The sequence below is a fragment of the Ceratotherium simum genome, chromosome 5 (assembly GCF_057802395.1).
Source record: "Ceratotherium simum simum isolate JZ-2026a chromosome 5, ASM5780239v1, whole genome shotgun sequence".
Taxonomy (NCBI): domain Eukaryota; kingdom Metazoa; phylum Chordata; class Mammalia; order Perissodactyla; family Rhinocerotidae; genus Ceratotherium; species Ceratotherium simum.
The window spans coordinates 42,350,641-42,420,714 of NC_141904.1; the positions used below are offsets into that span (position 1 = coordinate 42,350,641).

At 42.4% G+C, this 70,074-nt stretch overlaps 4 protein-coding genes, 2 non-coding genes and 1 pseudogene across 8 annotated transcripts; all 7 read left to right on the forward strand.

Annotated features, from left to right (window-relative positions):
- The first annotated feature begins 117 nt into the window (after positions 1-117).
- Positions 118-1,255, forward strand: CCR8 (C-C motif chemokine receptor 8). The gene has a single exon (XM_014788677.2). The coding sequence runs from the start codon at positions 124-126 to the stop codon at positions 1,189-1,191; it is 1,068 nt and encodes a 355-aa protein (XP_014644163.1). The 5' UTR covers positions 118-123; the 3' UTR covers positions 1,192-1,255.
- A 10,198-nt stretch (positions 1,256-11,453) lies between these two features.
- On the forward strand, positions 11,454-18,454 carry LOC106802532 (acyl-coenzyme A thioesterase THEM4-like; annotated as a pseudogene).
- Positions 18,455-20,479: 2,025 nt separating this feature from the next.
- On the forward strand, positions 20,480-32,778 carry SLC25A38 (solute carrier family 25 member 38). Of its 2 annotated transcripts, XM_004419537.3 has the most exons (7): positions 20,481-20,883; positions 26,123-26,244; positions 26,848-26,932; positions 27,664-27,843; positions 28,108-28,276; positions 30,462-30,628; positions 31,954-32,778. In XM_004419537.3, the coding sequence occupies exons 1-7, from the start codon at positions 20,815-20,817 to the stop codon at positions 32,074-32,076; spliced, it is 915 nt and encodes a 304-aa protein (XP_004419594.1). In that variant the 5' UTR covers positions 20,481-20,814; the 3' UTR covers positions 32,077-32,778. The 2 variants fall into 2 exon arrangements, with proteins under 2 accessions (XP_087286886.1, XP_004419594.1); XM_087430760.1 differs by lacking the exon at positions 30,462-30,628 and having other exon boundaries at positions 20,480-20,883.
- Positions 32,779-36,340: 3,562 nt separating this feature from the next.
- Positions 36,341-59,471, forward strand: LOC101408944 (caspase-14-like). Of its 2 annotated transcripts, XM_087430761.1 has the most exons (8): positions 36,341-36,817; positions 38,464-38,516; positions 39,681-39,830; positions 42,839-42,928; positions 43,084-43,309; positions 43,781-43,897; positions 55,754-55,863; positions 57,749-59,471. In XM_087430761.1, exons 1-8 carry the CDS (start codon positions 36,451-36,453, stop codon positions 57,848-57,850), a joined length of 1,215 nt encoding a protein of 404 aa, XP_087286887.1. In that variant the 5' UTR covers positions 36,341-36,450; the 3' UTR covers positions 57,851-59,471. The 2 variants fall into 2 exon arrangements, with proteins under 2 accessions (XP_087286887.1, XP_004419595.1); XM_004419538.3 differs by lacking the exon at positions 42,839-42,928 and having other exon boundaries at positions 36,342-36,817.
- Positions 59,472-61,933: 2,462 nt separating this feature from the next.
- RPSA (ribosomal protein SA) lies at positions 61,934-67,666 on the forward strand. The gene is made up of 7 exons (XM_004419539.3): positions 61,934-62,013; positions 62,935-63,101; positions 64,035-64,153; positions 65,779-66,024; positions 66,806-66,934; positions 67,050-67,215; positions 67,504-67,666. Exons 2-7 carry the CDS (start codon positions 62,969-62,971, stop codon positions 67,596-67,598), a joined length of 888 nt encoding a protein of 295 aa, XP_004419596.1. The 5' UTR covers positions 61,934-62,013; positions 62,935-62,968; the 3' UTR covers positions 67,599-67,666.
- On the forward strand, positions 63,811-63,961 carry LOC147917015 (small nucleolar RNA SNORA62/SNORA6 family). The gene has a single exon (XR_015552407.1). It is a non-coding gene; the product is annotated as a small nucleolar RNA SNORA62/SNORA6 family (small nucleolar RNA).
- LOC147917016 (small nucleolar RNA SNORA62/SNORA6 family) lies at positions 66,090-66,243 on the forward strand. Its single transcript, XR_015552405.1, has one exon. It is a non-coding gene; the product is annotated as a small nucleolar RNA SNORA62/SNORA6 family (small nucleolar RNA).
- Positions 67,667-70,074: the final 2,408 nt, after the last annotated feature.

Consider the following 70,074-nt stretch of genomic DNA (forward strand, 5'->3'; position numbering starts at 1 on the left):
TTTAGGGCTTCCACATATGAATTTGGGGGGAGGGGGCACAATTCAGTCTATATGTTTAAATAAAAATATTTTTAAGGAATGAATCTCTCTTAGGTGCCTCTGTGACCAGGTCCTCCTGCCTTGATGGATTATACACTGGAGCCCAATGTGACAGCAATAACTGACTACTACTATCCTGATACCATTTCAAGCCCCTGCGATGGGGAACTTATCCAGAGAGATAGCAAGCCGCTTCTTGCCGTCTTTTACTGCCTCCTGTTTGTATTCGGTCTCCTGGGAAACAGCCTGGTCATCCTGGTCCTTGTCGCCTGCAAGAAGCTGAGGACCATCACAGACATATACCTCTTGAACCTGGCCCTGTCTGACCTGCTTTTTGTCTTCTCCTTCCCCTTTCAGACCCACTATCAGCTGGACCAGTGGGTGTTTGGGACTGTAATGTGCAAGGTGGTCTCTGGCTTTTATTACATTGGCTTCTTCAGCAGCATGTTCTTTATCACCCTCATGAGCGTAGACAGGTACCTGGCAATTGTCCACGCTGTATATGCCATGAAAGTGAGGACAGCCAGAATCGGCACGGCCCTAAGTCTGGCAGTATGGCTGACTGCCATCATGGCCACCAGCCCCTTACTAATATTTTACCAAGTGGCCTCTGAAGATGGCGTTCTACAGTGTTATTCATCTTACAATCAACAGACTTGGAAGTGGAAGATCATCATCAACTTTGAAATGAATATCTTAGGCCTGTTGATCCCATTCACCATCCTTATGTTCTGTTACATTAGTATCTTGCATCAGCTGAAGAGTTGCCAAAACCACAACAAGACCAAGGCCGTCAAGTTGGTGCTCATTGTGGTCGTTGCATCTTTACTCTTCTGGGTCCCATTCAATGTGGTCCTTTTCCTTACTTCCCTGCACAGCATGCACATTTTAGATGGATGTGCCATGAGCCAGCGGTTGATTTATGCCAGCCATGTCACAGAAACCATTTCCTTCACTCACTGCTGTGTGAACCCTATCATCTATGCTTTCATGGGTGAGAAGTTCAAGAAAAACCTCTCAGAAATATTTCAGAAAAGTTGCAGCCACATCTTCCTCTATGTAGGGAGACAAATCCCCAGGGAGAGCTGGGAAAGATCATCCTCCCTCTATCAGCACTCCTCCCGTTCCTGCAGCACAGACTACATTTTGTGAGGAGGGTGCCTTAAAGCAGGCTTCTGTGCTCATCACCATTCTTCTCTCAGGAACCAAAAATGATTTACACTGGAGTATGAGGCTACATGAAGGGATTCTCTTAGAAGTTTGGTTACAGACACAAGACTTATGTTATAATATTAAATGAGTTCCTACTATTGCAAACTAATTTTCTCAACTTTCAAGACTTTTTTTTTTTTTACTATTTTCTGGAAATAGTCTATATATTTCACTATTAAGTATAGTGTTAGTTGTGGGGTTAATTTTGTTTTTAGTTTTTAGAGTATGTCATATACCAATTTAAATTTTATCAAATGCTTTTTCCTTATCTATTGAGGTGATCATATAGTTTCCCTCCATTATTCTGTTAATTTGGTGAACTACATTGATCAATTTTCTTATCTTAAATCAACCTGTATTTTTCCTGGAAAAAAATGACCTCTTGATCACAATCATTTTAATAAGTAAGTGGGTTCTCTTGGAATTTCCATAGATCTGTGTTGTGGGAGATCAGAATTTGCCACCCCCTAATGTGTCTTTTGGCTTGATTATTTTTAAGAACAAAAGACTCAGAAAGAAACTTTGGCTTTCCCCCTAACTGCCAAAAAAATTTAAGATAGAAGCCCAGGAAGGAACTATCACCATAGATAACTGTAAGTGTGGTAGACTGGAAGGCACCTAGCAACACCATGGCCCAGCAAACATTTGTTTACCAAACATTTGCTTTTCCATCTCCATGTGAATTGCCTTCTTCCCCTTTGAAGTCCCAAACCACTACCCCCAACATCCTCCTTTGTCTTTAGCTGAAGACAGTATTTAAGGTGGTGACTTCAGATATTTTGGTGAGTTACTCAGTTTTCCTGGGTTTCTCCCATGTATACATGTTCTTAAACTTTGTTTTATTTTCTCCTGTTATTCTGTCTCATGTCCGTTTAATTCTTAGACCAGCCACAAGAGAGTAGAGGAATATTCTTCCTCCTCTACAGTGTTTATAAGAGATATTATCTTGTAATTTTCCTTTCTTATAATGTCCTGGTCGGATTTGGCCTCCAAAAATGTGTTGGGAAGTACTTCCTTTTCCACTACTCTCTGAAACAAAGTTTGTGTAAAATATTTGGTTTGCTTCCTGCTTAAAAGTTTGGTAAAATTCGTTAGTGAAGCCATCTGGGGTTTCTCTGTAGGAAGATTTCAAATTATGCATTCTATTTCTTTGGCAGATAGAGATTATTCAGATTTTCTGTTTTTGTTTGTCTGATTTTTGGAAAGTTGTGATTTTTAAGGAATTTTCCCACTTTATCTAAATTGCAAAACATTTTAGCATAAAGCTGTTCCTAATATCTTCTTATAGTCTTTTTTTTTTCTTTTGGTGAGGAAGATTGGCCCTGAGCTAACACCTGCTGCCAATCCTCCTCTTTTTGCTTGAGGAAGAGTGGCTCTGAGCTAATATCTGTGCCCATCTTCCTCCATTTTGTATGTGGGACACTGCCACAGCATGGCTTGATGAGTGGCGTAGGTCTGCAGCTGGGATCCAAACCTGTGAATCCTGAGCCTCCAAAGCGGAGCATGCGAACTTAACCACTACACCACCAGCTGGCCCCCTTATAGTCTTTTTAATACATGAGGATCCGAAGTAATGTCTCTTTTCATTCCTGATATTGGTAATTTATATTTTCTCTCTTTTTTTTCCTCTGGTCAGTCTTATGGGGTTTATCAACTTTACTAATCTTTTCAAATAACCAGTTTTTGACATTGTCGATTTTCTGTTTTTGTATTTTCATTGATTTCTATAGTTATTATCTTACCTGCTTTCTTTGGGTTTAATTTGCTGTTTTATTCTAGCTTCTTGAAATGGAAATCTAGATTATTGATTGTCAATCTTCATTCATTTCTGAAAGATGTCTTTAAAGCTACAAAATTCCCTCTAAGCACTGCTTTGGCTGCATCCCATACATTTTGATATAACAGATTTTGATTAATTTTCAATTTAAATTATTTTCTATTTTCCATTGTGAATTCTTCTTTGAATCATGAGTTGTTTAGAAATTAATTTAAAATTTCCAAACATTTGGGGATTTCTAATTATCTTTATGTTTTAATTTCTAGTTTGACTCCAGTGTTCTCAGAGAACATACATGTACAACTCAGGTTTTTGAAATTTATTGAGAATTGTTTTATGATCCAGAATATGGCTCATTATGGTGTATGTTCCACGTATACTTGAAAAGAATGGGCGTATTGTGCAGTTGTTGGCTGCACACAATAGCTGGTTAATCTCATTGTTCAAGTTTTGTATATTCTTGCTGACTTTTTTCTGTTTGCTTATTCTACAAGTCGCTGAGACAGGTATATTAACATCTCAAACTGTGATTGTGAGTTTGTCTATTTTTCACTTTAATTCTGTTAATTTTTGCTGTATATATCTTGAAGCCATATTATTAGGTGCATACAAACGTAGGATTGTTATGCTTTTCTGTTGAATTGACTCCTTTATCACTATGAAATGTGTCTTTTTCTGCAGTATTGCTTCTTGTCTTAATGGTACTAGGCCCAGCACTAATATAACCACACCAGCTTTCTTTTGATCAGTGTATATACTGTGTTTCTCTCTACTCTTACTTTAAACCAAACTATTTGCTTATATTTAAAGTTTCTTTCTTGTAGGCAGAATTTATTTGGGGCTTTTAAAATTCTTTTTGCACAGAGAAGGTTTTATTACCATGAGGATACACAGTATGTTTAAAATATAAAACTCACTTTTAGATGGAATATTTTATTGGATCCCATTACATAGCATACAAAAGGCTGATTTCAGATTTTGGAACAATTTTTTTCTTCAATTTTCCAGTTAAATAGCGTAACTTAAATTACAGATGTTACATTCTGCAAAACTGACCTTCTACTGACCATAGTGAAGAGAAATGCCCAGAGGGCAGTCTAATCATTTCGGGAAAGCATCCAAACAGCTTTACCTCGAAATGTTTAAACATGTGCTTACAGTATTCACACCACTCCTCAAAAAAAGTGTAAACTTCTGAAAAACATGAAAAAATAGTTTCTTTCTTCTTCTTTAAACACAAATTTACTTAATTCTGAATATTCTGTGAGCTCCATTATTATGTTGAGGTCACTAGTAACAAAAGACAAACTCTCCTCATTCTGAATTTCCAGAATCTGAAATCCCAGTTGAAATGTAACCATGTGGCAATTTCCTGATAATCTGTGTCTTTGTAGAACTTTCATTATATTCTTTTCTGTCATCTCAGTGCTTGCTAAATCCTCTATCTTCTTGGAGTAATTTCTTACATTGATGCCAGAAAGTGTATTTAGAAATGAAAGTTCTGATTCTAAATGTCCAAGCTGACTTCTCAGATCTTTTGAAGACTCCTTTCTGAATTGACACGAGTGAAGCCATGATGGCTGCTCCATGACCCTCAGAAACCATCTGCACTGAAAAAAATACAAAGCAGTTGCTTGTGGTGGGAACTGGCCCTTCCCCCACAATACAAACTGCAATTGTTTATATCTCAAGACTCTAGGAGCATCGGGAGCAGGCACACACTGGCCGTCTATGTCGGCTCCGGGCGATCACCGGGAGTCACGGTGCACGCACACACTAGATAACACCTAACACCTAAAGAAAAGAAACACCAGATGTTCCCATATGGGCCCTCGATGAAATCCTAAATAAAAACCCTTGCTCAGCATTGCCTGGGTGGGAGTCTTACCTGTGGAGGGGACACCTTGCCCAGGATCCTTTCTTTCAACCGGCACTCCCCACCTGGCCGTGCTGTTGGGACCCCCCGGGCTAAAGGCGTGGATGTTGTGAGTACCCGGTTTGATGTTACTTTCGTTTTCCCATTTTTGTATTCTCATATTTTACAGATTTTCTTTCGCTGTAGCTGTTTCAGCCTAATTTTGTATATCTCTATTAATAAACAATCATTGCTTACTTACTAGATATTTGCTCTGAGTGGTCCTTTGGGCAGGAAAGGCGCTATTCTTTGACCGATCCGAGCCCTTTTCCCCGGTTAAAACACTATCCTTCAGAATCTGATTGGTGTATTTCTTGAAACGATTTTTGGACTCTGGAAGTTTCTTCCCAGGGTGCCAGCAGCTCCTCACAAGCCAGGCTCAGGGCCGCCATCTCTGCTTCCAAGATGTGGACCTCAGGCATTCCTGCCTGGCGCCGACAGGTACTGGGCCCCAGGGGGTCCTCAGTCACTTCCCGACTGCTGTACACACCTCACCCAGCGCGAGGAGCCTGTGTGCATGCCTAGCCAGTGTGGATCATTTCCCTAGCTCAGAGGGGAAATGGGAGAGTGACAATGACTCTGCCCCCAACACATAGAACCCCATGCTCACATAATCTCTCAGGGTCATTTATGGCCCTGCTCACGTTGCTATAGCTGTCTATAAGTAGCCCTTCACTGCAGGGAGTGGGATCATTCCAACCCAAAGCCCAAGGGTGCCACAGCCTGTATTTCTTACCCAGTCTAATATCTTTGTCTTTTAATCAGAGTGTTTAGCCCATTTATATTTAATAAAAATATGTGAAGCAATAGCATAAAAGAGGGGTGTAAATAGAAGAATAAATGGAGTTGAATGTTTATATTGTTTTTTTGCGTTACTCAAGAAGTTAGAGATGACTTTTGAAGTTTCTAGGATAAACAGTAAAAAATACAAGAACATATAACTAAAAAGCTAGTGGAGAGAAATGGAATTAAAATAATACTTGATTAATCAAAAAGAAGCCTGGAAAGGAGCAAGAAACAGGTATAACAAATACATCAGCCTGGTAGAATTGAACCCAACCACATCAGTAATAGATACCAACCCCAAACTCTCACATTGAGTTGCTAAGCCAACTCTGACCTCCTACATCTAGGCTCTTTTTTTTTATTGTTAAGGTAAAATTCACGTAATATAAAATTCACCGTTTTAATCACTTTAAAGTGTACAACTGGTGGCTTTAAGTACATTCACAATGTTGTGCAACCATCACTACTGTGTAGTTCCAGAACTTTTTCAACACCCCAAATGGAAATCCCATTTCCATTAAGCACTCTCCATTCCTCTCCCCCTTCCCCAAGCACTAATCTGCTGTGTCTCCATGAAATTGCCTATTCTGGATATTTCATATAAATGGAATTACACAGTATGTAGTCTTTTTTGTCTGGCTTCTTTCATTTTGCAAAATGTTTTCAGGTCTAGGGTTCTTTTTATGTGAGGAAAAATATACCCTGACTTCTACTCTTGGAGTGCTAGACTAGGTACATCAGACCAACACTTCCAATGAAGAAAAGTGGAAAAGCTGGACAAAAACTAAAAATATATATGTATCCAACTGCTTGAAAGTTCATGGATAATTATGTAAGCAGACCTTGGAAAAGACATAAATCCAGAGAGCTAAACCCAGAATTTGGGTCTGTTTTTCCCCTAGAGATATTTGCCAATTTCAGGAGAGGCTTCTACAAGGCTGAGAATCTGAGTAGCATTTTTGACTGACTCACAGGGAATAGGGAGACTACATTTGGACCCCAGTACTTTCCAAAAAGGGATGCTGGTAAATCTTTGTTTGGGGTTGGGACCCTGAGAGCTATACCTTAGGACTAGGTGAACCAGAAACAGAGCAGCCCTTGGAGGAACCAGAACTCAGCTTCCAGTTATCTCAATCCTTAGAAATTGGTTTGAGGGAATCCCAGATTGCTACTGTTCCCCAGGAACGTGACATATTTGAACTAATCCCCTCTGGAGGAAGATAATATCATTCTCCACCTCACTCATTCTATGAACAGTTTTCTAAATTTTTTTGAATTTTTCATTGTTTTTGATGCACAATAAAAATAACATGAAGAGATGTGAGACTGTAAACAAGAAAGACCAGAAGAAACAGACAATAAAAGCAGACCTACAGAAACTCCAGACACAGATGTGACAAAACACAGATTTTAAAACAACTATACTCACTGTGATTGGTTAGATAAAAGAAAAGCTTGAGAATTTTGGCAGGGAACTGGAAACTATAATTTTAAAAAAGAAGAGAGTATATTTGAAAAAGAACTAAATAGAAACTCTAAAAATGAAAAGTAAAATAATTAAAATTAATAACTCTATGGATGGGTTTTTCAACAGATTAGACACAGCTGAAGAGGGAATTAGTGAACTGGGAGGTAGGAAAGAAGAAAATATAAAAAATAAAGCATGGAGAGACCCCTCCCCACCAAAAAAAGAAAAAGAAAAAGATAACGGAAAGGGAACGAGTCATAGAGTGTAAAATGATAGAGCCTATCACATGTTTTTGAGTCCTAAAAGGAGAATAGAGATAGAACAGGGCAGAAGCAACATTAGAAAATGTAATGGTTGAGAATGTTCCCACATTGAAGAAAGTCATCAAGAGACAAATTCAAGAAGTCCTGCAATCCTAAGCAGGAAAAAAACTTCACATTTAGGCAAATCAGAAATTGAAGAAAACCAAAAACTTAGAGAAAATTTTAAAAGCATCCAGATTTATTTTTATTTTATTTATTTATTTTTTTGGTGAGGAAGTTTCTCCCTGAGCTAACATCCACTGGCAATGTTTCTCTTTTTTTTTTTTGCTTGAGGAAGATTAGCCCTGAGCTAACATCTGTGCCAGTCTTCCTCTAGTTCGTATGTGGGACGCCTCCACACTGTGGCTGATGAGCAGAGTAGGTCCACACCTGGGATCCGAACAGGTGAACCTGGGCTGCCAAAGCAGAGCACGTGGAACTTTAACCATTTGGCCATGGGGCCGGCCCCCAGATTTTTTTTATAAAGACGTTACCTTCAAAAGAGTGGCAATTAAAATGAAAGCAGACTTCTCAACAGGAAGAATGAAAGCTAGAAGAAAAAGAAATAATACCTTCAAAGAGCTAAAAGAAAATAACCACTGAACTAGAATTCATATCCAGTGAAGATATCCTTTAGGAATGATGGTAATATAAAGCATTTCATAATTTATCTTTTTAAAATGCAAGGTGTCAAATATAAACAAGGCAAATAATGAAATTAAGCTTCTGGACAATAATATAAAAGAAGATCTTCATGACTTTGGTGTAAGGAAAGATATCTTAAACAGAATTCAAAAATATCAGATTAAATTAGACTGCATTAAAATTAAGACTTCTATTAATCAAAAGACAAAGTGGTGGATGTTATGATGTGCCACCCAGATTCTCCCTCGGGAATAAATAACTTTTTACTCCAGCTGCTGGAAGAGCCATCAGCAGACATCACTCAGCTCTCAGCCCCCTTGGGGATTGCCTCATCTGTCCCCTTCACAGGGTGGCTTGCATCCCATGATCAGTCAACTTGAAAGTATAAAGTCCTGGTCCCCTCATCTCAACTTGGGATAGCTTTGAAGGATAGAGTCAGCTAAAATTTGCATTAAGACTACAGTGCAGCTCAACCTCTCCCTCTCCCCAACCCCCTCTTTCCCCAGATGTTGATCCCAAGAGCACTCTCAAATAAACTTCCTACACACTAGTCTCCATCTCAGAATCTGCTTCTTGGGAAACCCAACCTGCCACAGATACCATTCAGAAAGTGAAAAGGCAAGCCTTAGACTATATCATGAATTTTGAGTTATTGAAAACAAAACTAAGAAAGATTTACAGGCTCTTTCCATTTTTCTGCTCTGCAACACGCTTCTCCCATGAGACAAAAAGGTGCATTGTACTATATGTCAATTATAACTTAATAAAAAAATGCAAACTTCTCCAAAAGAAACACCAAAACCAACCAAACAAAAAACTCTTCAACAGGGCCTATCACACCCTGCCTAGGCAGCCCGTCTTCCTCTCCTCCTCTTGGCCCCCCTTATCCTTCACTTGTGCTGTTCCAGCCGCTCTGGCCTCCCCTGAGCCTGGGGAGATTGGTCTCCATATTTATTCAAATGGTTCTTCCTCTCAATTTCTCTGTGTGTGTCTCTCTCTTTTTTCCCCCTGAACTCTAGTTATCTGAGTGTTAGCACTTTTATTTCTCTTATCCATATCTTGTAGCTTTATTTTATATTTGTTTATTAAAGATTTCCTCAATCTGCTCTTGCAATTTTCTAATTCATTTTTCAGCTCTATTCCATCTATTGTGCTCTCATTTCAGCTATTACATTACATATATATGTTTATATATATGTATATATGTATTATACATATATATATATGTTTATATATATGTATATATGTATTATACATATATATATATGTTTAGATATATGTATATATGTATTATACATATATATATGTTTATATATATGTATATATGTATTATACATATATATATGTTTATATATATGTATATATGTATTATACATATATATATATGTTTATATATATGTATATATGTATTATACATATATATATATGTTTATATATATGTATATATGTATTATACATATATATATATGTAATGTGCTCTTTTTCACACTGGCACAGTCAGGCGCTCAATCAACACTTGCTGAGTTGAATTGAGGATGGCAGAAGGGATATGGGGAAGGGGACAGAGGGACATTCACATTTTTAGGCACCTGCTCCGAGCTGGGTATTTAAGCAGCATTTTCTCGTTCAACGAAAAAGTCCTTCAAGATGATTATTGTTAACCTAAGAGGCTGCCAAATCCGAATCCCAGAGCACAATGTCTCCAAAGCCGTGGGAGTCCACTCTACCTCCTGCATCGGCCGGCAAGTCCACTATCTTCTCACACATGCCCTGTGCTCCTCAGCTCACCTGCCTGGCCTGGAGCAAACTGAGTTCTGGAGGATGTGACTCTGAGTTCAGCCAGCAGCACACCCTCCCCGGGAGGGGTCATCATGCAGGACACAGCCAGATTGGACCAGCTCTGTGGTTGGTGTGCAAACTGGGGAGATGTTTCCTCTACCTGCTGCCAGACTGCTGCCTGTCAGGACTTCTCTGTCTCCGAGCTAACAAAGACCATTTGGAGCAGCCAACACTTGTGAAGTGGGACATACCTCTGGATCTTGAACCACGCCAGGCTTTCCTGAGGGGATACTGCAAGGGACACCTCAGAAGTCCTGTCCTGGACCCTGCTCCTCCACTTACAAGCTGGCCTAAACCAACCTCTCCAAGCATCACAGCAGTCATCTGTAAGATAAGGATGATGAAGATGGTGATGATGATGCTATCTGTCCTGCCTGCTCCATAGAACTGCTCGATGTCCAATCTGTAACCTGTAAACATCTCTGTACACATAAAAGGTAAATTATTATTACTATAACAAAAATATACAGCATGTAGCCTTTTACCAGCTGTGTAACTTTGGGAAACTTACCTTAACCATTCTGTGCTTCAGTGTCCTTATGTGTAAAATGGGGATAGTGACGATGCCCATCTCTGATTTATGCGAGAGGCTCACACAGGGTTATGAAGCTGTGTTCTAGCACCACCTATCACTCACTAGCTGGCAGTAACAACAGTCGCCTACAGAATAGAAAGACTTGGAGCTCATTTCTGTGTGTGTCTGGGTGCGTGTGTGTGGTATGCTAAGAATATGTCTGTCAAGGAAAGGCTGAAGAACTGTTCCAGATTAAAGGAGAGTAAAGAGACATGACAATTAACTGAAATATATGATCCTAAATTGGATTCGGGATCAGGGGGGAAAATGCTATGAAGGAAAGTTTTGGTACAATTGGTGAAATTTAAATTTTGATTATATATGAGATAACATAAGTATTAAAATAAGTATTAAAAGAGATAAAACAGGGAAACAGCTAGAACAGTGCCTGGGATATAGAAAGCACAACAATAAATGTTACCTGTTATCACTTACTAGGATGTAAGCCCCATGAGGGCATCGACTTCATCTGTTTTATTCACTGCTGTTTCCCCAGAGCCTGGAACAGGCTCCTGGTACATAATATGTGCTTAATTAATATTTGTTGAATGAATAAATGAACGGGCCTCTGAAGCAAGAAAGAGTTAAGGACTAGGGTGAGGTATTCAGGGCCAATTGTCCTCACACGCAGAGACTGATGTTATTCACTCTGGTTCCTGGTCATTGTTGGTTACCCTGGTGACCCTGGTCTGCAAAACATTCTGAGATTGATCCAATTGTTCCAGGCATCTGGTTAACACAACCAAAAATGCATCTAGCAGCTCCCAAATCAAATGCATTGTAATTTACTAACTCACGATTGCCTGACGTCCCTCCTAGTTCTGCTCCTCACTGCTTTGCCTGGTAAGTGGAGGGGGACTGGATTTTGCTGCTGTCTTCTCTCTGCTCCTCAGGGGATGAAGAAAGGTTCTGATTAGCTGAGTCCGAGCCTCAGGCCAATGCTCACCTACAAGGAGGAAGGCTTGCCTTTGTAAGGAGGTGCAGTTGGCAAATCTCAGCTGGAAGTCATGCTGCAGAGCGGTCTCAGACGGCTGGTGGGGCACCGACATGCAGCACCTCTTCTCCAAGCCCTGGCTGGCCAGCACCGGCTGCCCAGGTCAGGCTGGATGCCAGCCCAGCCTATCACCGTGAGTATCCTCATCGCTTACCAGATGCCGAGCAGTTGCGAGGGTGGTCAGAGTCCCAGAATGAGAGAGATGGAAGGGACCTTACCTGTCATCCAGTCTGCTGCTCTCCTTTGACAGATGAGAAAACTGAGGCCTGGAGATACCAGGTGGCCTGCCCAAGGCCACAGCAGTTATTGGCAGAACACAGACTTAGAGCCAGCACTGGTGATTCTCAGAAGATGCTCATTCCACTTGGCTATATTGTCCTATATTGAGGGGTGGGGCCCTCGAACTGAGGGCTTAGAGACAACATCTGGAGGCCACCTCAGTCTCACTCATCCTGTTGAACATTTCTTACATGGGAAAGTTGGCTTGCTGATCCCCAGAGTGAGCAGAGTCAGGGGGAGAATATCTGATCAGTGGCAACTCAAGGGAAAGCAGCAATTACATTTTAATGAGGTACCTTCTGGATTAAAAAAAAATAGGAGCCAAAATTAAAAGTGAACTGTGTGCAAATTAAGTGCAAAAAAGCATTCATTGGATGTCACTCCTTTCATATTTTCATAAGGTGAGTAACCTCATTCCAAAAACATTTGAGTGCAGGCTTGGTTTCATATGATCAGTACTAGGAAAGAATTCTCTGGGATTAAACTAGGGAAGGGGAGACCTTTCCTGTTGGATTCAGATGGAAGTGACATCTTGGAATGCTTGCTCTGGGCCAGGGACCAGGACAAGGACATCTGTGTATCGTGACCTCATGCAGTCCTCACAGCACCCCACAGGGCAGGTGGTGTTCTTCTCATTTGACAGATTTGAAAACCGATGCTGAGGGCAGTTAGGGACCAGCAGCAGGAAGTACAGTGTATTAATGGGAAGAAGTTATGGAGACTGAATTCAAATGCCACTCTACCATTAACTAGCTGGCAAAAGAGCCGCCTTGGGAGAGCAGTAAGGATTGGAGTTCATTCTTAGGTGTTAGGCTTTTGTTCCCCCCTTAAGAGCCTGTCTGTCTATAAATAGTATACGAATCTGTATTTCTCTCCATCTGTGTGGGTAAGGAAGGGCGTATGCAGGGAACTGTAAGTAAACCAGATAAATGAGCCAGAAAAAGTAGAAACTGTAAAAGAACAGAACTGCTTGGCACCAATGAATACAAATAATAACCAGGTGGAAGGTACAAGACAGTGCTGCCACATGATGGATTATTCAAAATTCCTGGGAGAAGAGCTGGCCATTTGGACCCTGTCTTCTCCCCTGTCTGCCAGAGAAGGGAGTCTCTGGTTGAGCCTCCAGTTGTAATGGGACATTAGGAGGCATAATAAATCAGATAGTCAACCAAAGTGAACTGTCTTGGGAGTAGAGCCTGGAGGACACGGGGGAGCAGGAGAGGGAAGAGGCAGTGAAAAGACTGTCTTTAAATTGTATATCAGCCAGACTCCCCAGGGTCACTGAGGCTTGACCAGACTACAAGTACCCCTGTGTGAGTAGGAATCTTTCTAACACACACATCTGGACATTTTATTCTCTTGCTTATAACTGTTCTGGATAAAGCCCAAATTCTTTCACATGGCAGCTCGGGTCCCAGGCTTTCTCTCTGACCTCCTCTGTTGCCTCCCTTCCCTCCTGCTAGACCTTTCCACTTTTACAGTTCTGAGAACCTGCCATGCTGTCTCTCACCTCTGGGCATTTGTACATGCTCTGCCTGGTTAAAAAAAAAAAAAGGCCCATCTATTTAATACATGCATGAATTAATGAGTCAAATTGGAATTGTATCAGACACAGTCTACCACCTCTTTTGGACTCTGCAGGTCTCAAGCAGCCACTTCCAGTCCAATATAAAGGATTATTCCCTCCCCAATGCCAGCTGGAGCCGAGTCATGGTGGGGCTGTCAAATGAACTCACGGAGAAGACTGTGGATGGGTCGTGGGCGCACTTCCAGATTATTGGTGCTCTATGCAGTTACTGAAAGAGGCAGAACTTGCTAGGATTGCTAAAGCTGTCCCAGGTAAGTTCATACCCCTGTATCAGGAGTGCTTAACCTGGACTAGAGGGGGCCTCTGAATAATGCAGAACCATTGGCAAAACTTGCTTATGTGTGTGCATTTTCCTCAAGGCGCTCCGTGCCTCAGCCCATCTCCCACATCTCTGGTGTGGCTTGCATTAGCCTCAGAGTCAGGTACCAGGTAGTCACGACGTGGTGATCCTAGACTCACCTGATATCAGGCCAGGAAAGGAACTTGGAGGCCACCTAGTTCAACTCGCTCGTTTTACAAGTGAGAAAAGTGAGGCCTAGAGAGGTGCCACAGTGAGTTTTTGGCAGAGCCTGGACAAGAATCAGGAAGCCCTGACTCCTGGTTCGGTGCTCTCTCCACAGGGTCGGCAGTCAGGATTCAGATGGAATCATCTCCTTATACCTGCCCGCCCCACCATCTCCTGTAGACCAGACAGGTGCAGTATGAGAGAGGAATTGGGAAGGGGCAGTGCCTTCACCCTGGTACACCCAAGGCTGGTAGCTCAGTGACGCTACCAGAGGGCAGCAGTCAGGTATCTTATTGACCACCGAGGCCAGGAACCACAACCTGTCGGGGAAAGGACTCATGCTCCCTCTAGTGGTCAATTTGAGCTGAGATCCTGAATAGTCAAGGAGAACGGATCGAAAAGAATGGCAGAAGATGGGATATGGCATTGAAGAGACAGGAAGAGCCAGTTGGAAGACTTCTAATTTTACAAACCTAACCTGTCATTAGAAATTCTGCTTTGAGATTCTTGGCAAAAGTGCAGGTGTTTGATACGTGTCTGGATTTTATGTATTGGAGGCTTTACCCTTGACCTCCAATTAAGGCCTCTAAACCCTCCCACTTCCCTTGGAGGTCATACTGTATAGACAAATCTCACTTGGATCTCAGACCTGTGGGAGTTAGAGGAGGGGACATATTTGCTTATTTTACGGGAAGGATTTTCACCTGCTTATTCCTTGATCTGCCCAAATCAGTGCATTTCAGATTAGCATTTGCGTATTCAGTTGATAGACACAGTGGTATTCCGATTCCACGGGCAGTTCACTTCTCCTCACTGTCCCTCACACTGCTGATCTCTTCCCCTCTCTGGAAGCTGCTCTTCTCCTTCAGAGGATTATGGGGCCATTCTAGGAGGTGGAGATGGGAAGCTGAGGGCAGTGGGTTTTCCTGAGGACCTCCTCCGGTCAGATGCTTTCTGCCCTGGAGACCCGCACCGCCCTGAGGGTCAGACTCTAGCCTGAGGTCCATCTCATTGACTTGACTCTTCTCTCTAGTCCAAATGATAGAAGATGCCCGCCTCTTTCTGCAGATCACAGAGATGGAGACACTTGGCTTTGAGTATGTCATCTTCCACAATGACTCAGAGAAGAAGTGTATCTGCTTGTTCCAGCCTGGGCCCCTCCTGGAGGGGCTGCCTGGGTCAGGCATGGAGGACCATCCCAGTTGGCAGCTTAAATGGGCTTTTTCTTGGTCAAAGAGCAGGGACGGGGGCGAGAGGCCAACTTGTGGGTCCGTGGCTACCTTCAGCAGGTTCTTGGTTATCACAGTGCAGAGGAGCATAAACCTCATTCTACTGGCTCCCTGCGGAAGGTGGCTCAGCCAGCCCCTCAGTCACCTACCTCGCTGATCCTCAACCTCCCAATCGGCAGTGGAGTAAGCCATGGACGTTAAAAATGAGAAAGGGGAGAAACTATTTTTGTTCAGTGGCTAGTATATGCCAGACCCTGTACATCGAGCTTTGGCAATGTTAATTTAATGCTCACAAAAATTCTTAGAAGGAGATATTCTTTTTTCCTATCTTATAGATGAAGAAACAGATGTTCCAAGTGGTTATGTGACTGAGGTCACATAGCTAGAAATGTGGGATTCAGAGTTAGGTCTCTCTGCCTGCAAAGCCCACGTTGTTTTCCCTGCACCTGTCTATTTCCACCTGAGACTAACCCAGGAGGGAACACAAGATTCATCAGAATTTGAAGCTGAGGGGCCAGCCCTGTGGCTTAGCGGTTGAGCGCGTGCGCTCCGCTACTGGTGGCCCGGGTTCGGATCCCGGGTGCGCACTGACGCACTGCTTCTCGGGCCTCATGGCCGCGTCCCACATACAGCAACTGGAAGGATGTGCAGCTGTGACACACAACTGTCTACTGGGGCTTTGGGGGAAAAATAAATAAATAAAAATTAAAAAAAAAAAAAAAAAAGAATTTGAAGCTGAGGCTGGCAGTGGGGTGGAGGGCTTCTTCCGCTACTTTGAATAGCTCATCCCCTTCTAAGCAGGTGCAACTTGCTTTAGACAACTTTGCTTGTCTTCCCCTCTCATTGGTTTTCCTCCCACTTCTCTGCTCTACCCTGAGTGATGCAAGAATCTGGTCCTGGATGGCAGGGAGCCCTTCAGCATTTCACCTCTCCAGCACCTGGCTGTGCAGAGTGGGGTCCTGGGTGATTATTGTTTTCCTTTTCTTCCCTCGTCTGGCCCTGCAGGATCATCCACGGCAGTGCACTAGGGACCGTGATAGACACCACGTTTTTCATGATGGCGTACTACAGTGCCAGGGCGGTCTTTACAGGGACCATGACCATCACCTTCAAGAGGTCTGTTTCCTTGCCTGTGTTCAAGTGAGGAGTGAGCTGGTGTGGGGTTATTCCATGTGCTATGATGAGAAATAAGGGCTCAGGCAGCAATCTGAGTGCAAAGAGATTCAACTTCTGCTTTTCTCATGGACCAATCTAAACTTTTTAGCTGTTCCTTTTTCATCCAAGGACAAGGTAACAATCTTGAAGATGGGTTATGTGTCAAACATAAAAATATTCTACATAGCGTGATGATGGACTATTTTTGGTCACTTCTGATTTAGAGAAAACCAATCAATGTGCCCATAAATATTTAACTCATCCACAAATAATTATTGGGCCCCTACTGAAATGATAATTCCTTACATTTGATTAGTCTCTTACTAAACACTTAGATACACATTATTTCATTTGATCTTTACTATAACCCTGCGAGGTAGGTACTATTATCTCCAATTTGACAAATGAGGAAACTGAATACACAGCTAGCAAGTGACAAAGGCAGGATCAAAGGAAGGCATCGCATCGCTGCTTGATTCCAAAGTCCACTTTCTTTGCACGACACCACTCTGCCTGGGTGGGCTCTCAAGGACAAACAGGGAAGAGCAGGACACAGCCCCTACCCTCCAAGGAGGGCAACAAGGTGTATTGGTCAGAGTTCTCCAGAGAAATACAGATAGACAGACATAAAATATTATATTAATATATTAACATAGCTATTATATATAATATTAATATATTAACATACACATATATAGATAGATTTATTTCAAGGAACTGGCTTATGCAAATGTGGGGACTGCCGAGCCTGAAATCCTTAGGACAGGCCATCAGGCTGGAAACTCTTAGGCAGGAACTGAGGCTGCAGCCTTGAGGCAGAATTTCTTCTTCCTCAGAGAAGCCTCAGTTTTGTTCTCAAGGCCTTTCAACTGACTAGATTCGGCCCACCCAGATTATTGAAGATAATCTGCTTTACTTAAAGTTAACCATGTCTACAAAATACCTTCACAGCAACTCCTAGATTAGTGTTGACTGAATAACTGGGGATTATAACCTAGTCAAGTTGACATATATAACTCACCGTCACACAAGGAATACTCGTTTACAGATAGAGCCATTCTGCCAAAGAAGAAAACCTTCCATGTGTGGGTACAACTACTTGACATCAGGCAAACTGCTACTGGGTCCTGCTCAGCCCTGTGGGCAATTCACACTGGTCAGGAACAGGGAGAACTGTACCTGAAAATATGTGCTAAAGTTTATGAACTTTTAGCCAAAATGTAGCATATGTTTCCTCACTGGGAAGACGGCAGGAAAACAAGAGGAACTTGATCTTTCCGGAGGACGGGGAAATGGTTTGTCACAATGTTGATGGAGTGGTTTGTGGCTTCAATATGATGATAAAACAAAATGCCACACAGCCTGGGCTTGCCTTATGGCTCCTCTCTTCCAAGGCCCCTGATACTCAGCCCTCGGGGTAGAATTCCAGGACCCCCTTTCTGGTAGGGGCATAGTCTCTCTGCCTGAGTCATCCACTCCTTTCTCGGAGACCAGCCCATGAGCCGCTCTATCTCGCTGCTCTCTCATAGCCCAGGCATCCTCAGCTCAGTGGTGAGGCTGGAGGCAAAGGTCACTGGCACAGAAGGAAGAAAGGTAATTCTCTCTTGTGAAGCCCAAAGCAGTGACAGGACCATCATCTTTGCCGAAGCTTCTGGTAAAGCCATTACAATTCATTTTTCTTCCTGTTTGTGCCCATCCCTGTGACCAGGCACAGAGGGTGACTTCCCCCACCACTGAGGGCAGTGCTTGCCCTTGGAGACCCTTAAGGTTGCTCTTTCGTGTTTGGGGTGGGAGGGATGTCCAAATCGAGAAGAACATCCATTAGTTATAGGATGGAGACCACCGTAACATACCCATTCGCCTCTCTGGGAGGCCCCAAGTCATAAAGAGGCCTGTGAAGAGGAGGGGAGGAGGTTGTGGCAGCACAGTGTGCATGGTATCTCACCTCTTGATCCCCTACTGGCTTCCCAAATGCAAAGGCGAGCTCATTGCTTTGACAACAGTAGAGGAAATTTAGACATTTCCAGAAGCAGCTCTGGCTCCAGCAGACAGGAAGGGTTTCCCTGAGCCAGTTTTCCTGGAAGCACTGGGGGCAACTCACCTTCGTGTTCTTCACCATTCCAGCCATCTTCTTCCGGATGAGGTGACACAGGTGCAAGGCACTGTAAGGCTCATCTCCTCTTGCCCTGGAGGGCAGAAAAATGAAGCTTCCTTTGGAGCAGCTTCTGTTTCTCCCATTCGTCTCCAGCTTCTCATGTTTACTCCAGCCGTTTCCATCGTGGGTGGTGGAAACTTCTCCAGATGTCAAAGCTTGTTGTAAATAAAGTTTTAAGAGGGAGGTCATGTATCCAAATTGACATATGTGCATTTCTTCCTGGATAGAGAGTGTCTACAGTCACTGGGATGGGAATGCATCATTTAACCTTAGCATTCAACTCAGAAAAAAAAGGGTCAGATTGGGTTTGAAGGACCCAGTGTGTAACTGGGGAGGAGTTAGGTCATAGAAGCAAAATCACTTTCCACTGACTGTGAACAAGTCAGGGAAGCCTTGCCTGATGTAAATGACCTTGTTTTGAACTAACGTCACACACAATGTTTTTACCAGATATTTTTCCTTTTATTGTTTAATTCACTCCTCTAAGTTCTGCCATTAAGTACTGCTCCAAAATCCTCACTTATCTGCTGATGGGTAATGCTTCTTTCACGCGACCTTATACATCTTTGCATCTCTAAGAATATGGGGGGAGGATCGGAGGAGATGGGGGGACCTGGGGCTCCAGGGTTGTGAGTGTGGCAGGAACATACAGAGGAGGAAAACCTGGCAGGCATCCACTGCCCTTGAAAGCCAGCCCACTTCTTTTGAGCTCAGAGCCAACACCACAAACCTGCGGAGGGTGGGGCAGTGGGCCACCACCCGCAGAGTGGCCAAGAGCAGCCTCTGAAATATACCAATCCATTATTTCTCATAAGTAGGAAGCCTTGCCTTATAAGGGGGAAAAAGTAGGTCTCCCTTCAAAAAGAACTCTCAGCTTAGTCATCAACATTGCACAATGAGTCTAGCAGCTCAGAACAAGGGGTAGCAAAGTACTCAACAATTACCAGACAAGTTTGCATATATATATTTTTTAATGTTCATGCTTTGCTTAATCCCCTCTGGGGATAAAGAGCCCACTTTCTTGCCTGTTCCTTGGGCGTCAGTGGCACAGGAATGAGGCCTTAAAAAATAGCATCTTGCTTCCTAAATCATCAGTTTCTTTCCTGACCTAGATTTCCTGGGTGAAGAATGGATGGTGAAAAGTTGCGAAGGCTGTTGCTATGAAAAGTTTGGACTTTATTCTGCAGATAACCGGGGCCACTGAAGGTGTGTGCCTGCCTTTTTCAACAGGAGCAGCAGGATCTCAGCAGTAATACTTTTCCATGGATCAGCCAGACAAGAATAACAGGAAATTGGAGACCAAAAAGAAGGTTATTGACAGAGTCCAGATGCGGGATAAAACCATAATCTTAACCATCTAGACTACAGTTGTCCAACAAAAATGTAGTGTGAGCCACATGCTGTAATTTTAAATGTTCTAATAGCCATATTAAAAAAGTAAAAAGAAACAGGTAAAATTAATTTTAATAATATATTTCACCTAACCCCAAATATCCAATATATGATTTCGACATGTTATAATATAAAAATTATTGAGATATTTTACCTTGTTACCATAAGTCTTAGAAATCCAGTGTGTGGATAACCTACAGCACATGTCAATTCCCAAGTTAAATTTTCAGCGTTTAAGGGAAAACGTGGGTCTGCCAAAACAAAGAAGTCGCGTTTAACGAAAAAATATTCCGCACTGCTTCAGTTCTTAATATAAGTTAATTAAAATTAAATAAAATTTTAAATTCTGGTCTTCAGTCACACTAGCCACATTTCAAGTGCTCAATAGTCATGGATGGCTACGGGCTACCGTATTGGGCAGAGCAAGTCTCGACTGTAAATATGTTCCGAAGTTGTGCCCAAAAGCATAACCCCGCGTTAACGCCCCATTAAGCTCCCGGCGCAGAGAAAAGCGCGGATCCTGCAGTTCTGGACGTCTTCAGGAGGTGGCACTAAGGAGAACGCCCTTACCCGCTCGTGACCAGCGTCCAACCCCGGAAGCTAAATCCCCCTGTTCTTTCTAGTTCTTCCGGCTTTCTCCACCCGCTGGTACACACGGCCTAATTTCCTCAGGTCCTGAAGACTGCGGCGAGGCAGGATGGGCCGGAGAGCAGAGCCGCGGTGTCTGCTGAGCGAGTGAAGAGCGGCGAGTAGTTGCCGGGTCCGGCGCCCGGAGCTACGCACGGGCGGTGGGTGCTCAGGTCCTGACTCCCGACAGGCACAGACGGCAGAGCCCCCGCCTTAGAACGCATCTCCGGGCTACCGCCATCACGTCGTTTTGTCCTCTGAGGTCGCCAGGGCCGGGCCTGAGCTCCCACCGACGCCACCCTGAGCCCAGTGCACTCGCAGGCCTCCTCTCCAATGATTCAGAAGTCACGTCCGGCGCTGCTGCAGCCTCAGGATGTCGGAGACAGAGTGGAAACGCTTATGGTAAACTGCGGGAAAGAAGAGGCAGGGGTTCTGGGACCGCCGGCCCGGGGAGGGAAATTCGGGAGATTGCCAAGGGTCAGCAGCCCTTGGGGAAGCTTTTCCGCGTCCTGGATGCGCGCGGAACCGGTTGGGGACGTGGCAGGAGAGACGGAGTTTGACTAAGGGAATTTAAAAGCGTGGGAGCAGAGAGGAGAGGAGTTGCAGCCCAACCCTTGCGACAGGCAAGCAGAGGTCTCGCTGCTTCATTAGATCTGGGTAGAGATGGGCGGAATTGCCAGAGCCTTGGGGGATCTCCGGGGAATGTGCCCGCACAGCCCTGAGCGAAGTGCGAGCGCTACGGGACGTTTGCTTTGAGTTGGATGCCTAGAGTGACAGAGGTGGGAGGACACCTGGGCAGATATTTGGACTATCGCAAGGCCCGGTAATAGTCCCATGCCTGAGAAGCGGTCGGTGCTGGAGTGAGGTGTGCCAGGACCGCAGTGCCCGCGGGCGGGGCGAGAGGGCCCCCTCTGGAAGTCCACCTCCACGCCTGCCGGGATCCGCGTGGTTCCCGGGAGCCGCCAGGCCACGCCCCTCCGGTGTTTGGATTGGTTGCCGTGGTCGGGTCGCCGGGCCGTCATTGGTGGAGACGGAGGCGGGGCTGGGGAGGCGGGTCCCGGAGGATGGTCTGGTTGAGTCACTATTAATGATGGGTGGAGGCCGGGATGCTGCTTGGCCTTGAGCGGCGAGAGCCCGGGGTCGGTGGCCGCTCTCCCCTTGAAGTCATGGTTCCGGTCCGCCCGCGCAGGAGTCGAGGGACGGTGCGGGATCCTTTTTTTTTTAATCCTTAAAAAAGGTAGCGGCGGCCGCTCTACGTTTACATCTCTGAAAACATGCTTATTTATTTCTCTTTCTGATTCCTCCAGCTCTGGTCTTGAGCTAAATTGAGCTAAATTGAATTTAGGATTTAGTTTCTTAATGGGAGTAGGAATTGCTTGTGGAACCTGTTTGCTAACTATGTAAGTGCTAGTTACTGCCTTTGTTTTCCTCCGGATTATTGTTTGGTTGTTTTTGCCCTCCCTCCTCAAAAAAAAAAAAAAAAAAAAAACCCTGTATTACTCGTCTTATTTACCTTGAATAACTTTGGGCTATTTAGGAAAAAAATCAAACATGCCTTCAAAGGATGTGCCGTTCACCATTGATAATATCTTAAGACTATTCAAAACGAGAAGTGTAAATTGTTTTGTTTTGTTTTGTTTTAACAATTATATTACCTGCTGTTTTTTAACTATTAGAGGTTAATCCATACTGCTAGTATATATTTAGCATCTGCTGTGTGCTAATGCACCTGGAAAATTACAAAGTTAAAAAAGTTATGGACTCTATTCATTTATTCAACATATATTCAATGAGCCAATAATATGTCCAAGCAATGTGCTGTGAAAATAAAGACATAAAGAAGATAATTCCTGCAATGGGGGATGGTGTGTGTGTGTGTGTGTGTGTGTGTGTGTGTGAGTGTGAAGGACAGCAGCCTTAAAACAAATGCCATACAACACCTGTGAGAGCATTAGGGAACCAGCACCGAGGAGAACTGCTCCGAAGCTTTAAAGCTGGAACTACAGGTCATTCCTACAGCCTCACTGGAGCTAAGGGCTGAAGGAGATTACCGTGTCTGGGGGTGGGGCATGCAGGGCCCACTAAGCTTTATCTTGTGGAATTGTGCTCAAGGAAGAGCCATGTGCAGATTTCCTGTTAGATGATATGATATGATTCATTCATTCTTGACTGTTGAGCTCTACTGTGCGCTTGGCTCCATGCTGGGCAGGACAGCCAGTGACTTCTTCTGTCCTAGACCCTCAGTCATAAGGGAGATGGGCTCAGGTGCAGTGGAAACACTGAGGAGGAGCGCTGAACACCAGTGGGGGTTTAGGGGGCTTTCCCAGAGCAGATGAGATCTAAGCAGCGGCCCCCAGGGATGAACTAGACATGGGAGGAGCTAGGGTGGAGTTTTCAGAGATGAGAAGAAGGCAGAGTCCAGTATGGCTGCAGAGTGTGTAAGAGGGAGGAGGCTGAGAGAACAAGCCACAAAGGTAAGAAGGGCCCCATGAGTCTGAAAGGCCTTGTCAGCCAGCAGATTGGACTTTATCCTGAAAGGAATATGGAACAATTCAAGGGTATCGTTTTGTTTTTTTAATTGTAATTCAGTGAGTGTTAATGACATTTATATGATACTTTATGGTTTCTAATACATTTGTCACTACTTAAACTTTTTATTCTATCTTGTATTTAATTTCAAATTGATAACTTCAAATTATACAAAATATTGTCTCTCCTTGAAGGGTTTTGCACCTGGAAGCAATGTGGTCAGATTTACAGTTTTAAAAGATGACTCTGGCTGCAGGGTAGAGAGTAGATTAGAGGGATCAAAGAGATGAGGTGATGTGTGGGTGAAGAGGTGGTGGCAGTTGCCAAGGTAAGAGATGTTGGGGTTCTCAGCTAAGGTGGACAGAAGGAGGTAAATTTGAGAGCTGTTTAGGAGGTAGAATGAGGCTGAGTCAAGGATGGTGCCCATATTTCTGGCTGGGGCAGCTGGGTAGATAAATGGCAGGGCATTCACTGGGATAGGGCACCCTGGAGGAGGAGTGGATTGGGGGCGAGGGAGAGAGATGAGTTCAGGTTTGAAAGTGTTGTCTGAGGTGCCTGTGGGGCGTCTGAGTAAGTGGATATGTGGGTTTGAAGCTCTGGAGAGAGGTTGCAGGTGTGGATAGGAGGGTGGAAATTGAAGCCATGGGAGTGGATGAAGGAGTGTGTGAGCACTGTTCAGGGAAAAAAGAGCCTCTCCATGTAAAGGAGGAGAGGCCAGAGAAGTGGGAGGAAGACCAGGACAGTGTTAATCCCTGAAGCCAGAGGAAGAGACCATTTCAAGAGGGAGCTCCAGTAGTAGTCAATAGTGGAATGCTGCTGAGCAGCCTGAGAAGTGCCCTGGATTTTCACTTCACACTAGGTGGTGTGGTGAAAAGACCGTGAACTTTGAGTCCTAGCCAATGGCTTCAAACCCTGTGGCTTAGGACACATTTGTAACCTCTGTGAGCTTGTTTCATCTGTAAAATGGGTTTAAATACCTAGCTCTTAACAGTGTTGTGAGACTTTGAGGTGGTGTATATAGATGCCTTGCCCAGTGCTGCTCTGGGAGCACAGTGGAGGGTGGGTTGGTACGGTTGAGGCTGGAGACCACCAAGGAGGCTACTAGTGTGGATCAGTGAGGGGCAGACTCTGGGAAGACTGAGGGGTCATCAGCCGATCTTGGTCATGAAGCAGTAGGTGGAGTGAGGAGTCTTATGTGTCTCCCAAATATCCCACTGGAATATCTCAGTGTGGACTGGAGAAGAGGCAAGTGTGTGGAGAACTGTTGGCCGAGTTTCCATTTTGAAATGTTGAATTTGAGTTGCCTGTGGGCCATTCGACACAAGATCGAGGAGGTGTGGGGATAGCAGAGTCTGGAGAGAGGCTGGACTGGGCTGGAGATGTGGGCGTTGTCGGCATGTGTGTGTGAAGTGTGGTGCAGTGTGGGTGTGGGGAGGGTGCCCTGATAAGCTACAGCTGGGGGAGATAAGAGGAACAGCAACATCTGTGGGCAGCGCCAAGGGAAAGGACAGAGGAACTAAAAACAGGACTAACGGTCAGCAGAGCACCAGAACGCCAGCAAATGCACCAGAGAGGCCAAGTAAGAGAAGGCGAAGGATGGGAAAGGGTCCTGGGATATGGCAGGTCTTTGGTGAGACACACGGCAGCCTTAGTGGATTGAGCTTTAGCTGGATAGTAAACTGTGGGGACCTGAGGGGTGATTAGTCAAGAGGGAGTAGAGATGATATGGCATCAAGCTAGAAAGATGGGGGGCTTTCAAGCTTGTTTCCAGGCAAAGGAGAAGATGCCTATGAAAGGGAGAGGCCGAGTGTGCAGGGAAGAAGGGCTCATTGATGCCACAAAGTCTAGGATGAGGCCAAGAAACATAAAACTCATGAGAATATGGGTTAGCAAAAAGAGCCTCTCCTTGGGGGAGAGGGAGTTGGGTGCGGACACAGACCTGGCGAAGTATACATGTTGTGCTTGGTTGTACTTGTTGTCTTACCAATTCTACCACGCTTTGATACTTTACAAGCTATCTGAATGTGGTTATAAGCTCCAGTATTTATTATCTGAACTTATTTAGTCCTTTCCCCAACAGCCTTTTATGTAATTCAGTTACAATTTGAGACTTGCTTGTTTGGTGGAATGTGGAATGAGCTCTCTTCTCTGTGAAACACGTGCCACAGATTACAAACATTTTAGTTCTGGGTAAGTGGTTATGTGAGGTGTGTAAAGGCAACTTGCTATTTATCTTAGTGTTTTAGGACAACAGTATGCCGTTTATTAAAAAATAATAGTGCAAATGCCATTTGATGAGGAGAGAGAAGATCTTTTTGGATGGAGTTTGCCGTGTCTCCTTTGGACAAGAGGGCTTTTCGTGGTTGGGTTTTTTAAAGTGTTTTTCACAACCATTTGTGGTTGAGTCTGGATTCTGGGGCGGGTACTTGGGGGAAGTACATTTTGTCTTTGAGGGAGTCCTGCCCTTCTGGGTGGTGCCTCTAGATTAGCCAGTGTGTGTGACTGTCCTGGCTTAAAGGAGGGCCAGCAAACCCAGAAGTGGCTGCTGGTCTATGTCACCATCTGCGATCTGTGTAGGTCCCAGCGAGATGGATGGGTATAAGAGAAGGGGAAAGTTTTAAAGTAAGGAAATCATAGGTTTTACAGGAAGTGGCACATATGTTTCACACTGCATCTGAGCTTACGGTTTCACTTCTGTGTCTTCTTCCTATAAATATCTACAGGTCCTACAACCAAGGGAGCCTAGAAACCAGCAGTTGAGAGTTAAAACATTATGTTCAGTTGATTTTGCTTTTGTGAAAATAAAGAGATGGTCAATAACTTTTATTGTCAGGACAAATAGGGAGATGTGGTTGTGGCGTAATTTACAGATGGAAATAGACATGTTGCTCAGCAGGAGGAAACATTATGGATACTAAGACCAGAGAGATACCTCTTGCAATATACTATGTTCTCAACAACATTCTAGTACTGTTAATTCCTGGCTACACTTTTCCCTCCTCTGAAGTATGGAGATAATACAGGGCACTACCAGGTGAGCTTCTAAGTGATCCTTGCAAAAGTGAGTCTTGCTGCAGCAAAGCCGCTGACACAGTGTTCTCTTGTCCTGCAGTTGCATCCAGTGATCAAAGCTTTCCTGTGTGGCTCCATCAGTGGTACTTGCTCTACCCTCCTTTTCCAACCTCTGGATCTCCTGAAAACACGCTTGCAGACTCTCCAGCCCTCTGCCCACGGGTAAGACCTGCTGCCCCCCATTTCACTGAGGAGCTGGTTTCAACAATTTCTCCCAGACACAGGAGCATCTTTACTGGGTCAAGTCAACTTTCATTCTGTTGGATGTTCAAAGAGAAACACTGGCCATGCCCAACTTTCGTGTGTTTTGTGTATCTTCTTTTCTGTGAATATTTTTTATATTTGACATTTCTTGTTAATTAAATAGGATCCTTCCCTGAGCAGCTTTCTGGGATCGGCCTCCGTGACATTCGCATTTTATTGTGCTAGCCTGTGATGTCCTAACTGTGCTGCCTGGCATGAGTAGTGGGTGGTCCTTGAAATAATGTTAAGTATTGAGTGCCCCCATATTGGGCTCAGCACTGTGGGAGGTATACAGAATATATAAAACAGGAGGTTATCCCATTGCTTGTAGTGTGAATGGACAGATAAACATGTACATGCAAAATCACGAACACATAGGAACTCCAAGATTCCGAGATGCATTGTGGAGATTCTTAAGTGTTCTACAAGAGTCCATACAAAGAAGTCTTTGAGTGGGGAGTTCTTTTATGAGAATGTGGTCTAGGTGATTTTTTCTTCCCTGCCTCCATTTTGTCTCCTCAGATCCAGACGTGTCGGGATGCTGGCTCTGCTCTTGAAGGTGGTTCGCACGGAGAGTCTTCTGGGCCTCTGGAAAGGGATGTCCCCTGTAAGCTGCGTTTTGGGTCTTCTCTTGCACCTTCTGCTTTAATAACTAGCCATTTCTCGTCTTCCTCATGTATCCTCTCTTTTAAGGATCCATGAGAGTTGGAAGTGGTGAAAAGACCTGCATAGTCTTCCTGCCCATCTCTCATACCGTCGCTAACTTCTGCTTGAGGGCTTGGGGAAATAGTACGTCTGTATGCCCGGGGTATGACTTGTTGGTGCAGCACAATCTCTGGAGCAGACGCAGCTGGTGCCCCTGCCCGTCAGCCTGTCCTTGCCCTTACCCCGTCAGTGCAAGCGGGCTGAGACCGCCACACCTGCCCTTTGTCTGAAGGCTTTTTCTCGCCTTAGGAACTCACTTTGCTGGAAGAGCCAGGGGAATTAATGCCCACCCCAACCCCGCAGCATCCCTTAACCAATGAGAGATGAGAGTTGATGGTTAAAACCTCACTCCCCTCCTCAGGTGGAGGGATAACTCTGAGGTATGTCCTACACTGATTCCCAGAGGTCCCCAAAGGGATTAACTTGACCATGGCAGTAACTGGTTAGATAACACAGCCTTTACTGGCTGCCTTCTCTCCTATCTCGCTTCCCCACTCTCCTATTGGTTCCCTCCACACCTTAAATCAACTACATGCGTGCAAATCCTGGGTCTCCTTTTGGGAAAACCCAGCTAAGACAGTATCTTACAGTGTTGGTCTTTGATTTCGTTCCTTCTTCCCACTTTTTCTGCAGTCCATTGTGAGGTGTGTCCCTGGCGTTGGAATCTACTTTGGCACTCTCTACTCTTTGAAGCAGTACTTCCTGCGAGGCCATCCCCCCACTGCCCTGGAGTCGGTCATACTAGGGGTGGGCTCTCGCTCAGTTGCAGGGGTCTGCATGTCGCCTATCACTGTGATCAAGACACGTTACGAGGTGAGTTTGACTGCTCTAGGCCCTCAGGGTGGGTAAATAGAGGCACTAGGCTCTTGAGTCAAGTGGCCACTGATGTCAACTCCTGATTTATAACCTAACATAGAGGCAGATGTGGTCAGAGAACCCATTCGTCTAGGCAGGCCAAGCCACATGTGAACCAGAGCGCCCAATGCTCTGGTAATGCCACATACTCTAAGTTGACTTGGTTCATTGCTCAAACCCAAGGATGCCATGCCAGTCACTGGTTCTGTGCCTCCTTTGCAGAGTGGGAGGTATGGCTATGAGAGCATATACGCAGCCCTGAGGAGCATCTATCGCAACGAGGGGCACCGGGGCCTCTTCAGCGGCCTGACAGCGACACTCCTTCGTGATGCACCCTTTTCTGGAATCTACCTGATGTTTTACAACCAGACCAAAAACATTGTGCTCCACGGTACGGATAAGGGAAGGTGTGGTAGGGAAGAGATATCCCCAAGACATCACGTCCTCACCACTTTTTCTTTGATATGAGACTATTTGTTGTTCTTAGCAGCTCCAGGTTCTTAGCAGAGTTAAGGGACTGAGCCATATCAGCACTATGTCAGGCATGGGCCCGGGTGCTGGGATGCAGTGGCAGACATTACAGACGTGGTCCCTGGCTTTTCGAGTTTATAGCCTAGTGAGGCAGAGTACTGATAGTACTGTAATTCTTACGTGGGGGAGGGGATGGAATAAAGCACGTTTTGCATAGGTCTTGCGACAATACTTCCCAAAGTTGCCTGATCTTCTGATTGCTGGGTCCCACCCAGGGCCTCCTGAATCAGAAGCTTTGGGGTAAGACCTGGGAGTGTATTTTTCAAGAAGCACTTGATGTGATTCTTATCAGACAAATTTGGGAAACACCAACGGGTTAGGAAGAAAAATATTATTTCTGCCTCTCTTGCTGTGTTCTCAGTTAATGTGGTTCTAAGCCCTTCATTTGGATGGAGAGAAATGTGCCAGACCTCAGGCATTCTGGCAGGCTAACCCTACCAGTAAGTTTATATTGGGCAAGACCTGGGCAAAGTCAATGGGCAGTAAACATCTACCCAAGCAGAGCCAGGTATTGATAGAAACACATCCTGTAGAATGAACCTTTGTTCAATAAGTTTCCTGTGGATAATTTGAGCAAAGAATTGCAACCAAGGTCATTTAATTGGGAAAGCTGGAATGCCACCATCATGTGATCAGTGATGACCAGCTGCAATTGGGGTGTTTTGGAAGATTTGCTGCTTCTCCCCAGGCACCAGGAGTTGTGACACTGCAGGTCACAGCTTTACTTTTTTTTTTTTTGCTGAGGAAGATTCGCTCTGAGCTAATATCTGTTGCCAATCTTCCTCTTTTTTTGCTTGAGGTAGATTAGCTCAAGACATGGGCAAAGACATGGGCAAAGTCAATGGGCAGTAAACATCTACCCAAGCAGAGCCAGGCATTGATAGAAACACATCCTGTAGAATGAACCTCAGCTAACATCTGTGCCAATCTTCCTCTATTTTTTGTATGTTCGTTGCCACCACAGCATGACTTCATGAGTGGTGTAGGTCTGCACCCAGGATCTGAACCCATGAACCTGGGCCGCCAAAGCGGAGCACGTGGAACTTTAACCACTTGGCCACGGGGCCGGCCCCAATCACAGCCTTATTTTGCAGTAGAAAGTTAAGGCAATATGGGAGCTGGGATGTACGTTTTTAACTTCTCAATCCATCTTTAAAATTTTTTTTTATTTGGTATTTACAAATCATTTTAAACTTACAAAAAAGCCACACGAGTAGTACAGATAACTCCATAGCCGTTTATTATTCTCTTTATATGTGGTAATTGTTTTTTTCCAAACCATTTAAAAGTAAGTGGCAGACATGATGCCCCTTTCCCCTTAAATAACTCAGTATGTATTTCCTAAGAACAATGACCTTCTCATATAACCATCTTATCAAATTCAGGAAGTTTAACGTAGGTGTACTTCTTTAACCTATAGTCTGATCTCTAGTCTTAATTTCTCCAGTTGTCCCAATCATGTACTTTGTAGCAATTTTTGTTTTTTATCTTCAAGAGTATGGGCCAGTTATATAACCTCAGCATGGGTTTATCTGATGTTTCCTCGTGACTAGATTCAGTTATACGTTTTTAGCAAGAAGACCACATAAGTGATGTTGTGTCCCCATGCCTTATATCAGGAAGCTCATGACATCAGCTTGACCCATTGTGGGTGATGTTAACTTTTTATCTCTTGGATAAGATAGTGTCTCCACTGAAAGCTCAATTATTTTTTCTTTTGTAATTTGTATCTCTATGGGGAGATACTTTGAATCTATATAAATCTATATAAAACTTCCTGTGCCTTTCATCTATATGTCTTAGCATCGGTCAAGGATTCTTACCTGAATCAATTATGATGATGATGGTTGTAAAAATGTGAATTTTTAGCTTCATTATTTTATCCACATTTATTAGTTATACCTTTAAGTTTTTAATTCTTAACCTCGTTTGAATCCAAACCCTTCTGGCTTTTTTGAAAGAATTAGTGGGCAACTTGGCATTGATATTTATCTGATGAATGTGAGATTTGTTTATAACTGAATGTTGCCTTTGTCCTATTTCAGACCGGTTGGATGTAGCCTTTATTCCTGTTGTAAATTTCAGCTGTGGGATATTTGCTGGTATTCTGGCCTCACTGGTAACTCAACCTGCAGATGTTATCAAAACTCATATGCAGCTCTCCCCAGTGAAATTTCGGTGGATTGGCCAGGCAGTGACACTCATTTTCAAAGTAAGGCTATAGAAAAAAATACTGGTTCTTATTGTGGTTAAGGCTCCTCTGAGAGCAGTAGCTCTCATCCTTTACATGTTAGAATCACCTGGGGAGCTTTTAAAAATCCCCATTCCCAAGTCACAACTTGGGCTAAATTATATCAGAATCTCTTGAGGGAGTGAGACCTTGGCAGCAGTATTTTAAGTTCGCCAGTGATTCCAATGTGTTGCCAAGGTTGAGAATCACAGCTTAAAATCTCTTGTTCTTTTTTTTTTGGGGGGGAGGCTACATTAGGACAACCTGCAATGTTTGTTAAACATGCAGATTGCTGGGCTCTACCCCAGATCTACTGAATCAGGCGATCTGGGAGGACTAAGTAATCTAATCAAGGACCTAGGAGGAAATATAGTCAGAACAAAACCAGAAACACATTGTTTTGTTTCTAGGAGTTTGCTCTAATACAAAGGACAAAGGGTATTATTGAAGATAAAAAGTAAAGTGCACTAAAGTATTATTTAAAAGCCACTGAGTTGGCCCTGTGGGAACATGTACTGTTATCACACACCAAATATTCTTGTTCAAGGTAAATTTGTCACCTATATCTTTAGCTTTTCTGTACTTCTCAATTTTTCTGTGTAGCAGGGGAAACACATGAGCATATGCATCAAGTATCTGTCTCACTCTAGATCTAAGCAGACATTTGTGAATTGGATCAGATTCCTCACACTGCTTAGGTTGCCTGCTTTCTTATTCTCTGTACCTAAAATCACAAAGTTTGAAAATACATTCTTCAGTATACATGAAAATGTCAGGAATGATAACAATAGAAATGAACAAATCAATCCAAATTATGAGGGAGGGATAAGAGGTGTTTTGTCTTTAATTCTTATATAACGCGACGAAGAACATACAATGAATTACAAAACGTTGCTCCCTCCAGGCATACAAATTGCCAAAAAGTCACCTTTTCCTGCAGCCTGGAGCCAGGGCCCACAGCTTGGCAAGCAGACCTTGGTCTGGATTTCAGCTGCCACCTGGGGGCTTGATGCTTCTGTGCACTGTACAAGCTGTACAACTGTACGCAGCAACCCTGCATAAAGATTTTCAGCTAAGAAATAAATTCCCCTGAATAGAGCAAGCCATAGCTTAGCAACTATGCAAAAAATTTTTTTTAAGTTCATTGTCTCCTTGGACCCATTATTCATAGTTTTGGCATTCTTTATAAAAGTCTAAAAACTGAGTCTTAAAAATGGGGTAACAGAGAGAGACCCTCACTCTCATGCCAGGTGTATAATTGCATTGCTACTTTGCTTCCAGAGTTTTGACGTTCATTTTCCTCATAGGACTATGGGCTGCGTGGCTTCTTCCAAGGTGGTGTCCCCCGGGCCCTCCGCAGAACTCTGATGGCAGCCATGGCGTGGACAGTCTATGAGGAGATGATGGCCAAGATGGGCCTGAAGTCCTGACCCATTACCTTCCCAGAGGGAACTGGGAAAAGATGGGATCCGTTGCCCTGCCTGGTTTGGGCCATAGGCTGCCTCCTCTCACGATCCTGAAGTGAGATGAAGTCCTATCTGGAAAGCTAGGCAGATACGTCACCCTGTTACTCAGTTCAAGTAGAGAATAGATGAGCCTGACTCAAGCCTTCAGAATCTCCCCAAAAAGGAGTCAACTGATACACACAGCACTTTGGGGAGTTAGGAGAAGGGTTTGCATACCCTGCAAGGCTACTTGAAAAGGCATTTCCAGAGAGAGCCCTGCCAGGTGGCTCCACCTCAGCCACCCCCCTGTACCACGGTGCCTCTTTGGGTCTGTTCCTGGGCAAGGAATCACAGAGCCAGAGCTGTGGGCTGCCTGCTGTGGCCGAGGAGCTCCAGCAGGGAACACTGGATCTTCAGAGAAAGGAGTGACTGTTACCAGGCTGAAGTCTGCATCTGAGGTGATGTGAGGATGAGGAAGATAAGATGTCACTACTTAACTGGTTCCTAATCAACTTCTCAGAGGCTCTGGAGAAGGGGGGACAGTGGCTTCCTAGCCTCTTAAGTGTCCAAATTAAATTTTTTGATCTTGGCCCCAGCACTGTTTCAACTCTAAGTTGTTCTGGCATTTTTCTGCAGCAAAAGTTCAGATAAATAAAGTGAAGCACTTTATCATTGAAAACTTTGGAATACCTAGCGTCATCACTCTGTTCTGAAATAACAAAATAGTCTAAGGTGGCTGGCTCTTGACCTATATGGATTCTAAAACCTAAAAATTTTTAAAACAGCTTTATTTTACACATCATACAATTCACCGATTTCAGATATACAATTCAATGATTTTTAGTAAGTTTACTGAGTGGTGCAACCATCACTATAAATCAGTTTAGAACACATTCATCCCCCAAAAGTTCTCTTATTTGCAATTAATCCTCGTTCCAAGCCCCAGGCAGCCACTGATCTGCTTTCTGTCTCTATAAATTGGCCTTTTCTGTACACTTCCTGTAAATGGAGTCACACAATATATAGTCTCTTGTTTCCAGCTTCTTTAGCATAATGTTTTTGAGGTTCATCCATGATGTGGAATGTTCAATACTTTTTCCTTTTATTTTTAATGGCCTGATAATATTGTATCGTATGCCTATACCATATTTTATTTATCCATTCATAAATTGACGAATATTTGAATTGTTTCCACTTTTTAGCTCTTATGAATAATGCCACCATGAGCATTCATGTACAAGTGTTTTGGGGACATATATTTTCATTTCTCTTGCATATATGCCTAGGAATGGAATTGCTGGATCGTGTGGTAACTATGTTTAAACATTCGAGAAACTACCAGACTGTTTTTCAAAGGGGCTACACCATTTTACGTTCCCACCAGGAGTGTATGATGGTTCTGATTTCCCCACACCCTCCTCAACACTTGTTATTGTCTGTTTTATTTGTTATAGCTATTCTAGTTAGTACACAAGTTTTTCTGTCAATTTTCAAACCTAGGAAAGGGCCATTATTTTATCCAAAACAGCAGAAGGGGGAGGTTTTGTCTCCTGGTTAAGAACATGGGCTGTTCTTAACAGGGGGCCCAGATTGAAAGTCTGGCTCTCCATTTACTTAGACACATTTGAAATTGTGCCAGGGAAATGGGGTTAGTAACATTTCCTACCTCCTGCGGGGTGGTAGGGTTAAATGAACAAATGTTTCTGGCACACTGTGTTAGTTTCCTAGGGCTGCCACAGCAAATTACCACACACTGGGTGGCTTCTAACAACAGAAATTTATTCTCTCACAGTTCTGGAGCCTACAAGTCTGAAATCAAGGTGTCACCAGGGCCATACTCTCTTTGAAGTTCCTTGTCTCTTCCAGCTTCTGGTGGAACCTGGCAATTCTTGGCATTCATCACTCGAATCTCTGCCTCTATCTTCACAGTGCCTCTCCCCCAAGTGTCTGTCTCTCTGTGTCCAAATTTCTGTCTTCTTTTAAAGACACTAGTCGTTGGATTAGGGCCCATCCTACTCCAGAATGACCTCATCTTAACTTGATTACATTTGTAAAGACCCCTATTTCCAAATGAGGTCACATTCATAGGAACTGGGGGTTAGGATTCCAACATATCTTTATGGGGGACACAAGTTAACCTATGACACACATTAAGTTTAATGATTTGTAAGTTTAAATTAAGTTTATACTTTAGGTTTTAGGTTAAAATGCCCTATTCAAAATAATATGGGGAGGAGTATGGGAGAGGACAAAGGATCCTAATCTCATAGTGGCACCCAAGCTACCAGTGCTTGGTGACATATGTGTGAGGCCTTGTGCTGGGGAAAGCAGGGGAGCACTGAGCACTGGAAATGGTGTGCTGGGCCAGGAGTGAGGGAAGGCAGGTTACACAGACAATGGATGAAGTAGCTGTGTCCTAAGAATTAGACTCTGAGGCAGGGTATTCAGGTCCTTTCTCAGGGCCTCTTCAGTCTCCTTTGACCCTCATCTTGGTCAGTGGGAGACTAATGCCAGTGATGGCCCAGGGGGAGGGCCTGGGGGTGGGGGGACAGAGATGAGGCCCAGAGGTGTAGGCTTCACCCAACACAGATTTGCTCACCTTATACTTGGTTGGTGAATTTTGGCCACTACAGTCCCCTTCTGTGCCCCTCATTTGTTCTTTTTGGGGTAAATAATCATAAGATTTGGAGAAATAGTCTAATTTTCTCTAAACATGGGGTAAAACTGAAATTTGCCTTTGTGAACTCTGACTCCAGAGGCAAGTGGCCCTGGAGTCTGCATTTGCCAAGTCCCAAGAATTTTTTCTTCCTCTCCTGCCGTCTCCCACGTGTATGAGTATTACAGTTCAGAAGGAAGTGGCTAGTGAGCTTCAGCTGGCTTTGGGAACATTACCCAGTGCCCCTTTTTTTTTTTTTGATTGATTCATTTTGGCTGCCTCAGACAAAGCAAATTACTTAGTGGCGGGGCTTTGTGGGAGGAAATAGTCATCTGGGGACTAGAGATAAGGCTTAGTAAAGCATGAGCCAAAAGAGGACAGAAGCAAAGCTTTGAAACTGCCGTTATACTCAATTTACAAAAATATGTTATGAAATTTTTCAAACAATCAGGAGAGTAGAGCACATGGTACATTGGCCCTTCAGTCACATCACCCAGGTGGAACAATTATCAGGATTTTGTCCCTCTTGCTTGTCTTTCTTCTCCCCCAACTTTTTTCTTTCCTTTATGAAGCTTTTAAAAGCAGATCTCAGACCTCACACCATTTCACCCTTCGTCACTTAATATGCATCTCTAAAAATGATGGACATTTCTCTAACATAACTACAATGTTGTTTTCCCATGGCGAAAAAGTAAAATTTTTTGCATATCATCCAATACCCAGCCCATAGTCACATTTCCCTGATTGTCTCAAAAATGATTTTTTACAGTTGGTTTATTTGACTCAGGATTCAAAGGAGGTCCTGAGATTCTTTCATCAGCTGTTCGAAAGGGTGAGTCTGAGACAAACCACGATTCGAGTCAGTTCCTGAGGGCTCAATCAAGTCAGGGAATCTAGCAATAATAACGGGGGGGGGGTGGGGGTCGCAAAGCTGAGATTTGCTCAGCAAGGCAACGCCCCTTCCACGCCCCCCAGGCTGAGCAGTGTGCATTTCTAACTTATTGCTGACATCAAATTCTCAAATCTCAGCTTTTGTCAGTATGCCCTCTACAGAAAAAGCTGGCTCAATGCAACAACCTCTAGGTCTTATTTCAGCTTCCAAGTTCTTCCCGCTCCTTGGGAACCGCTGGCTTGGGTAGCTGATAAACACTCTGGAGTCTAAGATCAGTGGTTCTCAAACTTGCCTGCACATTGGAATCATCTGGAGAGCTTAACTGATGCCTGGGTCTGCCACCCAGAGATTCTACTGTAATCAGCTTAGATTGTGGCCTGGGCACCAAGAGTTTTAAAAGTTCCCCAGGTGATGCTAACGCGCAGGCAAGGCTGAGCACCACGGAGGAGCCCTGCAGGGCCAGATTCACCACTCAGCTCTCCCGACCCGGGCTCCAGGGGTTAAACTGGAGCGGGTTTCTATGGCAGGGAGAGCAGAGCCTCTGGGATGCGGCGGGGTCGGGGGCGGGAGCGGGAGCGGTAGCGGGAACGCGGAGGCTCGGATGCGGGGCGTGGCTCGGGGCGGGGGCGGGGCCCGAGGGGACGAAAGGCGGGAGCAGCCAGGCGCAGCAGCCTGCCTGCCAGCAGACAAGCGGAAACGCCTCCGGTTTTCAAAACAAAGAGGAGAAGCGGGAGGCGTGTGCGGCGCGCAGGGTTGAGACCTCCTTGGGTTGGTCCCTCAGGCTCGGGCGCTTCAGCATCGCTAGGTGACAATGGAGGGCAGCATGGGGGGCGGCCGGCGCTCGGGGTCCGACGGCCTCCAGGTGCCTGCGAAGATCACGCCAGCCATGGAGGAGTTGCAGAGCCGCTTGCAGGAGACTCTGGACGTGCTGTCCCCGCAAGAGCTGCGCAGCTTCCGCGTCATCCTCAAGACAGTGGACGAGGAGCCGCGCGTGAGCCCGCTGCAGCTGGAGCTGGAGGGCGGCAGCGCGTCGGGGCTGGCTCGCCTCCTCGCCAAGCACTACTACCTGAGGGCCGCGCCGCGCGTCCTCGCCAAGGTGCTGGAGCAGCTACGCCGCGCCGACCTGCTGGCCAGCTGGCAGAACGCCGCCGCTGCGGCCGCTGAGGACGACGGCCCGGGTGAGCGCGGGGACTGCCCCGTGCCCGGGCATTCCCGGACATTGGCGGGGACAACTAGGGGGAGGGGGCATGTGTGAGCGCGCGACTGCTCCGTGCCCGGGCATTCCCAGACATTGCGGGGGACAACTGGGGGGAGGCGGCATCGGTGAGCGCGCGGACTGCCGGGTGCCAGGGCATTCCCGGACATTGTGGGGGACAACTTGGGGGAGGGGGCTTGGGTGAGAGCGCGGTTTGGCCCTTCCGCCCCGGGGATTCCCAGGCAGGTCCTGAGGGGCGGCCCGGCGCCCAGATTAGCGGCGGGGGACGGGGCTTGGCTGGGGGAGGAGGAGCAGAGGAAGGAGGGTGCGGGCGTCGAGGGACCAAGTGAACGCGCGGCGGGAGGGGGGAGCCCGGGGGTAAGCGGGCAGGAGAGTCGCCTTCCCAGGCACGGAATCCGAGTGACCAGTCGATGAGTAGCCCCCTGGATCTACCAGTTCCTTTTGGGGTGGGCTCAGCAATCAGATTGACTCAGCAGGCCTGAGATGCATTTTCAACAAGTACCTCCAAGTGATTATGATGTGGGAAGTTTTTAGACGATGCAGTGAGAAACCCAGTGTTGGAATCCCCACTGCTACATCTCCAGTGGGTATGTTGATTGGCAGTGGGGGTGGGGCCCCTCTTCTTGCACGCCGTTAGACCATTTGCCGTAAATCTGGGAAGATGTGGCTTACGATCAAGAAATGCAGTATGGAACAGGTTGAGGAAGGTTAGGGCTTTCCCCGCTAAATTTAATAAATGTGTGTGTATGAATGTGTGTGTGAGTGTGTGTGAGAGAGTGTGAGAGAGGGAGAGTGGAGAGAGAGAGGAAGCAGCCCTTGTATGCGGGGCATTGAGGTAGACACTAAATGTACCGTCGCTGGTCTCTGTCCTCAGCATGCTTATGATCTGGTTGAGTTTTGAGGTATGTTGCTGATTTTTCTTAGATTTGTAATGGATGACAACTGTAATCGCCCACAAAACCTGGCCTGTAGGCAGAATCCGGCCCCATGGAGCCCTTGATTCTCCCTTTACTGCACCTGCGCAGCACTTCTCTCCTTGTCCCTCAGGACTTCCTTGTTTATGTATCACTCTTTTATTATCACCCCTTTAGACTGTGAGTCTCTTGCTGTTGGCAAAGTGGTTTTTTTTCCAGAATCATCCAAACTACACAATATCATGACTGCACACTGTAGGTACCCAATAAATATTTGAATTGAATGCTAAGAGATTATGTTAAATAGAAGAAGTATAGTCCTTTACTTCATCTTTCCCTTTATTGGTGCCATGGTCTCCTCTTCAGGAAATGCATATGCAGTGATGTTAGTTACTCCTTGTCCTTTTTATCCCTGGCCTGGGTCTTTCTGCCCTTGAACCTGACTGGGATCTAAGGGAATTCTGTTTGAAGTTTCCCACTTCATGAGTTTGAGAGAGGGTGTTCATAATCCAAGGAACCTGTTCTAAAGTGAGATTGAACCTGCTGACCCAAAAACCTAAGAGGCAACTGAATTCCTTGGGAGGACTTCCTGTTAACAGGCACAACAGCAGATATTGATTAGAAAGAAAAAAATGAGGAAAAAAAAGTAATGCTCTTTTTCTCTTTTATTCTCTTTTCATGAAAATTCATCCAGTGATTCCAAGCAAGATTCTAAAGAGAAGCTATGACTGTGTGGAAGGTGAAATGGTAAATATTTTCTCTCTTACTCCAACACTACACACCGGTTAGTAAAGATAATATTTAGCCACCGTTTGAACCTTTTTTTGTGCTGGTCCTGTTTGGTTAAAGGGCGCTATCTCTGTGGTTGTCTCAAGTGTTCAGATCGTTATAATACTAAAAGATAAACATTAGCCAGTTAAAACCACGGTGCATACATTAATCAAATGAGGTAGGCCTTTTTTTTATCTCCAATTTACAAGTCAAAGAGGGTGAGGCACTGGGGGTTAAATGACGATTGTATGGCCTTGGGCAACTACATAAATTGCTGGCTGCAAGATTTTTTTTTTTAAGTTTTAATTATGGAAATTTTAAACAAATACTAAAGTAGAATAGAAAAATGAATCTTCCAAACTCCAGCCCAACTGTTATCACCCTGCTTCAACAATTAGCAACATATGACCAATCTTGTTTCATCTGCTCCCCCCACCCAATTATTTTAAAGCAAATCCAGATATCAGATCACTTTTATCTACAAATATTTTGATATGTATCTCTGAGAAAGACTTTTTTCAAAACATAACCACAATACCATTATTTTACCTAAAAACAAGTTCCTTAATCTTGGCAAAGATGCAGTTAGTATTCAGATTTTCTTGGCTGGTTCCTATGTCTTTTACAGTTGGTTTGTTTGAATCAGGATTCTGATTCAAACAAGGTCTACACAATGACATTTGATTAGTTTGTCTCTTAAGACTCTGAATTTATGATACTTCTCCCTTCTTTAACCTTTTTCTTGTTTATTTGTTGAAGAAACCAGGTTATGTGTCCTGTAGCATGTCTCATAGTCTGGATTTGCTGACTGCAGCCCATGTTGTCATTCACCATTTTCCTCTATTTGCTGTATTTCCTTAAACCAGTAGTTATGGCTATATATAGGAATTTAAAAATGAGATTGGCCTATTAGTCCTAGTCTGAGAAAGGTGTTTGAAAGAATTATAAATCAAGTCATGGTTTCCCCCTACTCCCCTTCCAGAACTGATAAGAGAGGCAGTCAGTGTTGTTCCCCTGATTTGAACTGGAAAACCTCACCATTAATACCAGAAAAAACTCGTTGTTTCATATATATGGCATATTTGGATTTCTGAGCTTGGTTTGGTTTGAATATTGTTTCTTGGCTTTCCTGGCAAACAGGACCGTTATGACCTGAGTGGCAGACGGAAGGCTTTCCTCATGTGTGTGAAGAGGAACAGGCCCGGGGCTCACCGGGACATCGTGCTGATGAAGGAATGGCTTGGTCAGTGCCAGTTCGAACATACATCCTGCATCGATCCTGACAAAATGGTAACAAATTAAAATCAGAAATGAAAAATTATAACTTGGATTTTATAACTTTCCTTTTTCTTTTTTTTCAAATTGGGTTTTAGTACCTGGCGAGAACCAGGACCTGCTGAGCAATGACATGTATGTCCTGATGAAATTCTTGATGCTTTTGTGATCTTCAGTGTGTGATACCCCAGCTCCCCTTCCAGTCAAGCAGGGACCTCTGGGGCTCCATTCCTGGCTAGGGCTGCAGTTGAAGAGGGAAGGGAACCCAAGATGGTGTCCTAAGCAAGACAGGCAAGGAGGCCCGAGGACAAGCCGTGAGTCCACGGTGGGCAAGGTCCAGAGCATTTGGGAGCAGGGAAGACCAAGGAAGCAGCTTTGAGAGGTCAGGCCAGAGGAATTCCAGCAGCATCAGAGCCCAGGGACTTTGAGTCCTTGTGGGACTCACTTGGAACTGTGGGAGGGGTGAAGGGGGTCTGAGAGCCCTGGGTAGAATTGCATTGTGACTTAACTAGATGACACAGAAAAAAATAAGGTGGAAGAGTGGTGGTGCTGGTTGGGTGGGAACTCCAGTTTGACCTCTTTGACCCTAGTTGAGTCATGGCCTACACCTGCCCTTATATGGGGACAATAACATAGGAAGGCCCTTCATAGATGTCTGGAGTCATTGCTAATGAATATCAAGGAACAGCATAGCAGAAGGGCTATGAGTGCAGCATGGACTGCCAGAGTTGGAATCCTGTCTTTTACTAGTTGTTACCTTAAATCTGGTTCTCAACCTAGGGTAATTTGGTCCCCCAGAGGACATTTGGCAGTGTCTGGAGACATTTTTGGTTGTCACAACTAGAGGGTGCTGCTGGCATCTAGTGCGTAGAAGCCAGGGATGCTCCTACAATGCCCAAGACAGCCCCTACAGCAAGGAATTATCTCGCCCCAAATGTCAATAGTGCAATAGTTTTAGAAACCCTGCCTTAAATTGACTACTTTCTTATCTCTAAAATGGGAGTGATGATAGTAACTTGTCTTGTAAGGCTGTTGTGAGGATGAAGTCAGCTGCTACGTATAAAAGATCTCAGAATGTTAGCTGGCTTATAGTAAGTGCTCAGTAAAGTTAGGTTTTATTATTTCAAAGCTAAAAATAGACTCCTTCGTTCTTCCCAAGGATTGTACCAGAATCTCTTCCACAATACGTGATTTTTAATCCAGTCCTTTCCATTCAGATGGAAGATATTGCCAATGTTCTTTTGATTTATTCCCCTAAGGGTCAGGAAGTAGGCTCTTTCTCTTACATCCTGTCCACATTTATTTGTATATATTCAGTAATCTTACCGGCAAAACTATTTTGCTGTTTTAAGTTTCATTTTGCAGATTGTAGTCATGCTCTGCAAAACGATGTGTCAGTCAACAACAGACTGCATATATAACGGTGGTCCCATAACATTAGTACCATGTAGCCTAGGTGTGTAGTAGGCTATACCATCTAGGTTTGTCTGAGTACACTCTATGATGTTCGCACAATGATGAAATCACCTAATGATGCATTTCTCAGACTGTATCCCCATCATTAAGCGATGCACAACTGTATTAGTTTGGTTGAACATCCTTTGGCATTTTTTTCCTTCTGTATAAATTACCTGTTTGTATCCTTTGCCCTTTTTCCTACTGGATTTTCTTTTTCTTGTTCTTATTCTGTAGTTATTTTCCTGGACATTATTCATTTACAAATATAGCACAGATATTTTTCTCTTACCCTGTTACTTGCTTTTTGACTTTTGTTGTCTTAAGTCATATGGAAGTCTTTTAATTTTTGTGAGTAAACTTGTCAATCTTTCTGTTTATCGGCTTCTTGGTTTATGTCTTGATTAGACCCCATGCCTTCCCAATTTTAAAATTTTTAAATTATTTTTCTGTAATTTTTTATAGTTTAAGGTTTACTTTTTACTCTCTGGAATTTTATTTTTGGAACTGTGTGGGGTAGGAGGTCTAACTTTCTTTCCAAATGGATGGTCAGTCTTCTCAACATTTATTGAATGATACATCCTTACTCCACATATTTGAAATTCCACCTTTATCATGAACTCTAAATTCCTATATATACTTGGATCAATTTCTGGATTCTCAAATATACTGTTCATATATTTGCTTGTACTTTTGCTGGTATATCACTGTTTTATTCACCATGATTTTGTAGTACATTTTGATGTCTAATAGGACCTATCCCCTCTCATTGGGTTTGTTTTGGTTTTTGTTTTTTGCTTCTGAATGTTCTTGGTTATTCTTGAGCATTATTTGTTCTCTATGACCTTGAGAATAATCTAGTTAAGCTCCACAGAAATCTTTTGGCATTTTGATTGACATGCCATTGAACTGAGATTAATTGGGAATGAATTGGCAAATTAATAGTATTGAGTCATCTCTATCAGAAGCATTGGCATGTCATGGTTTGTTTATGTTCTTCACTAAAGTTTTTTTTATCATTTTCTTCATTTAGGTGATGTGCATTTCTTCTCAGGTTTATTCCTAGGTATTGTTTTAGTTTTGGTGTAACCATGTATGACATTTCTTTTTCCATTATGTGGTTTAAATGATTATTGCTGGGTAATTGGGGAGCTATAGATCTTTGTATCTGGTCGAGTTGCTGATCTGTAGTTCTAATAGTTTTTAATTGATTATTTTATATTTCTAGATAGTTGTGTTATCTGTAAATAATGAGTTTTGGCTCTTTGTTTCCAGTATTTGAACTTCATTTAATTTTTACTTTATTGACATGGTTAGGATCTTTGTTACAACTTGTATAGGAACAGAGAAAGCAGCCGGTCCTGCCTTGCTTCTCTTTTTAGTGGGCTTGATTCTGATGACATCTCCTCATAGATTCTGGCAGGTGTATATTATTGGGTAGACTCCTCCATTCCCTTCCATTTCTAGCTTACTTATAAAGTGATTTTTATATATAAAATAAGTTAATATAAAATTTAAATACATTAACCATTTGGGGAGCTATAATTCTGTTGTATTTTGTGGTAGAGAATCAGAAATCTCATAATTTTGTCAAACAAGAACCAGTGGCACAGGAAGAAATCCTACGAATTCTGAGAGCAACCAAAAGGAAAGTGAAAGTAAGGAACTAATATTTACCTTATACTTCCCCTGTTAGAGATATACGTATTTCCATACTTATCATCTCATCAGATCACCTTGTAAAGGGGCAGTCTCTAGTATTTCTGATTTTTCCTACCTCCAGTTCTTTTTCATATGTTATCCTATTTCACAGGAGTTACTTGGAAAAATAACATCATTTCGTGATGGACTGAATGAAATTAAAGACGAAATTGGCTGTTGTCTTGTTACTCTCATGTCCCATGGAGAAAAAGGCTTTATTAAAATGAAAGATGATGAAAGAGTCAGCCTGGAAGACATTTTTGAAATGTTTAACAATAAAAATTGTCCAGCACTTCAAGAGAAACCGAAAATCTTTATAATCCAGGCCTGCAGAGGAGGTAAGTGGAGACTTCTTTATAATAGTCCTATTTCTAAGAAATTCTCATATTGATGATTGAGAGAAAAAAAGCAAGTTAAAAAAATTATTTATTTATTTTAAATTAGAGGACCCTTAGCTGATGTAACTTTAGTCGTGTAGTATACTAGGGACTTTGAGCTGGGAGGAAGGGGTGGAAGGAAATCTTAACCTGGGATAGAATAGTTAATTTAGGCTAAGGAAGGGTTCAAGTTGCTAACTTCATGAGGTAGGTCGGGGAGCCTCAAGTTCTGTGAGAGATGTATGCAATATCCAAGGGATGGTCCACCATCCATGTGATTTCAGGTTGCTATGGGACTAACATCTGACTTATATAGCTTTTGTGGATATTTTTCTCTCTTGTGAAGATACAAGCTTGTTGTGACTTTTATTAAGGGTTACTGGTGTCAGTGGCATATTGTTGTAATTTGTATTTTTATTCCTCAAAAAACAGAGAGAAGAGATAATGGTGTCGAAACGGATGATGAACCCATGGACTTTGATGACATATCAGAGAAGAGGAGGCTGCCTACATTCAGTGATTATTTCATCATCTATCCCACCCAGGCAGGTAAGACAGTGAGGGTAGATGACAGTGAGATACACATTCTTCCAGAGGGTTTAGGTTATTCCTAATGACTTTTTAAATCTTTTAAAAAAGTTATCTGTGCTTTACAAATTGACATATATAAGGAGAAATGTTTATTAATCCACCCATCGCCCTTCAAAAAATGTTTCACTTTTGGGGCCAGCCTGGTGGCATAGCGGTTAAGTTCGCCTGTTCCACTTTGGTGGCCCGGGGTTCACTGGCTCGGATCCTGGGTGCAGACGTACTCACTGGTTATCAAAGCCATGCTGAGGCGGCGTCCCACATAGAAGAGTTACAACTCTACAACTATGACACACAACTGTGTTCTGGGGCTTTGGGGAGAAAAAAGAAAAAGAGGAAGATTGGCAACAGATGTTAGCACAGGGCCAATCTTCCTAGAAAAGAAAAATAAAAGTTTCACTTTCAGAGATGGCAGGTTGGCATCTTACTATTCATGTCTTCTAGGAAGGCGCTAACCTCTTAGCAAAGTATCACATAGTAACTAAGATCATTGGCTGTCATACAAAAAAGATGTTGGACCAAAAGCTAGCTCTGCCACTTGCTATCTTTGTGACCTTCAATATTTCTTAACCTCTAGATATGTCAGTTTCTTCATGTAAAACAAGAATGATAAAATTTACTTATGTCATGTAAGTTAAACTATGTAATGCAGATGTTGTGCTTATCATAATAACTGGCATAATAAATACAAAAAAAGTTAGCTACTGTTATTACTAATATGCTAATAACATTATTATCATTATTATTACTAATACTATTTCTAATAATAAAAATCTTTCGTACTGAAAGGGTGGACTTGATTCACTCATGAAGGGAAACAGAAAAATGTAGAGAAGATAGAAGTAAGTGGTCAAGGACATTTATTTAGCTGTTTTTATCTTGACTTTCCTTGAAAAGGATTAAAGTAGTTTACAAATATATGTATATGTAATTCAAGATGAAATATGAGTGAAGAAATGGAAGCAAAGGAAAATAAGGACAGTAATGTAAAATGAAACATACTTAATGGTGAGACATTAAAAATGTCCCCATTGAAGTTAGATATAAGATTCCACTCCTTGGTTATTTACCCAAGAGAGGTGAAAGCATGTGGCCTTGTAGAGACTTGCACATGGATGTTCATAACAGCTTTATCTGAAATAGTCAAAGACAGGAAACAACCCAAGTGACCATCAACAGGTGAATGAATAAACAAATCGTGGTATATCATACATGGAATACGACTCAGCAATAAAGCAATGAGCTCCTGATACATGCTACAACATAGATGAAGCTCAAAATAACTATGCTGACTGAAAAAAAACAGGCAAAACAAGATACATACTGTGTGATTCCATGTATATAAAATTCTAGAAAATGCAAACTAATCTACAGCAACAGAAGGCAAATCAATAGCGCTTGGAGATGGGGATGAGGTGGGAGGGAAGGATTACAAAGAGGCACGAGGACAATGCAGGGGATTGATTGGTATGTTTGTTATCTTAATTTTGGTGATGGTTTCATGGAAGTATACATATGTGAAAACTTATTAAATTTTAAACTTAAAATATGTACAGATGATTATCAATTATAAATTATACTTTAATAAAACTGTAAAAATTTTTAAAAATTAAGTGTAAGACAAGCATACCCACTATCACCCCTACTATTTAACATGGCGTGGGTGGTCCTAGCTAATGCATTAACATAAGAAAAAGGTATAAGGAATAGTATTCCAGAAATTAGTAGTGTTGAAAACAGTAGCAGTAATCACTTAGAAAATATAATAGAAAAGAAAAAGATACCATATTATTTTTCTTGCTTTAGTGAGTGATGTCTAGAAATGACTAACAAAAGATGAGCAAGAATTTTATTAGAGAAAATTACAAAACATTCCTACAAGACATAAAGGAAGACCTGAATAAATGATGAGAAATACCATGCTCATGGATAGAAATTTCAATACCATAGAAATGACAGTTTTTTTCCAAATTAATCTATAAATTGAGTTCCAAAGCGTTTTTTCATAGAATTTGACAAACTAATAATAAAATTATTCTGAAACAGTTAAGGATCAAGACAAGGAACCTTGTGCTCCAATTTTGTTGAATGAATGAATTTTTTGACTATGTGCTGGTCTCTTTATGTTTGAGGGCTAGAGATTCAGTATTGAACAAAAGAGCTAAAAATCTCTGCCTCAGCAGAGCTTATATTCTAGTTGGGGAGAAAGACAATAAACACAGAGAGAAAACAGATACTGTGTTTATGATTCCATTTGTATAAAGTTCGAAAGTCAGGATACTGCTTACTCTTGGGGGTGCAGAGTGTTTGGAGTGGTCATGACCAGAGTGGGCAAGATGCAGTGCTGGTACCATCTTGTTTATTGATGAGGGTGCCAGTTATGTGAGTGTGTTCATTTTATGAAAATTTACTGAGCTATTATATACCCTTATGCTTTGCACAGTTTTCCCTATGATGGTTACCAACTTCAATGAAAAGTTTACCAAAAATAACATAAAATATGTTAGATGGTGCTAAGTGCTATAGAGAAAAATAATGCTGAAACAGGGGATATGGAGTTTTGAGGGGTAGGCGTGGAGACTGTAGTTTCTAAAAAGAGAGGTATAGAGATGTCCCCACTGAGAAGTTGATCATTGTGTAGAGACTTGAAAGACATGAGAGAGTGAGCTACGCAGTATTTGAGAGAATTTGTTTTGTCAGATATGAATGCTTAGTGTAAAGCAATAACAAAAACTCTGTGTGTCCGCCTATGTATAGACAAATAGGCCATTGGGGTCAAACAGAGAACCTAGAAGTAGAACCAAATATATAGGGAAACTAGATATGTGACAGAGGAGCCATTACTAATCAATGGTGAAAGAATGGGCCATTCAATAAATAGTGCTGGGAAAACTGGCTTCTCCATGGGAGAAAAATAAGAATTTATTTTCAAATTTCTTGGCATAGAGTTCATTGTATCTTTAATCATGTGAAATCTCTATGGTTATGTTCTCTTCTTTATGTCTAGTGTTTGTGGCTTCCTTCTTTTATTCTTGATCAATCTTGCCCGTGGTGTATTTTTTTATTAAAAACCCATTTTTAGTTTTGTTAATCCTCTCTAGTATATGTTTAGTTTTGATTTCATTAATTTTGGCTCTTATTTCAATTTTTCTCCATTTTGGAGGGTTTATTCTACTCTTCTTTTCCCAACTATTTCAGTTAGGTACTTGGCTTATTATTTTCTACCTTTTTAAAAAATAAGCATTTTTAAAGCTATCTTTCCCCTCTAAGTACTGCTTTTACTGTAACCCTCACATTTTAATGTGTAACGTTTTTATCCTTCAGTTCTAAGAATTCTTGAATTTCCATTATTGTTTTACGCATTACTTATTTACAAATACATCTCTAAATTTCTGGTGTTGGGATTTTAAAATTTATCCATTTGTTATTGATATCTAGTTTATTTGTGCCATGAACTGAGAAAGAATATTGACTATGATACCAATTTGAAATCAGTTGAAACTTGGTTTATGTCTTGGTCTATAGTAAATTTTTTAATGGCTCTCGGACTGTCATAAATATTATGTATATGCTTAAGAATATATGCTCTCCACTTCTTGAGTGCAGGGTTCTATATATTTCTATTAATTTAGCTTAACTGTGTTGTTCAAATGTTTTATGTCTGTACTAAATTTGTCTGCTTGACCTGCCAATAATTGAGATAATGTGTTACTATGTCCCATTATGATGGTGGGTTTGTCGGTTTCTTCTGTAGTTCTATTGTTTATTTTTGTTTTCTTTATATATTTTGAGGCAACTGTAGTATAGAGGCATATGATTTTAGAATTGTTACAGTTCGTGGTGAAATAAGTATTTTAATCATTTTTTGGTGAACCTGCTATCCCAAATAGTGGTTTTTTTGTATTAGTTTGTTTTGTCTGATATTAATATAGATACCCTAGTATTCTTTTGGTCTATATTTGTCTGGTATATATTCTTTAGACTTTTTTCTATTAACCTTTCTGACTGGTGAGTTAGGATAACTTATCTTTATTTGTGACTGTTGATATAGTTGCATCGTTACCATTTTACTTTGTATTATTTGTCCTATTTTTCTTTGCTTTTTTTTGTTTTTTAATTGGTGAGGAAGATTAGCCCTGAGCTAATATCTGTTGCCAATCCTCCTCTTTTTGCTGAGGAAGATGAGCCCTGGGCTAACATCTGTTGCCAAACTTCCTCTTTTTGCTGAGGAAGATTGGCCCTGAGCTAACATCTATGCCCATCTTACTCTATTTTATATGTGGGACACCTGCCACAGCATGGCTTGATAAGCAGTGCATAGGTCCACACCCAGGATCCAAACCTGCTAACCCCGGGCTGCTGAAGTGGAGCACATGAATTTAACCACTACACCAGCAGGCTGGCCCCATTCTTTGCTTTTTTTTCCTCCTTTATTGCTCTTGTTTTTCACTGATTATGAGTTTAGATTGTCATTCTTGCATTTTCTCCCCCTGCTCACTTTGAAGGTGTACATTCCATATCTTTTCTTCTCATGGTTACCTGTCAAATTTTACACATGTACTTAGTCTAAAGTTAGTAGAAAAGCTTATTCTTACTCCCTGATGACACAAGGAAACTTAGAACACTTTCTCATCACCATCTTCCACACTTAAGTGCTGCTTTTGTTTAACGTTTATTTCTACCCTTTATTTTTTGTATCTTGCTTAATGTTCTTTATTTATGTGAAAGTATTTATGTATTCTTAAACTCCTTCCACTTCTCCCTGATTTTCTTCTGAATTAAGACATTAATCCAACACATTTTTATCAAATATGTTGTCATGTACCAGGGTGGCAAACACTATTCTAGGTAACGCTTATCCCTTTTTTAAAATCCCACAAATTAGAACATTATTGTAATATTTTATACAGTCTATGTTTGTTTATATTTACCCACGTGTTTACCATTTTCTTTGTTCTCTATTCCTTTCTGAATCTTAGACCATTTTTCTGGGGTCATTTTCTTTCTTCCTTTAGATTTCCTTTGGAAATTCATTTAAGGAAGATTTATGGGTGGTAAATTCATTTTACACCCAAATCTGGCTGATTATTTGACAGGATCTTGGCTTGTTCCTTCTTGCGATTCCATCTTTTATTTCATTAAACGTTTCATGCACAGTTATTTTGTATTTTGTACCTGATAACTTCTAACACCTGAAGTCTTTAGGGGTCACTCATTTGGTTGTTTCTGTTGACTGTCACTCATGGTCATGTTTCTTTGTGTGTTTGAACTCTTAGTTCATTTGTTGAATCCAAATCTGTGGTCCTCCTGGGGGCATAAATAGGGAATACTTCCTTTGGAGAGGAGTATCAGCAACCTGGATGGGGTAGCTCCCTTCAGGGTCACAGGGATGATGCAGGAATCCTAGGTGCTTCTCCCTACCTCCTAGGCACACCTTCAAAGCTTTTACTTTCCAAAGGTGATGATAACAGACGTTTTCCCTTAAACACAGTGCAGCTCTGTTTTTCCTGTTTGCTTTCTGCTCTTAGCTCGGGTTTCAACTTCCTCATTTGGAGGGAAAGGGTGCCTTGGAGATTTCTATTAATTCCTATCAGCCCAGAATAGCATTAAAATTTTATTTTAATCAAGAATCAAGTTTTATAGCTGGAGGGATATTTGAAGTATCTAGTGTCCAATGTGGAAAACTTGCAATATGTGTTAAAATGAATCTTTTAGGCTTACCATTTTTATCTCATCAGACAATGCATAAACGTTCTGGCAGTACCAGATAACGTGTGCGGATGTGGGCAACAGGTACTTCCATATACCATTGATGAGAGCAAGTTAGTGCTACCTCTTTGGAGAGCAAAGTGTGATACCTAGTAAAGTTCAAAATATGTTTATTTCTGACCCAGCAGTTTCACTGCTGGGTGTATACCCTAGTGCTGTGGTCCCCAAACCAGGGGGCCACAGTGAAGTCACACAGCTATACTTAATTCTGTGAACCGCTAGCTCGGGTAGTTTAAGGTTTCAAAAGTTAGATCATGTGACATTCTTTTCGATGATATCATATCGTTGGGTAGCTAGGTTTTGGAAGTTTGCTGAGATAAAAAGCAAGTACCATGGTGGAATCCTAGGCCGAGAAGTTGTGCAGTGCCCAACAGGTGCACACATCCCATTAGTAGGTAATTGTGGTTATTTAAGAAGAAAATAAAAATATTTTCCTTTCAATTTGTGTAGGTATTTTTCCCCCAAATTGCCAATAAATTATCAGGATGTAAATACTAAGTTTAAACCTAACTACTTTAATAAATGGGACTCTTAGTTATTTGTTTTGGCCTAGGAGCACTGTGAAAAAATTCCAGAGAACTAAAGGTACTGTGAAGTGGGAGAGTTTGGGAACCTCTGCCCTAAAGAATCTTCGGCACATGTATATGTGGGATAGAGTGACCCACTGTCCCAGTTTGCTAGAGACTGAGGGGTTTCCTGGGATACTGGACTTTCAGTGTTAAAACTAGCAAAGTGGGCAAATCAGGATGACTTGCTCACTCTGACATGGGTGATTCTTTGAAATTGTTTACAGTAGGGAGAATTGAAGTGGAGGGAAAGCTAAAGTCATTGGGAGTGTGTATTCACACAGTAGAATACTGTGCGGCAGTTGAAAAGAATCGTGGTGGGGAAGTTTTAAATGTAACAATGAATGAAGATAAGACAGTTGTCACATAATATAGATAGCGTACCTTGAATATAAAGATTTAAAACACATATATATTTAAAATAATATTACTGAATATATACCTAGTAAAAGTATAAAAATATGGGCAAAAAGAACAGCCAACAGCTTTGTGATAGGGACTGTCTCTGGTAGAGGCAGAGAGGGTAGGGAAGGAGGGACCAGAAAGTAATCAGGGAGGAAATTCAAATGAGGCTTCAACTATATCTCACAAGAGAAGAAGAGCTGGAACAAATATGGCAAAACGTTAGTATTTGTTAGATCTGGGTGGTGGATACGCAGGTGTTTGTTACGTTATTCTATGTTCTTTTTTGTACATTTAAAGATTTTCGAGAGATAGGAATTGAAGAAAGGGATTGGAAACAACAAATGTAGCTAAGACTGATGTAGTTTTTCTATAGAGGGAGTTAACAAATGGGACACTGTCTGGATGGTGATGAGGGATCAAAGGAGTCTTTTGTTTGTTTTTAAGGTGGGCGGTACTGCAGCACAGATGCTGATGGAATGATCCAGTAGAGAGGGGAAATTTTCAGGAGAGAATACAGATCAGACAGCTATGGAGCTGCAATTTTGAGCCTAGGCAATGTATATCTTTCAAGTACTATGTCAGGCTGATTTTTCAAATGGAAGAAAGAAGTTGCCATTTTCCTCCATTGGGAGGACTCCAAGAAGAGCGGAATTGAGGGAGGCGGGAAATCAAGATTTTAAAATGGTGACTAGCCATCCCAGTGGACATGCTAAGAAGGCAGTTGATTATTTAAGTCTGGAATCAGGTGAGTGGTCTGCATTGGAGAGAGAAATGTGGGAGTTATCAGCTTGTAATGTCATTTAAAGCCATAGGCCTGGATAGGGTCACAGGCCTTATTCCAGCACGTATAGAATGCTGAGATGAAGAATCAGCAGTGGAGACTAAGAAGGAGTGTGCCCGCTGATGTGGGAGAGAACCAAGTGGGTATGGTGTCCCGGAAGCCACGTGAAGGAAGATGTGGCTGACAATATCAGACACTGCTGATGGATCACGTAGGATGTGGACAGAGAATTAACCTTTGGATTTAGAAATGTGCAGGTCATTGGGGATCTTAACAAGAATAGTTCGGGATGTGGACTAAATCGTGGACTCAAAGGAGTAGAACTACAGCTACATGCAAGAAAAAGGGTCAGCCTTAGAAATATAACATTGAAATTGGTTTTGTTTTGTTTTGTCTTTTTTAAAAAAAGTTAGAACAAGCAAAATCACACATTTTATTATTTAAGGATACATATATATGTGGTAAAACTATGACATTTTTAAAAATGATGAATGCTAAATACAAAATTAAGATTAGTGGTTTCTGTATGGGGGAGGGAGAGAATAGGAGGAACACACAGGTAGATGCTAATTTTCCTAATACGTGAATCAATAGGCAAAAGACCGATAACGCATAGGACAATGGGTATAGGCTATTAACTGACAATTCCTAGGGAACACAGTTACCATGGAGAAGATGCTCAACCTTACTTATAAGAAGAAAGTTTATTAAACAAGATTGAAGTACCATTTTTAATCTATCAGACTGGCTGAGATCAAACAGTTTGAATGTGTACTTTTGGTGAAGAGATAGAGAATTTACAGATTAATTACTGGTGGGACTATAAATTAGTATCACTTCTTTGGAGGACCATTTGGCATTATCTAGCAAAATTACAAGTACACACATAATTCCTGTCTAGGAGTTTATCTTCCAGGTATTTAGTACATGTCTGATTGACATGTGCTCAATTCATTGACATTGTTTTTTATAGTAAAGTACTAGGAACATCTAAATGTCTATCCATACGGGACTACTTAAATAAATTATGGTAAAGCATAGAGTAGAATACTATGTAACAGAGGAAGCAGCTCTTTATGTATTGATGATGAACAACCTCCAAGATGAACTGGTGAAAAAAAATCAGGTCATGGAACAGCATGTATAATATGCTACTGGGGTTGGGAGGAGAGTGGTTACACACTCAGACATGTATAAGCTTCTTCATACATAGAACAGATCTGAAAGGATGCACAAGAAACTGATACCCTTGATTTTCTTGGGCATTGGACAAGGAGGGAGGGAGACTTCACTAGATTCCTTTTGCAATTTGAATTTTAAACCATTTGAATGTATTATCTATTCAAAAAATGAATTTAAAACATTTTAAAATGGAGATATGTGCTTTTAAAAATTGGGAGATTTTACATAAAAACTCAGATTTCTGACATCTCGCTCACCATAGACATTTATACCAGCTACCTGACCCCGGCAAGTCCTAGAGCTTGTCATTCTTGGTTTGTGACAAAGCCATGCCACCTGTGTGCAAGAGAAAGAGCAACATGCTTTCATCTGTTTATTGGCTATTTGTGTTTAGTCTTGTGAGTGAGTGTTGCTCATGTTCCATGGCCAAAGTTATCTAAACGATTTTATAATGCAAGTATAGGGATCCCAGTCCTGGTGATCTTTTGACCTTGTTTGGTAAATCTCTGGGCTCACACTAGCTTTCAGCCAGAGTCTAAAGTTCTCCAGTTTCACTCATCAGACTTTTTTAGTCGTTTAGAATCTGTCCTAAGGACTGAACTCATGGCCACGACTTAGCATCTCTGATAATTTTCAAAGCGAGGAGAAATATATAATCTTTCATTTGATAAGATCCATGGCAGCTACTCGTGATTTTTGTTTTGCTGATTGGCGCTTGATTCTTCAAAGAGGTTGCAGACTGCCTTAGGCCAGAGGCTTTCAAATGTTATTTGCCATAACCCACAGTAAGAAATAGCTGTTGTATTTCATCAAATCTAATGCCTTGATTGTAGGACATACCATTATTTTGTATCATCAAGAAGCTACTAATTAATCTATGACACAGCAGAGATTATATAGCACATCCAGATTTTAGAGAAGCTAAAGTGAAAAGAAATCTTAGAATTGATAAAATGCGTAGTTCGTTATAATGTTACATACATTTACATAAATATGTTAACAAATACGAGTTTTAAAAATAGTACTTGCCCTTACTACGTTTGAGACACTTTAATATTTTCTGTTATATCCCACGCTATCCCGTTATAAAAAAATGTTGGTTTCAGTCTACTAAATTGATTTCTTGACTGATTCTTGGGCCACAACCTGCAGTTTGAAGAACACTAGACTAGATGGATTATCAAGCTTTGCGATGTGGTGTTTCTAACTCAGATTTACTCTGAGGGGCAATACTAAAATTCCCATATAGTTCCCACACTAAACAGATATGTTCTGTGGATTTTTTTACAACTTTACTGAGGTATAATTGAAGTATGTTGTACACATTTCAAGTATACAATTTGAACAGATATAAGTATACACTCATGACACCAGCACCATGATCAAGGTAAGCAAATATTTCCATCACCCCAAAAAGTTTTCTCATGTTATAATCCGTCCCTGCCTCTGTCCCATCCCTAGGTTACCACAGATCCGCTCTCTGTTACCATGGGTTAGATTACGTTTTCTGGAATTTTATAGAACTAGAAGTACACAGTTCTATGGTATTTTCTTCCACACACCATAATGGTTTTGTGATTGATCCATCCATGCTGTTTTGTCTATCAATAGTTCATTTCCTTTTATTTCTGAGTAATATTCAATTATGTGGATATAACAATTTGTTTATCCATTCACGTTTTGAACATTTGAGTTCTTCCTGGTTTTTGGTTATTACAAATAAAGCTGCTGTGAACGTTTGTGTGCAAGTCTTTGAGCATGTTTTTGTTTTCCTTGGGTAAATACTAAGAACTGGAATAGCTGGTTCATATAGTAGGTACATATTTAACTTTTAAAGAAACTGCCAAATTTTTTTCTGAAGGGGTTGTGTTATTTTGCATTCCCACCAGCAGTGTACGAGAGTTCCAGTTGCTACACATCCTCATTAGCACTTGGTATGATCTGTTTTTAAAATTTTAGACAATCTAATGGGTGTATAATAGTATCACCTTGTGATTTTAATTTGCATTTCCTGGGAGACCAATAATGATGATTATTCATGTACCCATTGGTCATTCATATATCTTCTTTTGCCCAATTTTGTATTGGGTTGTTTGTTTTCTTATTAAGTTGTAAGAGTTCTTTGTATATTCTGGATACAAGTCCTTCTTTGGTACGTGTTAAAAATATTTTCTCCCAATCTGTGGCTTGCTTTTGATTTTCTTAATTATGTCTTTCAAAAAGCAAAAGTTTTTAATTTTGATTAAGTCCAATTTATCAATTTTTTCTGTTATGGTTTATGCTTCTTGCTTTTCTAAGAAACCTTTGCCTACCCTGAAGTTGTGAAGATGACCCATATTTTTTCTGTTCCAATCCAGATTACTATGAGAGGGTACAATTTTGATATTCCCATTGAATTTCCACACTAAACAGACATGTTTTTTAATCTAATAATAAAAATAATTTCAGTAAATTTTGGGAGATCCCAAAATAAATTCCATATAGATGTATTTAGGGAGTATTCAGCTTAAAATGCTATAGCAAAAGTCAGCAATAGAAAAATAGAAAGGGGATTGGGCCAGCCCCAGTGGCCTGGTAGTTAAGTTCGGCGTGCTCCATTTCAGCGGCCTGGGTTTGGTTCCTGGGCACGGACCTACACCACTCGTCTCTCTGTGGCCGTGCTGTGGCAGCCACTCGCATACAAAAAGAGGCAGATTAGCAACAGATTAGCTCAGGGTGAATCTTGCTCAGCAAGAAAATAGGAAGGGGACAAATGAAGCAAATATGGCAAAATGATGATAACTGTTGAATCTGAGGGATGATTATATTGGGGCTTGTTAAGCTTTACTTTCTACTTTTGTGAATATTTGAAAACTTTTATTTAAAAAAAAGCACATAAAAAGAATGCCCCGCAGAAGTTATGTGTATTGGTCACACGAGGTCCCTGGGAGGCTCAGATGCTCCCTTTGTTTGTGCCCTTGTCTGTTGTGGCCCCAGACACACTCTGCTAATGCAAGAGTGTTTCTGTATTCACACTTCAAAGCCATTTTCTTGGTTTTAGATGTGGGTCAAAGAACAAGTTAGCTGCAAGTAGAGGAGGAAAATGGATGGAATATTTTTGTCTTTCCTTTGTAGACCATGTCGCTTTACGGCACCCCCGCACTGGCTCTGTGATGATCGAAGCAATGACTGAAGTCTTTAAACAGCATGGAAATAAGTGGCACATTGCTGACTTTTTCACCAAAGTAAGTAAATTCCAAGTGAGCATGTGCTCCATTCACTCTAAAGCTAACACACTTGATGAGAACGTTTTCCTGAGAAGATTGACTAGAGCCGTGAAAACGTGAGAGATACTGAAAAGTTGCTTGAAAACAATGGGCTGATCGTGAGTTTAGATGACTTGGCAGCATTGTTCAGAAGACCTGGCTGAGCCAGATGCCAAGAAAAACTGATAGTGACACTTTGTATCATTGGTAATATGAGTGAGTTGCATAATAGGTGGGCTTGCAAGTTCCTGCCTGCTCTGTAGTCCTACCCTTGCAGTCGGCTTTGGCCTGGCCCAGCTCCCCTAGGAGAGGGGAGGATCTGAGGGCTTCTTTAAGAACCAGCGCTAGCTCACGTTTCTCTCCCCAGCTTGTAGCCCAAAGTAAATGTTCACTAAATGAATGAGTGGCCAAGAATTGCAGCAGATTTATACACAAACTGTAGTTTGGAGAAGGGCCCGATTACAGTGGCCTATCATATCAGGATTGAAGAGTAATTTTCTTCTTAATCCGGGAGTTTGATACCCAAAGAGAGCTAATTTAGAAAAGGTTGTGAATGAGCACAGTACAAGCAACGCTAACATTTATTGTGTTGCTCGCTCTGCCAGTTACTGCTCTCTGTGCTTCACAGATATTAATCCATTTAAGCCTTCCAACAACCCTAGGTTGGTACTGAGATTCACATCCACTATTCAGGTGGAGAGCTAGTAAGTGGCAGAGTTGGCATTCCAGCCCAGGCAGAGGGCTTTTGGAGTTCATTCTCAACCACAATTATATATTAATTACTCCTCACCTCCCCCAGGTATGATAACTATTCTTATTTCCTTAAAAAAATATTTAATGTTAATACTTTACATTTGATGCTTAACAGCTTTCAAAACTCCTTTTCACCTCATTTGAGGTAAGCTTGTTGGGGAAATGTTAAAGGGAGGGACTACAGGCAATTTTGACAGTCATCCCAACCATATTCCCAAATATTTTATATTGCTCAATTTCTCTTTTTAAGAAAACAGTTTCTTGTCAGCCTCTTAGGGATACATAATAACAAAGATTTAACCAACTGTACATAGAAATCCATTTTAGTTAATGCTAACTGAAAAATTGGTTTGCTGACCAATGTTCAGTAAGTCTTCATTGGTTCACTTCTTTTTTTTTTCTTTTTTTTTTTTTGGTGAGGAAGATTGGCCCCGAGCTAACATCTGCTGCCAGTCTTCCTCTTTTTGCTTGAGGATGATTGTCCCTGAGCTAACATCTGTGCCCATCTTCCTCTACTTTGTATGTGGGATGCCACCACAGCATGGCTCAATGAGCAGTAGGTGGGTCCGCGCCCGGGATCTGAACCCGTGAACCCTGGGCCACTGAAGCAGATCACATGAATTTAACCACTACACCACCGGGTCAGCCCCTGGTTCACTTCATTTTTAAAGCATTTGCTGAGTAGATGCCAGCAAGAAAGTCCCAAAATGAGCATGATGCAGCCTTTGCATTAAAGGCACTTATAGCAAAGTGATGAACTTACAACCAGCCCTGGAATTGCAGAGCTGTTGGATACTTTGAACATAACATCCAATCTTTTCATTTTACCAGGAGTTACCAAGGCTCAGAAAGGGTTAATATCTTGCTTGATATTACCTAGGGGCAAGTTGAGACTGAACCCAGGTCTGTGGTCTCTTCAGTCCAGTGCTCTTTCCATCCCACAGTGCTGCGTTCCAAGAACTTGGTGGGACATGAATGGTGCTTGCATGGTTTTCCTGATGCAGTCACAGAATTCTGCCATCTCATTCCGTGGGGTTTACTGGAAGGCTTTTGCTCAGGGCCTCACGTTATTTTTTCACATTTTTTAACAGTTTGTGCTTTTATCTTTCAGGTGAATAACAGAGTGGTGCACACTGAATTTCATCTACGTGAGGAACCAATAAAAGTATCACTTGTAATGGAATCAACTTTAACTAAATCTGTGTACTTTTGACATCAGGAAGATTTAAACAATGACTGCTTAATAATAGACTTTGTAAAGAGCTGTGAGTGTTTGTAGTATAGTAGTAATGGTTATCATTTTGCATTATTTCTGTGACTAGTTGTATTTCTCCATTTTGTTTTATATATATGTTACTTTTGTAAGATTTAACTATGCTTGTTTGATACTTGTAAATAATTTGACTTTTTTTTTTAAAGGATCACTGTTTTCTGAAAAATTTTTTTCCTGAACTGTTATCCAAACATGGAAATCCAGGTCTATTTATGTACTGTTTATATCATGTGCTTCTCTTGCTGATTACACCCACCCTCCCTCCTCTCAATTTGGTGCTGGTGGTAAGCCTCATTGTCTTGGCTTAGTGGTCAAGAACTGCTTTATGTGGTCTTGTTCTCTGCTTCACTTTATTTCTCCCATATTGTTTTCTGCAGCCAGACTGATCTCCTTTTTGACTCCGTAAACCATTCTCAAGTCTTACCTGGGTGTCTTTGCCTGCACTTTGTGCCCTTGATGCCTCTCATGCACTCCCCAGTTTCCTCCCTGCTGCCTCATACATTTGAACTGCTGTTTTCTCTGCCTGGAACACTCTGTTCCACCCCATGTAGGTGAGTCCTTTCCATCCTTCAGAGTTTGGTTCAAACATCATTTGCACCGGAAAGCTTTCCACCACCCCTCATGCTGGGTCAGCTTTTTCTAAGTGCTCAGAGACCCTATGCTTTTCTTCTGTAGCATTTAGATGTGTCGTGGCTGTTTAGTATCTCTCTCCAGTTCAGTCATAAGCTCCAAGAGGCAGACGCCATGTGTCTTGTTCATTGTTGTATCTGAGCTTCTCTCTGTGCCTTAAGACGCAGAGAAGCCATGCAATGAATGTTTACTGATTGACTGGTCTCTGTCTTTTAATTATTTTATCCATTCCTCAGACCTCGCCTTATTACCTCTGTGCATATCAGGCCCCTGCTAGTCATCCCCACCTACTTGGATGTCCCATAGTCGCTTTAACTTAACAAGTTGGAAGTTAATCTAAGTTTCCCCTAAATCTCTTCATAAAACCCATTCCATTGTTAATAATCCTTTGACTGCCTGCTGCCTGCAAAATATACCCCAAATTGCCTTAGAATATTCCAAGTCCTTCTCTGTCAGGCCTTAACCTACGCTACCTATGTATTGCCTGTTTGTCCTGAGTCTGGGCCACACCAGGTGATTCGCCTTTCCCTCCATAATCCTTTCTCACAGAGTTGGGCTTGTGGATTAATGAATGTTGAATGAACGCTCTTGGATGTGTTATCATACTCACTCTCTCCTTTCTGCCTGAAATGCCCTTTTTTCTCACTGTATGCTTCCTCTATGCCATGCATTCTTCAGGGTGCAACTTGGGTCCCATCCCACTGTAAAGAAAACCTGTGTGTAGACCAGTGTTTTTAGTGTAAAAAACTGTGGACTGAGCATGAGTTTTAATTGTAACTGTGTGACTCTGAACTGTATTTGGACCTTGGTTTCCTCATCTATATAAAAGGAGATTCGGCTCAGCTGACTCTGAGAACTCATCCTGCTGGACTTCAGTGAACTTCTTAGTGAACCTGCACATGAACATCCTGCAGATGTGGCTGTTCCTGAACCTAGGGCTTCAAGCTGGCAGTTGCCTCAGACGGTTGGGCCTGTGTGAGGATGCCGGTGTTTGCTGAGAACGCTCTGAGATTGAGGGCCAAACTGACTGAAGCCACCCAGACTCTCCAGGCCTGTCTCCATTTCAGGGATAATTGTGTCCTTTTTAGTTAATGTGATTTCTTAAGTATATATACATGTGACTTAATTTTTAAACTTTTGAGTTCTGACATTTGATATGTAACTTTGGTTTTTTTATAGCACATTAAAATGTCTCCTTGGTTTATAAAATATGCACATCAGGTAAGCCTTCTCTATTCACTCACATCCTAGAGGATTTCCAGGCACAGGGGCTCGTTTCAGGGGCACAGCAGCAGCTGAAATATCAACAGCTCTTATTTCCTGGGGGAGGTTAAGTGACTTAATTCAGAGTCACAGTTAGCATGTGGCAAAGCTGGGATTCCAATATATGAACTAATACAACACACAAAGTGCCAAGCGACAGAGAAAAGTTGTAGGATGGAATGCTTTCAGTAGACAGAAGGGACCATACTATTTAACTGAGGGAATGAGAGCTTAGGGACAAAGGAGGGAAGAGTGAGTTGGGAACACTGTTCAGGTCACTACAGGTAAGGTTGGTGGAGAGGACTGTAGGACAACTGGATACCAGACAAACAGATGAAGAGGAGCAAGGAGGAAGCCTGGTTAGAAAGGGAGGTGGGAAGGTCCCGGAGATGAACTTGATGCCTGGAGCCAGCTAGGTGCTCCATATTCTCTGTTTCCAATCAGAATAGAGGCTCTCCTAGCCACCCAATGCCATGTGAAGTGTAGCCCAAAACATCTACAGTCCCTAGCACAGTTTTATACTTGAAAAATAATCTTCTTAAGTCTAGTTTTTATTTTTTAAATATAAACCCCAGAAACCAAAGTTTGCAAAATGAAGGCTCTGAGATTTTTATCAAAAATGGGCATGAATAAAAAATGGTGGAGAAACTTGTGGTGCAGAGGACCAGAAGGCTGAGAGGTGGGGAAGAGGGCACCTGGCTGGGGGGCTAGGGCCATTCTTCGACAAGCGCCTCTTCGGCCAAGGGCTGCTCACTGTGGTTTACTGCCACTAAAGGACATTTTCATCTTTGGGCTTTTCTCAACTCATTTCCTCACCCAAAATTTCATCATGCAGATCAGTTCTCAAGGACAAAGTTATTTTGTGGACAAACAAATACCTAAGAATAATTACAGTACAATTTCCTAGTTGTTTTAATGGAAGAATTCTTGAGACACTGGTGCATAGGAGAGGGAGCTGCTGAGATGGTTTGGGAGTGTCCCAGAAGGCCTTCCAGAGAAGTCCTGCAGTGACAGGAAACTGTCCATAAAAGCCAGCCATTCAGTTTTCATATAGCTATTTTTAAGGTTTTTTTTTTTTTTTTTTGAGAGCCAAAATGTCTCTAGGTATTTTCAGCAGTTTCTAAGGATGCTTAAAGCCATGCCTAAGTTTACTCCTTCCCTTCTATGTCAGCTCTTTCTTTAAATGCAGTAGGGTTTTGTTTTGTTTCAATTTAAAAACAACCTGTGTTCCTGAGAAAATTTACTAACAACTGAGAAAAAAACGCACCCAGTTTCTCTATGCCTCTGTCAGTGGTTCTCACCCTTGGCTACACACCAAAATTTTCGAGAGCTATTTTTAAAAATCAGATTTTTTTGTTGGTTTGGGGTTCGGCACATGTTTAAAAGCCCTCCAAGTGATTCTAAGTGCAGCCAGGGTTGAAACCTACTATACAAGTTATAATTTGGCTATTGGCTATTGCTTTACAATCATCTTTTAATGCACAGGGCTTCAATTTTTTAAAAATAATCGCCCTCATCCTCCAACTCCTTTCTGTACTATAGTATATACTTTACTTTTTAATGATTGCATGGTACTGTATTGGACGGAATAAGTCTTTATTAACTAATCTATTTATGGATATTGCAATTTTTCTTTTACCAGAAAAAAAATCTCATGTATACCATCTGTGCAGTCTTTTCTATTTTTTCAGGAACGCATCCCGTAAGTGAACTTTTAAAAAGTCTTCATTATGTACTGCTAAATTGTCCTCCAAAAAATAAAAATAATTTCTCAGCTTCTGTTTATTAAACACAAGCTTGTTCCACGTAAGGAAACTGCAGCTTAGGTGTGGGACCCGCTCAGGTTCACAGATACAAAACATTGGGTGAGAACTCGAAGCCCACTTGGCTAGCTGGCTTCAGGCCCGCGTCCTTCACTGGAATTACAGTAGGAGAGGCCGAGACGCGCGGAACAGCGCTGCGGTGCAAGAAAGCCCCAAACTCGCCAACCGCCCAGCCTGAGCCAGCCCAACAACAGACGCCATTACCCGAGAGTCCGCGCCAGCGCTGCAAACCCGCCTTACGGAAGGGGAAGGCCCGCCTCTTCAGACTCCGCCCTTCCGCTTAGCTCTAGTTGTCATTGGCTGGCGGCGGAGTATATAAGGACGTCATTTCCGCCCGCTTGTCCTTTCCGCGCTGCCCGAGGAGGGGTCCATACGGCGTTGTTCTGGGTGAGTCTTCTGAAGGTCTCCGTGTGCATCAGGGCCACCAAAACGAGCTGCCTGTTCAGTGAGGGCTGCAAGCACGGGATGAAAGCCGGCAGATGGAGCGGGTCCGTCTGCGGCTCGGCGCACTCCCGTAAGGTCTGGCGGCCGCACGTGGGCGGCTCGGGCCCGCGGGTTCCCACAGTGCCCCGCGGGCGGGCGGAAGGCGCGCTGGGCCGAGGCCCCGGCTGCATTGCGGGCTGGACCGCAGATGGTGGGGGTGCAGAAAGCAGGGCCAAGGCACCGCGCTGCGATCACTTCGGGCCCCGGCTCTTGGCTGTGAACCCAGAGCCCGAGGCGCCAGTTTACAGCAGCTCCTTGGCCGGTCGGGTTTTCCCGTGCGTGTTACTCCGTTCAGGAGTTAAGGTTCTTGGCAGGGTTTTGAGGAAAACTAGTGACTGCAGGGAGAAGTAATGCCGAAGCGCCCGCCTACAATCTGCTTGAAAATAAACCTAATAACCCTGCCCCCATCTCCGCCATTTCTGCTCAACCTTAGCATATTCTCGAACATGGCTGCTGTTTTCACATCTGGTTATCTTTGCGCGTCCATAACTTAACTCTTGGGCACCTTGAGAAGGGTAAAGTCTTAATTTACTGTTTTCCTTTAGTTTCATTTTCTAAGTGTTCTGCCCATCTCCACCCCACTCTTTGCTCAGCGAGATTTGCTGCAGTTCTATAATGTGTGGCATGTCTGTTACTCTTCTGTTCTGTTTCAGCCCACGAGACTGTAAGCTCAGTGTCTGACTCTGTAGGAGGTGTAGGCCATGGTTGCATTTAAATATGAAGTTGCCTGATTCTTGCGAGTATTTAGTTAGAATGCGTCTGTTCCCCTACCCCACTTACCTCAGTGGAATGAAAAGGACTAGATTTTTAACAATTGCTTTTCAGGTTCCCGTCGTAACTTAAAAGGGAAACTTTCACAATGTCCGGAGCCCTTGATGTCCTGCAAATGAAGGAGGAGGATGTCCTCAAATTCCTTGCAGCAGGAACCCACTTAGGTGGCACCAACCTTGACTTCCAAATGGAACAGTACATCTACAAAAGGAAAAGTGATGGTCAGTCGTTGCTTTAATTTTTTTTTTTTTTTTTTGACATGCCAGCTATAAGGTATTTTGACCCTGCTGTTCTGATGATTAGTGCTGTGTGAAGTAATTTCTAATATCTGCCTTGGAGGGCTCTACTAAGTAATAAATGAAACCAGATCTCTAGATTTGAAACAAGCTTTAAAGCTAAATAAAAGTGTTCTGGTGGTTTTTGGAAGGAAAGGTTGCTGGGCTCCAGTGGAGAAGTATGGCAGTTGCTAGGTTGGGTCGGGAAGGAGATGTGAGATATGAAGATGATGAGGGAGCTCATTAGCTGAGTTCCTAATAACTTATCTTCCATAGTGTCTGTTTTGTAGGTACTAATACAGGTTTGTTCAACTGAATTCTGAGAGGAAAGTATAGAGCAGGGGATGGGAATAAACAATTTGGCTTGGAAGGTGTCAGAAAAGGGAAGGTAGGTTGTGACAAGAATATGGAAGTCATTAAGTTGGGTAAGGCAGTTCTTCAGCTTAGAGATAGAGCCACTGTGAAGGATTTCAGCCTGGGGGAGACATGCTGTAAAGGAGTTTTGGGGGTGAATCTGACATCAAAGCAGGAGATAAAGAGAAGAATGGTAAGAGACCATGAAATGGGTAGGAAGTAGGAAAACAAATGGGGGCCTGATAGAGGGTTAGTACAGGGGGAGAGAAAGGAGAAGATGCACCTTGCCTACTGAATCAGAGCTGCACACTATTAAAGCTCAGGGTGGAGGCCAGTCTTGGCCAATGAACTTCTGAGTGTCGGAAGTGTGCTATATTAAAGGCAGGATTTTCGCTAACACCAGTAGAGCTTGCCTCGATGACTGGAGTTTGATAGTACTCGCTGCCACATACATTCAACTTTTTAGATAATTTTCCATTTGCAAAGCTTGGTGTGATACAAACAAAGCCTTGTGCCCTCATCTAGGCATCTACATCATAAATCTGAAGAGAACCTGGGAGAAGCTTCTGCTGGCAGCTCGTGCCATTGTTGCCATTGAAAACCCAGCTGATGTCAGTGTCATATCCTCCAGGAATACTGGCCAGGTTTGTGGAATGATATGCTTGGTTTTTATTATAAGAATAGTAAAGGTTATAGATGTTTTGGGATGTATAGAAAAGCATAAGGAAATAAAAAATAATCCATAATTTTGCTGGTCAGAAATCACTTTAAATTTGCCTGAGCCATAAGACTTGCCAGTATTTGACATTTTCAACATACATTACCACTTGGCGTCTGGCAGTATGTTAAGGTTCACGTTTTCGTGTCATTATATATTTTCTTGTGCCACCAAATGTTGAGAAATGACCCTATTAAAGTGGTTCATCACATTTTTCTGTAGTCAGAGTTTTTATAGTTAAAATGATGAAATAGTGGGTAACCCTATTAAAGTGGTTCATCACATTTTTCTGTAGTCAGAGTTTTTATAGTTAAAATGATGAAATAGTGGGTAAAAAAATTTTGATGTCAACTGCAGAATTTTTCAGAAAGCTTTTCTAAGTAGGGTACCAGATCTTGTCTCATCCATCTCATACGCAGGAGTGAGAAGTTTTGCCAGCTTAAAGGAATAAAAAACAGCTTAATTTTTTTTAATGGCCAGTGAGGTAAAATTTTAGTTTTTTTGCCCTATTTGTATTTTGATAATTCTTTCCTTCATTTTTTTATTGGGAAAGCTAATCAGTTTCTTGCAGATAGATTTATAAGAGCTCTAACAATGACTTCATTCACCCCATTTCTCATGTAAAAAAAATGCTTGACTTGGATTTTCACAGATTTTAAAGTAATGTAGTAAAGTGGTGCTTTTGTATTTCATTGTTGAGGTTGGCAGTTTCCATGAACTTAAGATGTGTCTTGTAAGGGATTATTCCTGCAGAGGCTGGCTTGTGACTGGACCTGTACAGTTTGATGAATGGTAGAAGACAGTTTTAATTACTGTTGTAGAATGAACTTAGTGACCACTCTCAATGCTTTCCTCTGCAAAAGGTGACTGAATATCTAGACTGGTCTGGACACTTGCTGAGTGCTTGGGATGTAGTAGAGAAACAGTAAGCCAGCCTTTTTGAAGGGATGCAGGACATAATAAGCTCTATAGAGGAAAAAAGAGAAGGTAAAGAAAGCTGGATGTATTCTTGGTTTATAATAGGGTGGCTGTGATGAAATTTGACTAGAGGCTGGAAGTACTTACTGGGTGCTGGGCACTGTTCTGTCTTGTATTGATTCATTTAATTTTCATAACCTCATGAGGAACTTGGAGGCACTTGAGTAACTTGCCCAAGTCACTCACAAAGTGACCTACATGGTACTTGAAACCAGGCAGGTTGGCTCTGGAGCCTCCAGAAGTAAGGAAGCCAGTGAGCCACAGACACTTGAGGGGAATGGGAGTGGGGAGAGCATTCCAGGCAGAGGGCCTGGGGATGGGGGCATGCTTAGCATGTTGCCTAGCTCTGGTTTTGTAAGTACTTTTCAGGAAACATGGCAGTTATTGGAGAATTACTGGATATTTTAAGTGTTTAATTTGATGTTTTCATTTTTGAGGAAGGGGTATTTGGGTGTTCCAACTAGATCCGCTGCTTCATGTGATCACAGAAGCGGGTGTCGGCACATTTACCCTTGGACAGTTCCTTTGACTCATCTCTGGCGGACTGCTAACTCTTAATGTTAATTCTTTAAGCGAGCTGTGCTGAAGTTTGCTGCTGCCACTGGAGCCACTCCTATTGCTGGCCGCTTCACTCCTGGAACCTTCACTAACCAGATCCAGGCAGCCTTCCGGGAGCCAAGACTTCTGGTGGTTACTGATCCCAGGGCTGACCACCAGCCTCTCACAGAGGCGTCTTATGTTAACTTGCCTACCATTGCTCTGTGTAACACAGACTCTCCTCTGCGCTATGTGGACATTGCCATCCCGTGCAACAACAAGGTAACAGCTTGATGATCTGAACTAGAGCTTGAGAATGAGTGCTCTAGGAACAGTTGGACATTGCCTCTGCACATTGTTAGAGCTTGGAGTTGAGGCTGCTGGCTGGCCGATGAACTCACAAGTGTAGGTAGTGTGCTACATGAGGGGCAAGTTTTTCGCTAACGCCACAAGGGTCTCTGGCCCAATGAGTGGAGTTGGATAGTAATTCTTGCTACAAGTATAATTTTAATGCGTAAGAGCTTTAAGGAGAGAGAGAAACATTTGAAAAATGGCCTGTGTTTTCTGCTTTTCTCCATAATTCTTGCTCTACTTGGGCCTCTCACACAGTATGCACTTGGCCTTTATGTTTTCAGACAAACTTGATGAATCCTGCTCTAAGATCCTAAAAAGGTGGGTTGCATGTGGTTCAGATAGGTTCAGTTTGTCACTCATCTCAAAACCCTGGTTCTACATAAGAATCACCCAAAGAGATTTTTTTTTTTTGAAATACTGATATCCAGGCACTGATCCCTGGGATTTCATTTCGTTGCCTAGGGTGGAGTCTTGACAATAGTATTTGCTTAAATCTCCATGATTTCAGTGTGCAGTAGTCAAGGTTGAAAAACACTGATTTATAGAATAATCTTCCTTACTATAAACAGTTTCAAACTAAGAAACATGTCTGTCCTTCCTCTTAGTACCAACAACCTAGATGATGTGGGGGCAGGTTAGGTGGAATGGGGAGGTGCTTGCTGTTCGGGATTGACCAAGAATCACTTTCAAATAACCTGGACTCTGGCAGGGAGCTCACTCTGTGGGTCTGATGTGGTGGATGCTTGCCCGGGAAGTTCTGCGCATGCGGGGCACCATCTCCCGTGAACACCCCTGGGAGGTCATGCCTGATCTCTACTTCTACAGAGATCCTGAAGAGGTAAGCTTTCTCCACAAAGGCTTGTGGTCACATAAGCAAATTGGACACCTTGGTCGGTGCTTCTTGGACGTAAAGTTGGTCAGTCCCTGTATATTTTCTTCTTTTTCATAACCAGATTGAAAAGGAAGAGCAGGCTGCTGCTGAGAAGGCTGTGACCAAGGAGGAGTTTCAGGGTGAATGGACTGCTCCAGCTCCTGAGTTCACTGCTACTCAACCTGAGGTAGCTGACTGGTCTGAAGGCGTGCAGGTGCCCTCTGTGCCTATTCAGCAGTTCCCTACTGGTATGTATCATGATACAAGTGCATCAGGCTGGTGGCTTGGAACTTGTATGTTTATAATCTAATTTTAATTATCTCCATGGCTATATATAGTAGCATTAAAAAGTTTTCATCCTGGTGTGCTATAGCTGTGCTAATAACTTGAGACAGCTTGTATTCAGGTGCTTTTGAAATGGTCGTCTTTTGAAATGTGTATGTGATGGAATGCAAGGCAAATTGCTTGTGGGCATGGGGTGACAAAACTACTTTGGGAATGGAGCTGATGGTTTTTTTTTGGTGTTTTCTTAACAGAAGACTGGAGTGCTCAGCCTGCTACTGAAGACTGGTCTGCAGCTCCCACTGCTCAGGCCACTGAATGGGTGGGAACAACCACTGAGTGGTCTTAAGCTGTTCTTCCACAGACTCTTTAAAATGGAAATAAGGTTGATGGAAAATAAACAGTTTCTAAAAGTTGTGTCCATTTATTTCAGTGTTTTTGTTCCAGATCAAGATGCCTGGGATTGCTTGGGGTCTCTTGACATCAGTTTTACTTTTAAAGCCCACTGTAGATAAAGTATATTGCTTTTTTGGGAGTTTTCCTGAATTTCTTTGGGTAAGGAAGATGTGTGTTCTGAAAATAGATGTGAATAGTTGCACATACATAGGTGGTAACCCTTGGAATATTTTTCCGGGCTCCTGATAATCTTTTATTGCCATCTGCATTGGTAAATTCTATACAGCCCAGATTTTAAAGTAAATTGGTTTTCGGTGACTGCCCGGCTGTTGGCCAGTTGTGTGGCCAATGTGTTGAGTGACATCTGGCATTTGCAGACCTACCTTGGGCAGAGGTGGGATGTAGTCTTGGAACATGGAGGGGCTGGCTACAGCCTTCTCTACCCTTGAGAGAGATCTATTGCTGGGTCAGCTTGCCTGGAGTTCTGGGAGAGGGTTGAAGGAGTGTATAAAAATTTCATGTACTATTACATAAATGCTCTACATATTTGCCATTTTCTGTGCATTTCTTTTTTTTATTTATTTTCAATTTTTTGTTTATTGCAGTAACATTGGTTTATAACGTAAAAATTTCAGGTGTACATCGTTGTACTTCTATTTCTGCATAGATTACATCACGTTCACCACCAAAATACTAATTACAACCCATCACCACACACATGTGCCGAATTATCCGTTTCGCCCTCCTCCCTACCCCCTTCCCCTCTGGTAACCACCAATCCAATCTCTGTCCCTATGTGTTTGTTTATTGTTATTATCTACTACTTAATGAAGGAAATCATATGGTATTTGATCTTCTCCCTCTGACTTATTTCACTTTGCATTATACCCTCAATGTCCATCCATGATGTCACAAATGGCTGGATTTCATCATTTCTTATGGCTGAGTAGTATTCCATTGTGTATATATACCACAGCTTCTTGATCCATTCGTCCCTTGATGGGCGCTTAAGTTGCTTCCAAGTCTTGGCTATTGTGAATAACGCTGCAATGAACACATGGGTGCATGTACCTTTACAAATTGGTGTTTTCATGTTCTTTGGATAAATACCCAGCAGTGGAATAGCTGGATCATATGGTAGTTCTATCCTTGATTTTTTGAGGAATCTCCATACTGTTTTCCATAGTGGCTGCACCAGTTTGCATTCCTACCAGCAGTGTATGAGAGTTCCCTTCTCTCCACATCCTCTCCAACACGTTTCCTGTCTTGTTAATTATAGCCATTCTGACGGGTGTGAGGTGATAGCTCATTGTAGTTTTGATTTGCATTTCCCTGATAGTTAATGATTTTGAACATCTTTTCATGTGTCTGTTGGCCATCTGTATATCTTCTTTGGAGAAATGTCTGTTCAGGTCCTTTGCCCATTTTTTAATTGGGTTGGTAGTTTTTTTGTTGGTAAGATGCATGAGTTCTTTATATATTTTGGAGATTAAGCCCTTATCAGAAGTATGGTTTGCAAATATCTTCTCCCAATTGTTAGGTTGTCTTTTCATTTTGTTGATGGTTTCCTTTGCTGTGCAGAAGCTTTTTAGTTTGATGTAGTCCCATTTGTTTATTTTTTCTATTGTTTCTCTTGCCCGGTCAGACGTGGTGTTTGAGAAGATGTGCTAAGACTGATGTTGAAGAGCGTACTGCCTATGTTTTCTTCTAGAAGTTTCATAGTTTCAGGTCTTACATTCAAGTCTTTAATCCATTTGGAGTTAATTTTTGTGTATGGTGTAAGGTAAGGGTCTACTTTCATTTTTTTGCATATGGCTATCCAGTTTCCCCAACACCATTTGTTGAAGAGACTTTCTTTTCCCCATTGTGTGTTCTTGGCTCCTTTGTCAAAGATTAGCTGTCCATAGATGTGTGGGTTTATTTCTGGGCTTTCGATTCTATTCCATTGATCTGTGTGTCTGTTTTTGTGCCAGTACCATGCTGTTTTGGTTGTGTATAAAAATTTCATGTACTATTACATAAATGCTCTACATATTTGCCATTTTCTGTGCATTTCAATTCTGTTAAAAAAGCTAGTGTCTCCCTCCTTAACTGATTTCACAGTGATACTTAGCTTTTTGAAAAACACTGTCTTAGATGAATAAGAGAATGGAGAAATAAGGGTGGATCCAGGTTTTGAGGAGCCTGAATGATTTACATTGATTCATACATTGTCTCCTTGGCCGAATCTACCACATCTCTGTGAATCCACTGCGTGAGACTTGAACCCATGGTGTTTCCCAGTGCTGCAAGTGGTAACACCTGCAGTAATTCCTGGACTCAAGATGGCTATAAGCAGAGGGAGGGCTGAGAGGATGGCAGTAGCAGAGGGAGGCTGGGTGGCATTGGAGAGGGTGGGCCAGAGTAAGGATTGAGTGAGGGGTACAAAA

Bases quoted from the DNA above. Each gene is read 5' to 3' on its own strand.
- CCR8 (XM_014788677.2), top strand. From the start codon at position 124: ATGGATTATACACTGGAGCCCAATGTGACAGCAATAACTGACTACTAC.
- SLC25A38 (XM_004419537.3), top strand. From the start codon at position 20,815: ATGATTCAGAAGTCACGTCCGGCGCTGCTGCAGCCTCAGGATGTCGGA. The intron at 26,933-27,663 runs GTAAGCTGCGTT...CTTTTTCTGCAG, and splicing joins TCTGGAAAGGGATGTCCCCT to TCCATTGTGAGGTGTGTCCC. The intron at 27,844-28,107 runs GTGAGTTTGACT...CCTCCTTTGCAG, and splicing joins TGATCAAGACACGTTACGAG to AGTGGGAGGTATGGCTATGA.
- LOC101408944 (XM_087430761.1), top strand. From the start codon at position 36,451: ATGGAGGGCAGCATGGGGGGCGGCCGGCGCTCGGGGTCCGACGGCCTC. The intron at 43,898-55,753 runs GTAAGACAGTGA...TTTCCTTTGTAG, and splicing joins CATCTATCCCACCCAGGCAG to ACCATGTCGCTTTACGGCAC. The intron at 55,864-57,748 runs GTAAGTAAATTC...TTTATCTTTCAG, and splicing joins TTGCTGACTTTTTCACCAAA to GTGAATAACAGAGTGGTGCA.
- RPSA (XM_004419539.3), top strand. From the start codon at position 62,969: ATGTCCGGAGCCCTTGATGTCCTGCAAATGAAGGAGGAGGATGTCCTC. The intron at 63,102-64,034 runs GTCAGTCGTTGC...GCCCTCATCTAG, and splicing joins CTACAAAAGGAAAAGTGATG to GCATCTACATCATAAATCTG. The intron at 67,216-67,503 runs GTATGTATCATG...TTTTCTTAACAG, and splicing joins TATTCAGCAGTTCCCTACTG to AAGACTGGAGTGCTCAGCCT.